General features: G+C 38.4%; 3 protein-coding genes across 3 annotated transcripts; all 3 read left to right on the top strand.

Annotated features, from left to right (window-relative positions):
- The first annotated feature begins 9,354 nt into the window (after positions 1–9,354).
- Positions 9,355–10,296, top strand: LOC131408100 (olfactory receptor 56A4-like). The gene has a single exon (XM_058544658.1). It carries the CDS (start codon positions 9,355–9,357, stop codon positions 10,294–10,296), a length of 942 nt encoding a protein of 313 aa, XP_058400641.1.
- Positions 10,297–21,542: 11,246 nt separating this feature from the next.
- On the top strand, positions 21,543–22,484 carry LOC131409124 (olfactory receptor 52E5-like). Its single transcript, XM_058546289.1, has one exon. The coding sequence runs from the start codon at positions 21,543–21,545 to the stop codon at positions 22,482–22,484; it is 942 nt and encodes a 313-aa protein (XP_058402272.1).
- Positions 22,485–46,629: 24,145 nt separating this feature from the next.
- LOC131409122 (olfactory receptor 56A3-like) lies at positions 46,630–47,637 on the top strand. Its single transcript, XM_058546288.1, has one exon. It carries the CDS (start codon positions 46,630–46,632, stop codon positions 47,635–47,637), a length of 1,008 nt encoding a protein of 335 aa, XP_058402271.1.
- The last annotated feature ends 24,316 nt before the right edge of the window (positions 47,638–71,953 follow it).

The raw sequence follows: 71,953 nt of genomic DNA, 5'->3' as shown, positions 1-71,953 counted from the left end.
TATAACAGCTGTGTTTAAAATGGTTAAAGAAACAAAAAATGGAGTTCAAAAACAAAAGAAAGGAACATTAACCTATCAGGAAACCAGGTATATTTGAAAAAAACAGCAACTATACGTTCTAGAAATTCTAAAAAGCGCAGTCACTGATATCAAGAAAAGAATAACAGATTACAAAAGATTGACGTAGCTGACAATTGGTAAGTGGAGATAAGTTAAAGAGTTTAACTTGAAGCAGTATAATTTGAAAGAAATGGAATGTGAAATAGAGGTGAAAAGATATAGAGAATTAAATAAGGAGGTCCAATATACACCAAACTGGATTTGTACTGTAGGGGGAAGAGGGAGTATCTCCCTCTGCCCTTTTCCTTAAGGTTCTTATGGCTGGTCAAATAATTAACAAGACAGGTTAGCAGGAGAAAATAATACCAAGTTTAATAGCATGTATACATGGGAGAAAGCAGGGACACTGCGTTTCTCAACACAATAGCAGAAATTCTCGTCTTAAATACCATGTTCAGCCAATGACAAAGGAGGATTTTGGGGGTGGGGGGAGTCAGTTACAGGAGATTACCACTAAAGCACAGTAAACAAGAGTAAGGTTATTATGCAGCTTTAAGGCCTCACCTTCCACATTGATATGTCTCTAGAAATGAGCTCATCCCCCTCTCTTCTCAAAACAGAGAGGGAGATACCTTTATAAATGGAGATTTCCCTTATAAATGTAAATGATTGTCTGGCAATTCCTCGCAGGGTCATCCAGAGAATGTGGCCAGAGAGACAGAACTTCTGATAAGAGGGGCTTGTTGGTGCCTTTTCTATTGTAACCTCTATCCTACATTATCTTTACAGCCATCATGATAGATCTGTTCCAGGAAGGCGTTACTATGTCAAATTCTTTAGGTAGTTAGTGGGGGAGGTCAAAGGTCCCTAGAGAAAGCAACCAAGGTAAAGAGATAGATTTCAGGGTGGCCAAATCTTGATCTCCCATAGTACAAAGGAATGTAGAAAATAGGGGGAAGGAGAAATATTCAAAAGGATAATGGCTGAATTATCTTCAGATTCAAGAAGCTTAATTAATCATAAACAGAATAATATTAAAAAAAATAATCTGGACTGGCCCAGTGGCTCAAGTGGTTAAGCGCACGCGCGTGCTCCGCTGCGACAGCCTGGGGTTTGCCGGTTCGGATCCCGGGCACGCACCAATGCAGTGCTTGGCAAACCATGCTGTGGCGGTGTCCCATGTAAAGTGGAGGAAGATGGGCACAGATGTTAGCCTAGGGCCAGTCTTCCTTGGCAAAAAAAGAGGAGGATTGGCAGATGTTAGCACAGGGCTGATCTCCTCACAATAAATAAATAAATAAATAAATAAATAAATAAATAAATAAAACAGCTAAAAAAAAATCTATACACATTTGCTAACATTCTAAAACCCCAAAGACAAAAAGTTCTGAACAGAGCCAAAGAGAAGATACATCACCCACAAAGAACAGCAATTCAACTGACTATACTTCTCAAGAGCAACCATAGATATCAGAAAGCTGTGGAAATATGTATATATACTATATATATATGAATTTAAATATGTATATGTATTTATATATTATATACAACATATACATATCATATATAACATATATAATATATATATTTCAATTAATACGTGTCTAAAATACTTTTCAGTATTCAAATTTTTACCCAGGTAAATTGTCACTAAAAAAAAGCAGTTTGAAATAATAAAATAGAAACATATTATTAAAAGCCCTGAAGAGCGAAGAAGAGAAGGTCAAAATCTAGGAGAAGGTAAAAACTGAGAGATAAACCTAGGCTTTGGAACTACTTCTGCTCTGAGGACTTGCCAATCTTGAAGAAATCAGTATGAAATCGTGCAAAACTTTGGAAATTTCTTGGCATGAGGAGACAAAAATCCAGCCCAGGACGCACTAAGAATAGAGTCTGATAATCATTCTCCCACAAACACTTTCTTTTTTTTTTTTTTTTTTTTTCGCTGAGGAAGATTCTCCCTGAGCTAACTTCTGTTGTCAATCTTCCTCTTTTTTTTTTTTTTGCTTGAGGAAGATTGGCCCTGAGCTAACATCTGTGCCAATCTTCCTCTACTTTATATGTGGGTCACCACCATAGCATGGCTGACGAGTGGTGTAGTTCTGTGCCCAAGATCTGAACCCGTGAACCCAGCCTGCCGAAGTGGAGTGCACCGAACTCAACCACTAGGTCATGGGGCTGGCTCCGACACACGCATTTTAAACTGGAACCTTGAGGTATATTCTCAGGGTGTGGTTGAACTGAAGTTCATCATTCTTTGTGTTAACTGGTAGCTCAACTTGATTACATTTACAAAGACCCTATTTCTAAATAAGGTCACATTCACAGGTACCTGGGGGTTAGGATTTCAAATATCTCTCTGGGGGACACATTTCAATTCATAACATGTATTTTTTTGATTCCTCATCATATGTTAACTACAGTTGTTGACTATAATAGTACGTATCTCATTAGGTTGTTATGAGGATTAAATGAAATTAAATGAAATATCGAGTAATAATTGGAATAATATGACATTAAAAAGTCATTGAAGACTTATTATTATTTACTAGTGTAATATTTGGTGTGACTTTTTGTTAAGTTTTGATGTCCATCTCTAAGATAGTAGAAACCATTCTTTCATGTACCTTATTTCTAATATGGAGCATAGTGCTTTGTATAAAGTAGGGTCAAAATGTTTGTTCAAAGGAAAAAATAAAAATAATTTTATCCTTGCAGCAACTCTGTGTTGGAAGGTTCATCATCCCCACATTTCAGATTAGGAAATTGTGGTCTGAGACCTTATGACGTTGTCCAAGGAGAAGCAACCAGGAAGTGGTAGAACGTGAATTCAAACTAACGCTCCAGTTGTCTCTTCCCAACATCTCATGATCTGAGAGTGGAGAGGGATTATTCATTTATAAGAATCTCTGAGGACCAGGATGTTTTGCCAAGAATAAACTACATGCTCTTAGCAAAATACTTTGATCAAATGATGATTCACTCATGAAATAGTTTTCTTCACTTAACATGTCTATCAGTGCTATTTGATGCTGCCAAGGCCCTTGTTTCTTCACCTAGAACTCCACATAGTGAGACAGAGGTAGGGACAGGAGAGGAGTTAGTGCAGGGAGGAATGAGACTACATTCCATCTCTTTTCTGCCCACATATCTCCTTCTCCAGCAATTGTGGGTAGGAATGTGTGAGACCTAGAATCAGCTTCCACTTGCTCTTCTCTCTCCAAGATTCCTGTGCCCAAAGCCCCAAAGATCCTACATTTACCCTATCATAAGAGCATCCCTATCATAAGAAGGATCTGGAGACCTTCAAGGGAGAGACTGTTTTCTAGGCCCTATTGTGCATCAGTTCAGAGTGGTGGCTATATTGGTGACAATCCCACTTGGTTCCCAAGGAAGCAATGCCAAGCATTGCTCTACGGAAGGTGAGTACTGTTAACAGTAGCATTTCCTGCAACTATACTCAGGAAATAGAGTTTAGACAAACAACAGCCGTGAAGGTAAAATCATGGACATGAGATCATGCATGTAAACAGGGCCCAAAGCAGGGATTTGCTTGGGTCCAGACCACTGATGCTCCCACTGCATGAGAAGGGCTCACAGAGAAAGTGCTCCCTGCCCCCCTCAGTTGCCCATGGTCCATGCTCCTGTGAGGTCCATCTCCTTTGATTGCTGGGAATGTTTCTCCATCACCTCCCTCCACAGAGTTAAAGTGCTGAAGATAGTTTATTCAGTTCTTCCCCACACGTGTGTCCATAGAAATTTTTCCTGAGAAGATTCTCATCACTCAGTTTCCTTACTCTTATTTTCCCAATATTTTTTTTTTTATTCAGACTCCCCAAGAACCTTTGACTCTCCTGCCCTCATTCTATCTGCAATGCTGAATTAAGCCTTTCATAATATACTCTCTTGAGAGATAGACCATAGGGCCTCTGGGCCCAGGTGCCCAACAAGGGTACAAATTCCTGTGAGCAATGGGGAGAGATGGGGCTTAGTGGAACCAGGGCCTATAAAATCAGTCACCAGAGCCCTTGGAGGGGCCAGTTTAGGTGCTTTTTTCAACAGCCAGCCACAACAGCAGTACAGTCTTCTAAAGTTGGTGAGTCTCAAGGTGAGGCCAGGAAAATTATGAGGAAGGAGATAATGAGGCGAGGAGGGGAGTCCAGGAGCCTGGTATGTACAGGAGATGAAACTCTTTCAATAGGGCCTGATGTAGATGCTGAAGCTGCCAGGATGCTTAGATGGCAGCTTAAGGGTGAGTAGCAGGGACCTACCTAATGCTATTACTTCATTCAGAGCTTAGGTGGAGTCATTTTGTGGCCATACAAGGTTTGTGAGCCCAAAACTTCTGTCAGCTCAAAGACATCGACCCATATCATAGCTAGGAGGCCAAGGCTCTGTGTATGGCTGTGCCAAAATCTTCCTTTCTGCACTAGTCTAAATTCATCTATAAGCCAAGGTGATCACTCTTTTTTCTAGGCAATCATAGCTGGGCTTGGATCTTCTGTTGTGACTTTGGTTGTTTAAGAGTTATCTGAACTTTCCAGACTGTCAACATCTCATGGTCAGAGACAATGTCTTATTATTAGCACTTAGAACAAGGAACCACTATGACCACCTCTTTGTGAATATCAGCCCCTGAGTACAAACTAATAGAATTAGAGTATTGACATCAAAGTGATGCCCCAGATGGCCAAGGATTCCTCATTTCTCAGATTAGGAGGCCTCAGTTTCACTGAGGAGACTACAGAGAGAGGGGAAAAATGGTTCCAGCTATTAAGGAATTTAAAAGAGACTACAAAACAGAATTGAAAGTATATTTCTATCATTGGTATAGGAGGTCTGAAAGGACATTTCTCCCTGTATCAGTTAAAAGATCCTTGGTGACATTCTTGACTCCAGTCTCTCTCTGTCTCTTCATCCTTTCTTACACTAAATCCTGTAGTCCTCCAGACCCCTCAGATATAACCTTCCTTTTCCTCTTGCGTAGCCTTTGTTAGATCTTAATCACTTTTCCTTTGGATTAATCACTTCTCTGTTTCTAATCTTCCGTGGTTCTCGACAGTGTACATGATAACACCTACTATCGGGTGGACTTCTCAAGGCTGCCACTGCATACCTTTAAACAGTGATCCTGACACTCCTACCACCTTCCCCCAAAGAACTTAGGGTCTATCAGCCCCTAACATCTCATTGAACATCCGCCTAAGCTGGCATTTCTTCTCTTACCATTGCATACAAGGACAATCTCCCTTCTACTCCAGGTGAATGTTACCTCTTTTTTGTATCCTTCTCTGATGCTCTCAGCTTGTCCTGTCTCTGGGCCTAACAGGATCTCAGGAAATGATAGCCCCTTTCCCTTTCCACAACAACACCTGGAGTTAAATATCCTTTGTCTGTTTCATAAATGAGAAAACTAGGTACCATAGAGTGTAAATAGCTGCCAGGGTCGTACAATGAAGGTGGAGCCAGACTTGGAATTCATTTCTGTCTGAGGCCAACTTTTCAACCATATCCCATTGCTACATTTGTCTGTACTTGTGCCTCTTTCCCACTGTTTGTAAGATCATCTTTATTTGAGCCACAACTATACTGCCTTATGAGTGCTTGTAAGTCAGTTTTGCTTTATTAACAGGTAAGTTCTGAGAAGATAATGGTTTTTGCTTAATTCATGCTACTCATTAGTATGCCTAACATTAAGACCAGGTACTGAGGAGGCACTGACTACTTTCTCACTTGTTCAAATAGATCAAGTCATTCTGAGGATCCAGAACTTCAGGTTATTGGAAAAGAGAAGCCTTTTCAGAAAAAGTGAGTATGTTTTCTATCCTTCTTATTTCTCTGATTCACACTAACGATCATTTTCCTAATTACATATAGAAATACAGGACAGAGCTGATACATAATTGTCCCTTCCTCAGTTTCAACCCTTGAATTCTTAGTTTTTATAAAGCCCAATAATGGGTAGAAAGTTCTGTGTGTGTATGTGTATGTATATGTGTGTGTGTGTTTACGTGTTTGTGTGTGTGTTATAATCTGTTTTTGAAAAGTCTGGGATATTCACAGTGAAGTTTCTTGGCTCAAATCAATACCTTCATTACCTTCCCTGGCAGCTAGAGCCTGATCCCTTCTCCTACATACTTCACACTCCATGGGAGACTTGACAGATGGGACAAGTGAGCAGCATCAGTAATCTCAACTCTACAAATTATATGCTTCCTGGGCTCCCTCTCTTAACCTGCCATGACTCTTGGCTCTTTCATGCTTCTTTGGCTGTAACAGTCATTACTGTCAACCTTCTTAGTACTTGGCCATTCTGCTCTTCATTTAGTAGTGAAGGAAAAAAGACAGTACTCAACAAGGGAAACAACTCCACTAGAATTCCTTCACTAAGTTGTGAAATTAATTTTAAAGAAAACAATTTCATTAGTTCAAGTAGATAATGAGCAAGTAAAAGGAGGGATTGGCTGAGACAAGAGGATGGCCTGGTGGTTATCCGACCTTCCAACAGAGTTTCTATTGAGGATCTAAGCTGGGAGCTCTGGGTATAGCAAACATCTCATTTTACAAATATGTTTTCTCACACTGAGCATGAAAAACCAAATCCTTGGGAGATTTCTAGGATAAAACATGTGTGGTAGATGGCATGAAGTAGAAAAACTATAATTTGGGGTCATTGTTAAGAAGGAACAGAAAGAACTCATTTCCAGGATGCTAACCAAGAACATTGGCTACCATATTTTTAATAGCAAAGTTGATTCCTGTTAAGAGGCAAAACAAAAGGAGAAATTGTTCAGCATTCTAAAGAGTAGGCTATCTGGAAAGTAACAATATTTTGTGCAAAACAGAACAAAATGAACTTTTCAACCACCAACGGTATCCATGAACTCAGATAATTTCCTCCTACTTCAGAGGAAAAGACATTTCTGTTCTGAGCAACTGGACACTTGCTCTCGTCCTACAGTCTGAAATCAATGAAGTAGCTGAGGGTGGCTGTTTTTTGTTTTTTTGTGTGGGAGATCCAACTTCATATTTTTCTTCTGCTTTGCTCATTACCAAAGTAACATAAGGCCTGGCCTACAGTTTTGCCATGTATATAGTACTTACCCTTTTTTTTTCTAATATAGAAGTTTTCTTTTGTGAATAGAGCAGTGGGAGAAGCTAGAAAAAAAGTCCTCACTTATGCTATTGAATTAATCCCTTCCTATTCTCTCTGGAACCTTTTTACATCAAATATTTCCTTTTTTCCTAAACCTTCACAACCAAAACCACTTGAAATTTCTCATCAGTGTAAGTTTTAGGTTTTAAATCATGTTTAGGTGTTCTCCAATTATTTTATATGCTAATACCTCTTTACCTTCTTTCTTTGAAAAGAAATAAAATATCTTCATTTGCAGACTTGAATTTTCTACTGAGTTCCAGGCATGTTATATTTTGAATGATTGTGAAAAAATCTACCTGGATATTTTGCAAATACTTACTGCATAACACTTCATGTAGAAATTCATCTTCTTAATCTCAAAATTCCCTCCTTTTTTCCCATTCCCCTTTCTCATTTCTCAGCAGAGATTTCATTCTTTTTGTCACCCAAGCTCAAAACAAAAAGTTTTCTAACGCTGTGATTTGAGAGTTAAGAACATGTTTTATTCATCTCTGTTCGGTTTGTTACATGTCACCTTGCCTAATAGTGAGTAGTAAGAACACGTTTGGACAATGATTGAATAATGAATCCTCAAATGTTTTTCTTTACTCATCCCCTACATGTAATTCTCACTGATTTTGATTTTGAAATGTCTGTCCAATCCATTTCTTCCTGTCTACCTTAACAAGGAATAGCTCTTGGTATAAATGAGGTGATCACTAGGAGATCATTGTCCAGAGCAGGTAGGTGCTTGGTGAATTTTCAGAGATACAGGACAATTCAGAGGACCCTATTAAGGACTCACACAGAGAATAGAGCAGGAAGTGGCCTCCAAAAAGTTCCAGGATGCTCTTGCCCCACTATCTTTGTCAGAGTAAACTGTCCAAGGCTGGGCTCCCTCAGAGCAGGAAAAGAAAGGATTAACAGCGCATCAGTCAAGGCCCCCATGATTAGAGGGGATCATCGTTGGATGGAATTCCTGTGACAGGTAAGTTTATAGCCTTATCACAGCAAGGGATCCCAAGGTCCTTCTAGAGCAGTACAAGTCAAGGAACCCACATGGGTGAGCTGAAGACAACAGCACACTACTCAATCCTCCAAGCATGGAATGGTAGATACTCTTAGGCCCAAACTCTTGATATTGCTGCAGCCTCCAGGCCTCTCTGAACTTCCTGCCCAGGATAACAGGACATTTCTCTTACCTTCTAAGTTTCAAAATGTATTCCTCTTTTGGGCTCCCCTCAAAGACGTTTTTTTTTTTTGAAAAACAGTCATGCACTTGGAATTTCTTCATCTCCTCCTGGTGTACCACCACCACCCCAAGTATTGACTGTCTCTGTCACCAGAATAGGAAATTCACAGTCTCTTCTAAAGGACACAAACCAAAGAAAACCCTCTTGAACCTTTCCAAAGAGAAATAACAGCAAATAATCCAGTAAGAGAATGATAAACACTATGTCTTTAAAGTGAAATCCTCCTTGGAGCAGAATAAATTATTGCCTTTGGGTGGGATCAAGGGCTACTCTACCTCTAATCCAACTATTTCCTGAAGACTGAAAATAGGGAATCCTGAAGTCAGACCCTGTCCAGTTATATGCAGTAGAGGGCTGGGCTTTTCTAGGACTTCCATGGAGACAGCTAAACAGAGCTCTCTAGAGCTATCTCTTCTACCCTCTGAGGGAAGGAAGGGCTTAGTTAAGTCACTGTGCCTGTTGAGGCTAAATTGTGTGTAGTGGATGAAAGCAGAGACTCTAGAGTCAGACTCTCTAGTTCTGAGTTGTGGTTTCACCACTTACTGGCTCTCTGATTTTGATCAAATTATCCTGCTCCCCTTTATCTTTATCCTTTTATTATTTGTGAAATTGGGATAATAATATTAATTATTTATAAGTTTTTTTAAAAGGATGAAATGAGATAATGGTTATAAAGCGTTCAGCTTAGTGCCACCACATGATAAGTGTTCAGTTAAATGTCAGAGATGATTGATGATTGTGATGCTGGCCATGATGGTGATTTAAAAACTTGATTGAGATAGGTTAAGAGCCCCAATGAAAATCCAAGTTCTACTACATCTAGGACACATATTTTCTCTGTTGTTATAGTCTGTCATACATTTTAAGGGACTCTGGATTTCCAGTTTGATCAGGATACATTACATGGCATCACCCAGCAACTGCTCCATTGCTCCAGTTGCCGAATTCCTCCTCATCTGCTTCCCTAACTACCAGACTTGGCAGCACTGGCTGTCCCTGCCCCTCAGTTTCCTCTTCCTCCTGGCCATGGGGGCCAACACCACCCTCTTGATCACCATCTGGCTGGAGGCATCTCTGCATGAGCCCATGTACTACCTGCTCAGCCTCCTTTCTCTGCTGGACATCGTGCTCTGCCTCACTGTCATCCCCAAGGTCCTGGCCATCTTCTTGTTTGACTTCAGATCCATCAGCTTCTCTACCTGCTTCCTCCAGATGTTCATCATGAACAGTTTCTTGACCATGGAGTCCTGCACATTCATGGTCATGGCCTATGACCGCTATGTGGCTATCTGCCAACCATTACAATATCCATCCATCATCTCTGACCAATTTGTGGCTAGGGCTGCCATATTTGTTGTGGCCCGGAATGCCCTCTTTTCTCTTCCTGTTCCAATACTTTCTGCCAGGCTCAGATACTGTGCAGAAAACATTATCAAGAACTGCATCTGCACTAACCTCTCTGTGTCCAAACTCTCCTGTGATGACATCACCTTGAATCGGTTCTACCAGTTTGTGGCAGGCTGGACCCTACTGGGCTCTGACCTCATCCTTATTGTTCTCTCCTACTCCTTTATCCTGAAAGCTGTGCTAAGGATCAAGGCTGAGGGTGCTGTGGCCAAGGCCCTGAGCACGTGTGGTTCCCACTTCATCCTCATCCTCTTCTTCAGCACAGTCCTGCTGGTTCTGGTCATCACTAACCTGGCCAGTAAGAGAATTCCCCGGGATGTTCCCATCCTGCTCAACATCCTGCACCACCTCATCCCCCCAGCTCTGAATCCCATTGTTTATGGCGTGAGAACCAAGGAGATCAAGCAGGGAATCCAGAAGCTACTGAGTAGGTTGTAAGAGGTAAAAAGGATCAGATCTACGTTTGAAATTTTTAATAAAAGTCTGGAATTATTTTTATGTTGGAAAGGAAATTTTACTTTTTAATCCTGGAACATATTCTGATTCTTCTTTTTCTTTATACTCAGCTAACAATGAAAACATTCTTCTCTGAATCCTCGTTTTCTGTTGCTTCAAAGGAAACCTCACTTTCCTAGATTCTATGGTCACTTGGGAATTTTCTTTGACCAAATCCTTAACCAAGGATCTTGCCAAGCCTTAGCCAAGTGGAGCTGGATTAGAGTGGGAGTGTTTGACCTCTACAGAAACAAACCTTATACTTAAAAAGATCTGCCTATCCCCTGGTTTGCAGAGGACATAGATGCCTCTCCTGTCTCCTGTTTCACTCATGGCTTTTGTGTTGTGAAGGGTCTATTGGGCCGAAGTATAGATGTTCTCTCAGAACTTTGGCTCTTGGGGTTGAATGCTTTACCCTGAACATCCCTGACGCTTTTCTTTGGCACCTGTAGCACATGTACCATCTTCTGGTTCCTCAGATCCTCCCAGATCCTGTTAAGATTTTTCTGTCTTTGCACCTCTCTGGGAGCAGCATTTCCTATTCTTTCTTTCTGCTAAGATTCTTTCTTCAGTTTTTTTTTTTTTTTCTTCTGTAAAGGAGAATGACAACTCTTTAGGGTTTTTTTTTTTTTTTTTTTGTGGGGGGTTGTATCGTTTGAAGTGTTATAATTTCTTTTCTTTATTATCTTCAACTTCATGACTTTATAATCTTCACTTTATCCCATATGACTACCTATAAGGAACTTAGAACTTTCAATCAAATTTCAGGCATCGTCCCTATTCCACTCTGACCTGCCCATCCTAGGCACAAATCAGCTGTCCTATTCATTCCCTCTATTGCCCTGTTTGCTCCAGCCTCCATCCTGAGCTGGGGCTGGTACAGCTGCGGACAGTTTTCCAGGCTTGGAAGCTCTAGGGTTTGATTTTCACAGATAAGTGTGCTCCACTGTTTTGCAATCCCCTTCTTAATGATGTCACAGATTAATCCGATATTTCTGAACAATATTGTACAGTAGCAACCTCTCTTTTGAGGATGAAAATTGAGTTTCATTGCCATCATTTTTCTAAGCATCATTAGAATAACTTTCCCAGTTGGACTATCATACTTTGTTTTGTATTGAAGTTTATGTTTGCTGAATGACTTGTATTGAAATTTAATATTTCTACAATATTTTTTCTTGTGTATCATTTAATTTTTTTATTTTTTCCACTTTTATTGAGATATAATTGACATATAACATTGTATTAGTTTAAGATGTACAACATAATGGTTTGATATATGTATATTGCAAAATGATTACCACAATGTGTTTAGTTAACATTCATCAACTCACATAGTTACAATTTTTTTTCTTGAGACAAGAATGTTTTTTTTTTTTGCAGGATGTCTTTCTTTGGCGCTAGACACCTGGTCCTTCTGTGCATTTGGGAGGTGTAAATGCCACTGCCTGCATGCACTTTTGAAATGCTGGGTTTTGAAAGAGCTTTTTTTAGGATCTATTATGTCACATTTCATAACATTGGTCTCATCAAGGTAACAAAGGACTTGAGCTGGCTGAATTCTCTGTCTTTTTCATTCATCCCCTCTAATTTCTCCTTTCCATAGAGTTACTATTAATTGAGTACCTACCATGTGCCAGACACATTATATACATCCTTATTTTACCCATGTATTTGCCCTGAGAGGGTTTTTTTTGTTGGTCCTTGATGAAGAAGCTGAAGCTCAGAGGAGTAAAAGGACTCTCAAGATCAGAGTAATTGAACCAGGATAAATCCATGTCACTCGACCGAGTGTCAACCCGAGTGTTCTTTCCACAACACTACTGGTCTCACCCTTGGCTGTGCAACAGCATAACCTGGTGAGTTACAAAAAACCCCTTGAGTTACATCTCAAGCTTCTCTTGTGCCCAGCCCAAGCTTGGTGTCTGGCACTTAGTAGGCACATTATAAATATTAATTTTTTGCCCAGAAGTTTATGGCAGGTAGGAAGCAATCTCCAGTGTTTGAGTCATAGAATGATCACCCATTTATAAGCAAGTCTTAACATGGTTGTTGAAAGGGTATATGTCCTTACTCCATGTAGTACCAAAACTTTTTTTTAAATCACTTTACTAATTTTATTAGGCATTTTATTTAATTTTTTTCCAGTTTCATTGATATATCATTGACATATAACATTGTATTAATTTAAAGTGTACAACATAATGATTTGACCTATGTATATTGTGAAATAATTGCCACAATAATTAGTTAACGTCCCTCACCTCATATAGTTACAATTTTTTTCTTGTGATGACAACTTTTAAGATCTGTTAGCAACCTTGAAATGTACAGTACAATATGGTTAACTATAATTACCATTCTGTATATTACATCCCCAGAACTTATTTATCTTGTAACTGGAAGTTTGTAATTTTTAACCAACTTCACCCATTTTTGCCATCCCCTACCCTCCTCCTCTGGCAAGAACCAATCTGTTTTCTGTTTCTATAAGTTCAGTTTTTTTAGATTATGTATATAAGTGAGATCATACAGTATTTGTCTTTCTCTCTCTGACTTATTTCACTTAACATAATGCCCTCAAGCTCCATGTATGTTGTCGTAAATGACAAGAAGTCCTTCTATCTCATGGCTGAAAAATATTCCATTGCATATGTATATAACGTCTTCTCTATCCATTCACTCATTGATGGACACTTAGCTTGGTTCCACGTCTTCACTATTGTGGATAATGCTTCAGTGAACATGAGAGTGGAAATATCTCACTGACATCCTGTTTTCATTTACTTTGCATATATACCCAGGAATGGAATTGCTGTATCATGTGATAGTTCTATATTTAAATTTCTGAAAGATCTCCATATTGTTTTCCATAGTGGCTGAACCAATTTACATTCCCATCAACAGTGCACAGGGATTCTCTTTTCTCCACATTTTTGCCAACACTTGTTATCTCTTGTCTTCTTGATGATAGTCATTCTAAAAGGTGTGAGGTAATAGCTTATTGTGGTTTTGATTTGCATTTCCTGATGATTAATGACGTTGAGCATCTTTTCATGTGCCTATTGGCCATTTGCATGTCTTCTTTGGAAAATGTGTATTCAATTCCTCTACCCATTTTGTAATTGGATTGTTTGTTTTTTTGCTGCTAAGTTGTATGAGTTCTTTAAATATTTTGGATATTAAATCATCAGATATATGACTTGCAAATATTTTCTCCAATTCTATAGCTTGCCTTTTCATTTTGTTAATGGTTATCTTTGCCATGCAGAAGCTTTATAGTTTACTGTATCCCACTTGTTTATTATTGCTTTTGTTGTCTTCACTTTTGGTGTAAAATCCAAAAAATCACTGCCAAAGCCAATACCAAGGAGCTTACGTCTCATGTTTTCTTCTAGGAGTTTTACAGTTTCAGGCCTTACATTCAAGTCGTTAATCTATTTTGAGTTGATTTTTGTTTATGCTGTAAGACAGGGGTCTATTTTCATTCTTTTGCATGTGGCTGTCCAGTTTTCACAACATCATTTATTGAAAAAGCTACTTCATATCTATATAATATATCTGAGGTAGGTAGATAGATAGACAGACAGACAAAGAGATAGATAGAGCCTCAAATGAGATTAGAGTCCTGGCCAACAACTTCATTGCAATCTGGGGAGACTCTGAAGCAGAAAACCAAACTAAGCCAGGCTTGGACTTGCAACCTACAGAGCTAAGCTTCTAATTCAAAAAACTAAAAAACAAAAACAAACAACAAATCAGAAAATTAAACCCAAAGAAAGTAGAAGACAAGAAATAGTACAAATACAAGTAGAGAACAATAGAACGAAAGAATATGTATAATAGAAAATAACAAGGCCAAAAGTAATGTTTTGAAAACTAATAATAAAAGGGATAAACTTTTAGTAAAAATGACAGAAAACACAAATTTAAATTATCTAGAATTTTAAAAACACTATTGAAATTAGAGATATTTTAAAAGATAATAAAACTATACAGTGCCAATTAATTTAACAAGGATGCAATATAAAAATTCCTTGACAAACACAACTGTCCAAAAATGGCAAAGGAAAAATTGTAAAAATCTGCCTTGTTCTATATCTGTTAAAGATGATGAAATCATAATTAAAAACTTTTCCACAGAGAAAACTCTGGGCCTACGTACCTTCATGGTGAAATCTTCTAAAGAGTTAAAGAAGAAATAACCTATGTTCTTTCAGAAAATAGAAAGAGAGGGAGCATTTTCCAATACATTTTTTGAGGTCATCATAAACCTGGCATCAAACATTGACAGGAATTTTACAAGAAAATAAAATTATAAGCTAACGTCTCTCATGATCATAGATATACAAATTCTAAACAAAATATTTGAAGTTGAGTATTAAAAAAACAAAAATTAATACATTTGAACAAGTGAAGTCTATTCTGGGAATGAAAAGTTACTTTAACATTTGAAACTTGATCTACATTTGATTCACCTCATTAACATTAACCTTAATAATGGAGGAAAATATACAAATTTCTCAATAGATACAGAAAAATCATGCAACAAAATTCACTATGTGTTATTAATAAAAATAATCTCAGAAATTTAGGGACAGAAAGGAATTGCTTTATCTATGAAAGTTTGTCTTCCCCAAAGCTACAGTCAATATTATACTCAGTGGTGAAATAGTAAATGCTGAGTAAAAAGGAAAAACTGTGTAAAGATTGGAAAGGAAGAAGTAAATATGTCATTATCTGCAAATAACTTCATTCTCTGGACAGAAAATCCAATAGCACCAATAAATAGAATATTTGAATTTATAAGTAAATTTAGTAAGTTGCTGCATAGAAAGTCAATACACAAAAATCAATTGTATTTCTACACCTTAGAAACAAAAAAATGGAAAATGAAATTTATAAGTTAACACCATTTACAATTACATCAAGAATATCAAATACCTAAGAATAAAGATGTCCAAATTGTATGCATTGAAACTAGAAAACATTGCTGAGAAAAATTAAAGACAACAAATAAATCAAGATATATATCATGTTTGTGGACTGGAAGATTCAGTAATGTGATGGTGTTAATTCTCCCCAAACTGATATATAGATTCAATGCAATTCCAATAAAAATTTCAACATTTTTGTGGAAATTGACAAGCTGATTTTCAAAAGCACATGATAATGCAAAGAACCTAACAAACAAACAAACAAACAAACAAAGACACTACTATACACTTTGATAATTTTTATAAGACTGCATACTTAAGATAGTGTGATATTGGCAAATAGACTAATTGGTCAGAATGGGCAGTACAAGAAAAGACACATAGTTATATTGTGATCTGATTTATGACGAATGTGATAGTGCGAGTGATTTCCTTTTTCATATATGGTGCTGGAGCCATTGGAAACATTTATGCTATAGATTTAAATTTTGAAGGCCCTTTCCCTAGTTTCTGCATTCCACCCAGTGTGATGGTTAATTTTATGTGTCAACTTGGTTGAGCCATGGGGTATTTGGTTCAACATTATTTCTGGATGTGTCTGTGAAGGTGTTTCTGAAAGAGGTTAGAATTTGGATTAGTAGACTGAGTAAAGCAGATTGTTCTCCCCAGTGTGAGTGGGCATCATCCAATCCATGGAGGACCTGGACAGAACAAAATGTGAAGGAAGGAAGACTTCTCTCTCTCGCAGTCTGTCTGCTTGTGCTGGACATCAGTCTTCTCCTATCCTCCGACTGGGACTTACACCATCAGACATCTTGGTTCTCAAGCCTTCAGACTTGGACCAGAACTGCACCGCTAGCTTTCCAAATACCATTGATATTAGCACTGGGCTAAGACTTATCAAAGATATTTAAGCCATGATTTTGTAGGAAACTGTCTCAAGAGCATCCCTGGCCTCATTCTTATTATCATAGTTTGTAGCATAAGGGTTGAGGTCAAATCTGTACAAATAACCTGTGAATAAAGGAGGATACTTGAAGCATTTGTTAGAAGGAACACTTGGGTTAGAAATTCAATGGACTTGAAGTTTCTTCTCTGGCATTGATTGGCTATGACCTCATCCTATCTCCTGAATTTTCTGAGTCTCATTTTCTATTTTTTTTTTAAATTTTATTTATTTATTTTTTCCCCCAAAGCCCCAGCAGATAGTTGTATGTCATAGTTGCACATCCTTCCAGCTGCTGTATGTGGGACGCCGCCTCAGCATGGCCGGAGAAGCGACGCGTCGGTGCGCGCCCAGGATCGAACCGGGCCGCCAGCAGCGGAGCGTGCGCACTTAACCGCTAAGACACGGGGCCGGCCCCTCATTTTCTATTAAATAAAATAGTAGGTAGCTTCTATTCTTGATATCTGAGAGTCCATTGCAGGGACTTGTAAAAATTAGGAAATGATTTATAAAAGTGAGAACTTCTCTCTTCTGGCCACTATTGTGTTTCTCCCATGAAGTGACCTCTTCCAGCGTCATCTTGGCAGTACAAAGCCCACATACAATGCAAAATCACAATTGGACTACTGACCTGACCTAACACTGGAGAAGGAATCACCTTTAGCTTGGCAACTCAGGAACTCCTTTCTTCCCATCCTCCAGGCACTTGGGAGCCCCAAGCGGCAAGTGCATCTGGGCAGTATAAAGTATCACTATAAATTCTTACTCACTATAAATTATCACTCTACAAAGCCCAGAGGTTGTAGCATTCAAATAGGTGACTCTTCTGAGATGGAAGAGCTGATAAAACAGTTGGTAAGTTGGTTCTTCACTGAATAATGGAGCTTTGGTAGACAGTAAGGCAGAGAAATCAGGGCAGAGGAAGAAATAATGGAAAGAGTAAGGTGACTCAGAGGCATTCATTATAAAGTTCTTGAAAGAAGGGGATGGGATAAAGAAAAAGACTCTTAATTGATGTTGAAAATAGAGGGAGAAAGAGTGGCATGGAGCATCCCTAATTTTTACGAAGACATAGAGTGTCTATCTGTGATTCTCTTATACCCTATACCCAATGATCAGCGATAGTATAATTCTTATTTTCTTCATTCTCTCTCACTCTCTCTCTCTCGGTCTCTCTCTCTCTTTCTCTCTCTTTCACACACACACATTCCAAATAGAGTTGAATTGCTGACTACATTTTTATATAGTTTTTTACTATCACATGGTGAACCATAATATATTGGAATACTACCTCTAGAAGAACAATAAATTAGAATATTTACTGCTACTTCTTGTTTTATAGTTTTTCCTCTTCATTCTTCCATCCATATATACAATGCAGATGACATGTATCAAACACATCGTACACAAATGACTCCCAAATTTCTATTATCCACCACGTCCTTTTCCTGATCTTCAGGCTTATATATCTGTCTATTTACATGTCCACTGGATATTAATTCCCTTTGGTAAATTTCTAGGATTGGAATTGTTGAATAATAGCAAAGACGTATTATTTACTTCTTACTTATTTACTTCATAAGAAATATGCCAAAGAGTTTTTCAAAATAGTTATACATTTCACATACCTACTGGCAATGCATGAGAGTTTCATTATTCCACATATTCTTCAATATATGATAATGTGAATCATTTTCCCTTTTATCGTTCAAGGAGTATAAAATGGAATCACTTTGGGATATTAATTTTCATTTCCCTGATGACTAATGGCGTTGAATACCTTTTCATTTGCTATTGAACATTTGTCTATCTTCTATTAGAAGTGTCTGTTCAGTCTTTTCCCCTTTTTAATTGGTTTTTTGCTATTCTTATTGTTGATTTTTAGTTCTATTTAATTTTATTTCCATCACACTTGCCATTATCTGGGGGTAATTTAATTATTTTTTGCATGCTTATTGTCCTTCTTGCTAATTTAGAATGTAAGCATTATGAAAAAAAACATTTCTTTTTATCATAGCCATATACATTAGCTATTCCCACGTCTAAAAACACCAGCTACAAAGCAAATTATAAACATTAAATAAATAAATACTTGAAACATCTATGTCTCAGAAAGACTTAGAGGACCCAAGACATCCAGTATTTCCCGTAGAAAAACGTGTTCTGCTAAGAACTAAATTTTACCTGTCTAATTAAATGGATATCTTGTTATCATACCTTAAGAATATGCTACAAACTCATTTCAATTATTTTAATATTTAATTATAATTTATTTAATCTCATTTAATATTTTAGTTATAACAATCTTATTTCTAAGTCTTAATATTTATATTTGTATATTTAAAGGCTATAATAGACCTACAGAAAAAAATACTTTCAATTTTGTTCACTCTACTCTTTCCAAATATGTTTAATCTCCAGAACATTCAATTTTGCTACCATCCATTAACAGTTTCTATTATTTGAGAACTTTCCTGCTGCACTATAGATTCTCATTTCTGAAACTTTGCTAAATGTCATTTAGCCCAGAAAGTGAGTAATCCAAATGGAAACGGGTGACAGAGTGATGTCAGTAAGACTGTAATTTCTAAGTAGCATAGAAGAAAATATGTAAGAAAACCCCCTTCCTCACCAAATGCGTGTTCCAGGGGCTATAACATGAAGGCCATGCTTGGAAACAGCAAAGTGTGCTGGCAGACTTCCCAAGAAGGTTAATTGCTTAGAGATTTCATCAATCTCTAGAGCTTTTAACAAAATAGTTTTGTACAAAGTTATCAACACTGCAAGGCTCAGGAGGGGTAGTTCTGCTGCTCTTTGCCAAATGCTGTGTTCCGATGTGTTTAAGTATTGGAAATTGGTCATCTTGACTGAAATTCACGTCTGTGAAGCATTAGCATGCTTGAAGCCAATCTAAAAGGACTCAACTTGGTTATCATTTCAAAATTCTGGGGTTACTAAAAGCTGGGTTTTTGCACATAGTCACTATTTTTACTAGCTGAATATTTGCATCAGGGGCAACTCTGATGCTCACTGTGTTTGTACGAGAATAAGATTCTTAACAATTTCGTCTCAGAACATAGCTAAGCAAGTAGAATCCACATCAGCATACCTGCATTAAATGAAATGCTTCTTAAGTACAAAGAAAGTGAATTCTCAGTACCCAGGTATGGGCTAATACGTCATCTGTTGCTCTCTGTCTTGTGTTTATGCGATTACCCAACCCCTCCCCAACTGTGTGACTTAGCCTTTATTTTTGTAGCCAGGTGCAATTAGGTAACACTCAAATATTGCTTCCCTGAGCGTTGTTAGACCCCATTTAGGTGTCTTTGGATATCCCTGTTCTAACCATGAAATTCATTGGATTCTTTAACTCTCAAATGGCAACATTATTTCCCCTTTACAAATGTTGTGTTTTGATGACAGTAGCACCTATCAAAGAGATTTCTTAATTTGGGGTTCATTTCATATTAAAAGTAAGAAAATAAAAGCAACTATCAGTGTTCATAGATAGCAAATAAACACTGAAAAAAGGAAGTGAAATGAACAAATTTGTCTTGGACAATCATTAATGATCATCTAAAAGTTTTAAATCTCAGTGTGATTAAATTTTACTTTAACATACACGACAAAGCATTTAAACCTGTAAGACTTATATCACCTTTGAAGTAAAATGATTTTAGAAGTACGCATGTCAATGAGAAGTAAACTCCTGCTTCTGATGTGGAAACCTTGGGAGAGATAAACTAATGAGAAGGAAATTCCCACCTATGGTAGCAGGAGAGCAAGAAGCGCTATAAGGAGTTTGACACTGTTGTCATCTTGTGTCCTGCTTATTTAGATAACACTTAGGGTCTGAGTTTGACTTCTCAGATTTTCCATTGATAACTGAACTGCTGGGGATGAGGGATAGCAGCCAAAGCACGATCTAAGAAGAAACACAACTGTAATTTCCATGTAATGATATCCATCCCAAAGACGAACACCCAGACATTGAGATCAAGGGAGGAATTTAGATGATGTGAGTGATATGGGTAGTTGGCATCACTACATTATTCTTTGTACTGTGTAGGCCCAATAAAATTAGACTCTTTTAAAAGCCCAATGTTGAGTGCTTGTTTAGATCTCAGCCTAGAATGGTAGCTTAGAAAGGAAAGGAATATAACAGGTGTGCTAGACATAATAATGCCCACCCTAAAATATGTCCATGCCCTAGTCCCATAGACAACATCCAACCCACTTAATTATTTTGTTTGAACTACACAATATTTTATAATAAATTTTAATACAATTGGATAAGCAAGAGTATAAATATGTAGAGAATATTCATGACTCCCTGTATAAGACATTTTTTTTTTCCCTGAAGACATTTGATTTGTTATCTCTGAGATAGGCTCCTTTTTCTACCTCTTGCTTCTTTATTAACCTGAGGAGCCTTTGAGAACACAGAAAGATTCATTCACTGTTGTGATATTCATCCCAATATAGACCTCCAGAGATTGTAAATATTTTGAACATGGAAAAGAACCACATAAGATATTGTCTTCATCACGATAGGGATCCTGTGGTTCCTAGAGTCTCGTGCATGGAATTTTTAGCGCTTTACAAACTCACTGATGTAAAAAATACTGGTCTTCACAACAATGGGAACTTCAATATTCTGCCTGCTGAGAATCTCTACTTGATTCAATATGAACTTTACATCTACATATTACAGAACTGATGCCAACACCTATACTTATCAACCAAAGTAAACAAATAAAACTTCCCTTATTATGTTCCATATTTCAATGAATAGCACCAATATTCACCCATTTGCCTAAGACAGAATCCTGGAAGTTAAACATGACTTATTACTCTATTTCATCCCCCAAATCACATTAAACAGTGTTTCCTGACACTTTATTTTATATTCCGTCACCTTGCCATCTCCATTACCATTTGTTTAAATCAGGCTAAGATCATCTATCACTCAGCTCATTTCAAACTCTAACCTGCCCCTTCAATTCATTCTTCAAGGTGACATTACAGAAGTTCCTCTAAAGTGTAAGCACATTTTACACCATTCCTAGGACTGTAGCAGAGCATCAAGTCTGGGATGTATCTTGGTCAGAAAAACAAGATATCGATAATCTGGTGTGTTCTGCATTTGGGAACTTTTTAAATCTTTTATCACTTCCCACCTGAGGGTCTTCTGCTGAATATTAAGGAAGAGAATTGATTCCATGTTTCTCCAGGACCTGAAAGAATGGCATGAATGATATTTTAGTCTTAATACAGTGTGGAAAAATTGGCCAGCAATCATGAAGATGGCCCATCACAACACCATTCAATTCCATCCTTCCTCCTTTGTCGTTTTGGGGATTCCAGGCCTGGAAAATTTTCAAGTCTGGATTGGTTTCCCATTTTGTGCTGTATATCTGATTGCCCTCCTGGGGAACATTATAATCCTCTTTATAATTCAGTCTGAGCCTAGTCTCCACCAGCCCATGTTTTACTTCCTGGCAATGTTGGCCTGCACTGACATAAGCCTGTCCACTGCCACTATCCCCAAGATGCTGGGCATCTTCTGGTTCAATTTCAAGGAAATACTTTTTGGTGCCTGCCTTGCACAGATGTTTATGATTCATCTGTGCACAGGCCTGGAGTCTGGGGTCCTGACAGTCATGGCCATCGACCACTATGTTGCCGTCTGCTATCCCCTGAGGTATACCACGATCCTCACCAACAAGGTGGTGGCCATTCTAGGTGTAGTCATGATAGTGAGGTCTTTAATCTTCGTTATCCCTTTTGTGTTTCTCATCTTGCTGTTGTCGTTCTGTGGTGCCCGTATCATTCCCCACACCTACTGTGAGCACATGGGCATTGCCCACCTTTCCTATGCCAGTATCAGTGCCAATAATTTGTTTGAAATGGCTGCCTTTTCTGTGGGATTCATTGACCTTATTGTAATTAGTCTCTCCTATGTGAAGGTACTCTACACAGTGTTCCATTTACCGTCACAGAATGCCCAATTCAAGGCTCTCAACACCTGTGGCTCCCATGTCTGTGTCACGTTTATCTTCTACATCCCAGCATTTTTCTCTTTTCTGACCCACCGCTTTGGTCATAGCATCCCTGGTTATATTCATATATTTCTGGCCAAACTCTATGTGGTTGTTCCGCCTGCACTCAACCCTATTATCTATGGGGTCAGGACAAAGCAGATCTGGGAGCAAGTCCTAAGAATTCTTAATCCTAAAGATGTTTGATACTCAGCTTCCCCAGTCATGATGATATTATGATACATATGTATAAATTATACATATGCATGGATATATGTATATACATATGTGTGTGTGTGCATTTGTGTTTGGATTCATCTAGAAGGAGAAATCAAGGCCCAATGCAGAGCTTGTACTCTAAACACTCTCAAGCACTACTGCATCACACCTGTGTTTTAGCCCTACCGACTTTCTGAACCAATTTGAAAAAAACAGTACCAGAGTCATCAATCGTTATCTTCCTGCTCTCAGCACATGTCCGTGGTCACTGCTCCACTATTATGATTGTGTTGCGTGTACGTGATTCAACCTTACTTTTCACAACTGACTAAACTTCCCAAAGGCAGCCATAGGTTAGCTTGATTTAATAAGATTTGTTGTGTTATTAAATTTTTATGAGACTGTTTTGAATCTGAAATCTAAAAGAATTAATTAGTTCACTAAGGAAGCTGAAAAGTTAAATAGAAACTTTAGTGCCAGAAGACTAATCATGTGTAATGTTATGGTATGTGTTATTTATATACATAAAATTTTCCTTTGAGGCGACTTAAGGGATTCTGTGCAACTTTCTGAAAGAAAATAACTAGAAAGATAACCTCATTTCCTCAGCAAGTAATCTGTCTAAAATTAATATTATTCTCTAAAGTCTGGCCTCCGGTGTTTCTGGAGTACTCCCTAGTGATCCACACATCTCAATAGCCATAGAGGTAAATTTTGACCAATGAGACCCCAATAATATTTCAGATATCTCTCCAGCATATATGCAGGATCTTATGTAACATAACCTGCTTCTAGCACCATTATTGAAGCAATGGCCACCAGAATGAATCAGGACAGAATGGTGGTAGAAGACAGATCCAAGTGATGATCAAAAGAACTGGAAAGATGTTGCTGTAACTTCTGTCCATCATTGTGTGAAAACTGCTTCTCTAGCCTTTAACGCCCTGACACTTCGGTCCTGCCCCAACCATGAGTCTAGCATGCTTCCACAGCCAGAGGGCCCTCCCTGGCAGAATTCTGGTGTTTGCAGTAGGAGTATGTTGGTGCATAATGAAAGAGCAGAAGGGACAAGGACAGGGCACTGACAGCATCTGCTACAGCCTACCCCTGAACTGATCAGATCTTCTCGTCCCCTGTGTTAGTGTTAGCTCTGTCCTATCACTAGTTCTTCAAGATCGTAGCCTGTCACAATTTCTAAGGAAGGATTTGAAATAGGAAGATACATTCCTGCCACTGCAATTGGTCCAGAGGCTGTAAGTAATGTTCTTCACCTCCTTCCTTTACCATCCGTACTAGATTTTGCTCACATGCCATCAGCGCTTTTAGAAGTCACTACTTCTAGCTGCCTGGTGGTTCATTGCCTCCTCTTTCCTGACACATGCTCTGAGGTGGGCAATATGTGAGCCATTAAGATCTGTATGCTTTGTGCCAAATCTCACAGGGGCATTCACACGTTTCTTTCCCAGACCTCTTTGCCTCTGATTTTCAAGGCTTGCTAATTTTCTCTTTCCACTAAGCTGATGGCCAGATGTACTGCTCAGAGTTCTGTCTCTGTCTTTGTGGTTCACCCATAATTAAGGCTGTATTGTGGAAACAGTGCATTTTTAACCTACACATAGTAAGCTGACTAATTCATTACTAGGATTGAGCTTTTTCCTCCCCCTTTTATCTGGTCACAGGGAGCCTCCTTGAGGCCATAGGTGTGAGGAGAGGGAAAGGCGTTCATGCAAATGAAGCAGGAAAAGTGAGTCTGGGACGACTGATTATGTGACTTGTGCCCTCTAGTTGCTCTAGGTAATTCCAAAAATACTATTCTCTTGTTAGGATGATGCTATGCCTGTACAACCTTATTATATCTTGCTTCAGACAACTGGAGCTGTGTCTTGAATGGTGACTTGTTCTCTGCTTCATTCTTTACTGCAGACTCCATGGGTTTATGCTGGGACTCATAATTTGCCAGAGAAAATTATCCAGTTTCTGTATCTACTACTAATACCAGGAGTACCATTGTATCTCCCAAATCCTATGGTCTGAGAAGTAGGGATGCTTGAACTTCAGCTTAAACTTGCTGCAGAGTTCTCTCTTGATCTTGGTCCCAAACAAAACTGTCAGCCTTCAATGTCACCTAGTGAATGGATCAAATTAGAATTCTCAAGGGTATTATATGCTGTCTCCAAAATCCAAAGAAGCCTCTTTCTTAGTGGTGGGAGGTGCAAGGACCAATAATTTGTCCTTTAACATGGCAGTGACGTCTGAGCATGTGCCAAACCATTGGAAATATAAAAATGTCCTTAATGTGGCAAGCTCCTGAATCTCTGTGCTATTTATCTTCCACCCTGTCATGTGCACGTGTCTTATCAGAGAATCCAGGGTACTTGACACTTTCTGTTTAACCACTCTGATTAATATAAGAAGTGTGAAAATGCTCTAGGTTCTTTCAGTCTATGTCGTAACAAAAAGCAAAAAAGTTAATGTAGCCTTAAGAAAGTCCTTGAATGTGCACTGCTGCCTACCTCAGTTGAATGAAAAAACAGCTTTTGGTCTATTTTCTTGGTAGAGATTAACTAAAAAGAACACAACAAAGAACAATATCCACAGAGTAAATGCTAGAGACTTTGTTTTAGTAAAGATGCCACATCTATCACAGCAGTTGTTATTGGGGCTACGACTTGGTAAAATTTACTTTTGTCCATCTTATCTGCCATTAGCCATGGCTCATGCAGGAACTATACGAGTGAATTTAAATAGGCATGTGTTTGCGGACCACTGTCCTACATCCTTGAAGTTTTTGTGCCATTCCACCAAGAATATAGTGATGGTTATGGTTAATTATATTGACCGTCATGAGGGGAGTTATACTTTCAGGAGCAATACAGAATGCATTAAGGAGTAATTTATTGCTGTGAACAACTGGGGGTCAGTCTGGGGAATCTTGAGAGACTGGTTAGAAACGCTTTCAGGTTATTCAGTTGAGAGCAAGGAAGCTGGGGCATCCAACTCCCATCAATCATAGCTTGAGAACTGTTCTTGGGGGGATTGACTCCTCCACACTTCCTGTCCGCACTGGGCTCAGGCCAAGAATGCTTTGGAGGCCAGAAAATGTACTCCAGCAAAGATTCATAGGTAATTTTGAGGGAAAGTTCTTGGTCTATAACAGAAGGGTGAATACCTACACGTAATACACCAACAGTGTCTTCCACCCAAGTCAAATAGACCGAAGTTTGCATCCCTGACATGCTTCTTAAAAGATGCACATCCTTATTCAAGTTACTTAACCAAACGTTTTATACATGCCTGACAGTGAATTGCTGGCTTTCTATCACAAAGTTTTCACAAGTCTGGATGACAAAAGAATATTAAGAATGGCAGAAATATTCTGAAAATACTAGTACATGGAATACAAAGAATATTTTTAATTCTGAGGCTTCTGATCTTCCCCATTTTTGGTGTTAAAATGTCCGTTTTTAAAAATAATGGTAATAGTGTGTGATAATATTTTAATATTTTAACTTGATTAAATATAAATTGGCATCCCTATTTCCTCATTTTTTATTTTTATTCTTTCTATCAATTTATTAAGGTATAGTTTATATACAATAAAATGCATCTGGTACAATGAGTTTTTACAAAATGTGCACTCTGTTTGACAACCACCAAAATCAGGACAAAGAATATTTCCATCACTGAAAATGTACCCTCTTGCTCATTTGCAGTTGGTCTCTTCCTCCACCCTGGCCATAGGCAAGAATTGGTCACTTTTTGCAACTATACGTTACCTTTCCCTATTCTAGAATTTCATAGGCATGGAATCATGCAGAACGTACTTTGTGTTTGTCTTCTTTTGTTAATATAGTGTTTTAAGTTTCATCTACGTGGCTGTGTGTTCCAGTAATTCACTCATTTTATTCAAAAATAGTACTTCATTTAATGGATAGCCACGATTTGTTCATCTATTTACCTCTTAATGGACATTTGAGTTGCCTCCAGTTTTTATCTATTTTGAATGAAGGTGTTAAGAAGCTTCACGTTATGCATGTACAACACTTTGTGCGGATAGATGTTTTCATCTCTCTTGGGTAAACATTAGAAGCGGGATTGCTGGACTGTATAGTAAGTGTGTGCTTAACTTTCTAAGTGACTGTTGAACTGTTTTAAAAAGTCATTGCTCCATTTTACATTCCCACCAGCAGTGAGAGTTCCAGTCTCTAGTTCCTCCACACTCATGCCAACACTTGGTGCTGTCAGTCTTTTATAATTTCAGCCGTTCTTGTGGCTGTGCAGTGGCAGCTCATCATAATTTTAATTGACACTTTTCTGACTGGTCATTTAATATCTTCTTTGGAAAAAAGTCTATTCTACTTAAGTCCTTTGTTTATTTTTTTAACTTGGTTATTTACCTTATGCTTGAGTTGTAAAGAGTTATATATTCTAGAAAACCGTATTTTGCAGATTTATACATCGTAAATATTTTCTCACAACCTATGACTTGCCTAATCATTTTCCTGTTTGTTTTTTGGAGAGCAGATATTTTAAATACTGATGAAATTGATCACTTTTCTTATAATTATATGACAATTTATCATTAAAAAAAAATTTTTTGATACATGCTTTTTGTCCTATTTAAGAAATATTTGCCTATCTTAAGTTCATGTTTTCTCCTAAACTTCTAAGAATTTTTTGGTTTTAGCTTTTAGATATAAGTCTATAGCTTAATGTTTGTATGTGGTATGAGATAATGTCTGAGGTTCATTTTTTTTTCCCAAATGGAAACACAGTTGTTCCAGCAGCATTTATTGAAAACTGTCATTTTCTCCATTGAATTACTTTGGGCCCTTTGTCAAAAATCAATTTTCTGTAAATGTATGGACCTATTTCTGGACTCTCCATTCTCTTCCATTACACAAATCTACCTATCCTTACACCAATAATACACTGTCCTGATTACTCTAAATTATATTATGTAATGAAATCAGGTAATGTAAGTCTTCCAAGGTTGTTCCTTTATAAAATTGTCTTTACTCTTCTAAGTCCTTCGCATTTCCATATAAATTTTAGAATCGACCTGTCAATTTCTACAAAAAGCTGCTGGGATTTCAATTAAGATTACATTGAATCTACCAATCAATTTGAGGAGAATTAATATCCTGTAAATACTGAGTCTTCAAACCCATGCACATAACATATATTTATATTTATTTAGATCTTCTTTAATTAATCTCAGCAATATTTTTAGTTCTCTTTTGCAGATCTTTCACATATTTCAAAATGTATCCCTAAAGATTGTATTTTGATACTATTTTAAATGTTTTAAAAGTTTATTTCCCAATTTTTTGGTTTCTAGTATATAGAAATAAAATTGACTTTTATATGTTGATCTTGTATTCTGAGATTTGCTATATTTACTTTTTGGTTTGTGTAGTTTTAAAAATTGATTTTGTAGAGTTTTTCACATACATGATTGTGTTTTCTTTAAATAAAGACAATTTTGCTTCATTCATTCTAAACTATATGCTTTTTTCTCTTGATTTATTATACCGACCAGGGAATCCAATACAGTGTTGATTAGAAATGGTAAGAGTGGACATCCTTACCTTTTTCCCAATCTTAGAGAAAACATCATTAAATATGATGTTAGCTATCCACCAATTTGAAGAAGTTTCCTTCCATTCCTTGTTTGTTGAATATTATTATTATAAATTGGTATTGAATTTTGTTAAATGTTTTTCTAATATTATTGAGGTTATCATATGTTTTTCTCTCTATTTTGTTGATATAATTAACTATATCAATTTATTTTTTTAGTATTAAACCAACCTGCAGCACTAAAATTGAGCATGATTTATTATTTTTCTTTTATATTTCAGGAGTCAATTTTCTAGTAGTTTATTAGAGATTTTTTTTGTGTGTCTATGTTTATAAAGGACATTGATCAGTGGTTTTCTTTTTTCTAGTGTTGTCATCTGGTTTTAGTATCGGGAAAATGCTGTCTTCATAAAATGAACTGGAATTTGTTCCCAACACTTCTATTTGCTGATTTGCTAAAAGAGTTTGTGAAGGATTAGAATTATTTCTCCCTTAATTGTAGTCTTAGAATTCCACAAGTGAAGTCATTTGGGCCTGGAGTTTTTTTTAATATACTATATTTAGTTATAAGTTCACATTCTTTAACTAATATATGGCTATTGAGAATTTCTATGTCTTTTTGAGTCAAGTTCAGTAATTCGTGTCTTTCGAGGAATTTGCCCATTTGATCTGTTTTCAGATTTATTGACATAAAGTTGTTCATAATATTCCTATATCCTTTTATTGAATAGAATCTAATGACATCCCCTTTTATTATTGGCGTTGATATTGTATTTCTTTTATTTTTTTTGACTGATTAGTGTGTAGAGATATGTATCAATATGACGATTTTTTTCAAGGGAGCACCTTTTGGTTTAATTTTTCTTTTTTCTGTTCACTTTCTGTTTCATCAAGTTCTGCTCTTATTTTTATTTCCTTCTTTCTACTTTCTTTGAACGTGTTTGCTCATCTTTTCCTAGTTTTGTAAGGTAGAAACTTAGATAACTGATTTAAGACTTTTTTTGGTTCTAATACAAGTAATCAATGCTGTAATTTTTCCTCTAACCCTTGATGAACCGATATTAGTATAAGGCTAACTACTCTAGACAAAAAGTCTTCCTAGTGCTATATTATAGTGAGCAGCTCACAAAATATACCCTGTATTTGAAGCAAAACCACAGAATAAATAGAGATACTTCACTTCCATAAGGCCCTTATTGAACTCCCAGGTTGCACAAAGTGCCACTCTCTTGTGCTTCCATCACACCATGAGCACATCTCATCATGGTGACCCATATTACATTGACATTATCTATTTTAAGTTTTTGTGTCCTACTTTATTCAGTGAGTTCCCCAAAGGCAGAGATGAATTGTATTTGATCTTTTCTCCCAAGGTCGCACAGGATTGACATATAATCTGACTGAACAGGTTATGTTATCTCACACGTTTTTAAATTAGTTTGATGAACTAATACTTACCACAAAGCTTCTTACATAATTCTCCACATATTTAAATGATTTACTAATGCAAAGCTTCTTCTTTTTTCAGTTACTTGATAACATCTTCTGAGATAGGATCAATGTCATGTTATTCTTTACCAATATCTGCTGTATTGAAATCTCTAAGTTTCTCCAGAACTGTTTTTGCCAGGTTCCCTAGCTAGCAGCACTGGATACCTTCAATGTCTTATTCCTTCTGGGTAGAGGGCCTTTGTCACCCTCCTGATCACTATCTTGATTCGAAATAAGCAACCAAATCCTTAGTAGTTCACCTCCTAGTAGTTCATTGATCAGAGACAGAAGGTCAATGTCCCTTCCTGTCTTTTGGGAAAACCTATGCCCTTTGAAGAGTTGATGCTAAGTGGAGAATAGAGGTTACAAAAGATAGTGCCTTTGAATTTGGAGAAGGAGAGATTGTGCATCCTCTTGATAAATAAAAATGACAGAACAGAGAGTGAGGTCAACATCATGGTTGGGTGAGTTGTTCCCTTTGTCTCTCCCCTATAAGTTACAACCAGTTGGACATCCACTGATCAACAGAAGATTCCCTACACAGCACAACAGGATGAATAAGAGATCCAGGCAACTATGCAGCTGAAGGTGGGTGGACTGGACCCCTGGGTGGTAGTGGAACTAGGGCAGCAGCCCTCACCTACTCCCCTGGCAGCATAATCCAGGGCATGGATCCCCACAGTAGCCTGCACACTTACGCGAAAACAGACACAGTTTGCTTGAGAAGTCCATCAGGGATGGAGAATGGGGATGGGTTTGCTCCCTGTCTGTCTACTTTTAGCAGGTCCCGTGTACATGCCCCTTCCTCCTCCAATGGCAGTGGCCAGGTCTTTCCAACAGTGGGAATAGTACGCAAAACTTGGATTTTCCCCGCTGGAGTGGGGCACTCTGATCTGAGTTTTAAAAAACACACCAGCTAGCACTAGAGGCCAGAGGCTGCGCAGTAAGCAACAACAAATCCTCGACCTACTTAGCCCCTGCTCCCCACTAGCAGTGACAGGTGGAACCTGTGAGCAGAGGCTTCAGGAACTGTAGCAGAACTGGTGACCCAGCCCCCAGTGGCAGCATCCCCAACACAAGCTCCACCAGAAGTGGGGGATGCACACAATTCCCCAGATCCCTGGACCCCAGATCCCTGGACCCCAGCAGCGACAGTGACACCTGTGAACCCAGCTCCCCTGGATACAGTGCAACCAGCATCGGCAGAAAATATGCGAACAAAAGCACAGGTGGTGCATGATGCAGCAGCATCTGAGCCCATGGAAAGGCTGTGTGAGGCAGTGGAGGAACACAAGACCCAGGCAACCCCAGAAGCAGTACAAGTGCTCACAGCCTGGTGACACCAGCAGCGACATTTGAAATTAAAGTGAAGGCATCGGCAACCCTGAAGACACAAACAGTACAAGGCGGACACTGACAACACCCCTGGCAGAGGCAGTGGAAAGAGGAAAGTGTAGGCTCTCAAACAGAACCAGAAGTTACACAGAAACGAAGTAACCAAAGTTGTACCTAAATAAGAAAGATGGTTACTACCAAAAATGCACTGGCATAGAACCAACTCATCAAACTCCAGTAACATGGCAGAAGAGAAGGAGAAGGACAGTTCTCCAGCTGTCATAAAGAAGCTCAATGAGTTACAAGAAAACTCAGAAAGACAGTTCAAAGAGCTCAGGAATAAAACTAATGAACAGAAGAAGTACTTCACCAAGAAGATTGAAACTCTAAAAAAAAAAAAAACCAAGACAGAAATTATGGATATGAAGAATGCAATAAGTGAGATGAAAAATAATGTAGAAAGCATTAAAAATAGAGCAGACCATATGGAGGAGAGAATTAGTGAGCTCAAGGATAGAAACTTAGAAATGAGTCATGTGGAGGAGGAGAGAGAACTAAGATTTTTAAAAAATGAAGAAATTCTTTGAGTAATAGCCAACTCAATCAGGAAAAGTAACATAACGATCATAGGCATCTCAAAAGAAGAAGTGAGGGAGAAAGGAGCAGAGAGCTTATTCAAAGAAATAATAGCTGAGAACTTCCCAAACATGGGGAAGGAACTGGGCATGCAAGTACATGAAGCTAATAGAACTCCTAATTACCTTAAAGCAAAAGACCTTCTCCAAGGCATATAATATTAAAACTGTCAAAAGCCAACTATGAAAAGATATTAAGGGCAGAAAGAGAGAAGAAAATTACTTACAAAGAAACCTGCTTCAGGTTTTCAGTGGATTTCTCGGCAGAAACCCTGCAGGCTAGGAGAGAATGGAATGATACATTCAAAATACTGAAAAATAAAAACTAGCAGCCAAGAATACTCTATCCAGTGAAGTTATCCTTCAGATATGATGGAGAAGCAAAGCTTTGCTAGACAAACAAAAGCTAAGATAGTTCATTGCTGCTAGACACTGCCTTACAAGAAACGTTGAAAGGAGCCCTCCTATATGAAACTAAAAAGCAAAGGTTCACAAAACCTTTAGCAAGGAGATAAACAGACAGACTGAATCAGAGAATTGCAACTTTATTTCAGGATAGGTTAGTAAACACTTAATTACAACATAAAAGATAAAGGGAACAAAAGCATCAAAAATAACTATAACTACAACAATTAGCTTACAAACTCACAACACAAAAAAGAAGAATCTGTGACAACAAAATCATAGAAAGGGAAGAGGAAAGGGACAGAATTTGTATAGGCTAATGGAGATAAGAGGCTCTCAGAAAATGGACTGTCTCATCTATGGGATCTTTTATACAAACCTCATAGCAACCAAATGATAAAAATTTAGAGCAGAGTCATAAAGCATAAATGGAGAGAAAGTCATCAGAGAAAACCACCAAACTGAAATGGCAGAGAGAAATACAATGAAAAGAAACAATGGAAATACAGAACAATCAGAAAACAAAAGATAAAATTGCAGTCCTAAGCCCTCATAAATCAATAATCACTCTAAATGTAAATGGCTTGAAGTCACCAATCCAAAGACACAGAGTGGCTGGATGGATTAAAAAACAAGACAGAACAATATGCTGTCCTCAGGAAACATGTTGTCCAAATACAAACATAGGCTCAGAGTGAAGGGATGGAAGGTGACACTGCAAGTAAATGGCAAACAAAAGAAAGCAGGTATAGCTGTACTTGTGTCAGATAAAACAGACTTTGAGATAAAAAATACAACAAGAGACAAAGATGGGTATCATATAACGATAAAAGGGACATTCCAACAAGAAGACATAACACTTATTAATATATATGCACCTAACACAGGAACACCAAGGTATATAAAGCAACTGTTAATAGACCTAAAGGGAGAAATCAACAGTAATACAAGAATAGTAGTAGCTCTTAACACCCCACTTACATCAATGGATAGATCATCCAGACAGAAAGTCAACAAACAGTGATCTTAAATGAAACAGTAGACCAGATGGACTTAATAGATATACATATAGAGAGAGAACATTATATCCAAAAACAGCTGAATATACATTCTTCTCAAGTGTACATGGAACATTCTCAAAGATAGATCATATGTTGGGAAACAATACACACCTCAAAAAATTTAATGAGATTGAAATCATCTCAAACATCTTTTCTGACAACAATGCTATGAAACTAGAAATCAACTAAAAGAAAAAAGTGGGGAAACTCAAAAATATGTAGAGACCAAACAACATGCTACTGAACAACTATGAGAACAATGAAGAAATCAAAGGAGAAATAAAAAAATACCTGGAAACAAATGAAAATGAAGACACAATATACTAACTCTTTTGGGTTGCAGCAAAAGTGGTACTAAGAGGGAAATTTACAGCAATACAGGCATACCTCAACAAGCAAGAAACATCTCAAATAAGTAAACTTAAACTATACCTAAAAGAACTAGAAAAATAAGAACAACAACGCTCAAAGTCAGTAGAAGGATGGAAATAATAAAAATCAGAGCAGAAATAAATTAAAAAAAATAGAAAGGATCAATGAAACTAAGAGCTGGTTCTTTGAGAAAATAAACAAAATTGACAACCCTTAGCCACACTCACTAAGAAAAAAGGGAGAAGGCTCAAATAAATAAAATCAGAAATGAAACAGGATACATTACAATGAATACCATAGAAATACAAGGAATTATAAGAGAATACTATCAAAAGCTATGTGCCAACAAACTAGATAACCTAGAAGAAATGGATAAATTCTTAGAATCATGCAATATCCCAAAACTGAATCAAGAATAAATAGAGAATCTGAATAGACTAATTGCAAGTAAAGAAATTGAAAAAGTAATCAAAAGCCACCCAAAAAACAAAAGTCCAGGACCAGATGGCTTGTTTAGTGAATTCTAACAAACATTTAAAGAAGATTTAATACCTATCTTTCTTTTTTTTTTGTTTTCAGAAAAGAAATACTTTATTTTTTTAATCTTTTATAACTTTTATTTTTATTTAATTAATTAATTAATTAATTATTTTAATTTTTTGTTTATTGTAGTAACATTTGTTTATAACATTGTAAAAATTTCAGGTGTACATCATTATACTTCTATTTCTGCATAGATTACATAACGTTCACCACCAAAATACTAATTACAACCCATCACCACACACATGTACCGAATTATCCCTTTCACCCTCCTCCCTCCCCACTTCCCCTCTGGTAACCACCAGACCAATCACTGTCCCTATGTGTTTGTTTATTGTTGTTATTATCTACTAGTTAATGAAGGAAATCATACGGTATTTGACCTTCTCCCTCTGACTTATTTCACTTTGCATTATACCCTCAATGTCCATCCATGTTGTCACAAATGGCTGGATTTCATCATTTCTTATGGCTGAGTAGTATTCCATTGTGTATATATACCACATCTTCTTCATCCATTCGTCCCTTGATGGGCACTTAGGTTGCTTCCAAGTCTTGGCTATTGTGAATAACGCTGCAATGAACACAGGGGTGCATGTACCTTTACAAATTGGTGTTTTCAAGTTCTTTGGATAAATACCCAACAGTGGAATAGGTGGATCATATGGTAGTTCTATCCTTGATTTTTTGAGGAATCTCCATACTGTTTTCCATAGTGGCTGCACCAGTTTGCACTCCCACCAGCAGTAATACCTATCTTTCTTAAACTATACTGAAATATTGAAGAGGATGGGATGTTTCCTAACTCAATCTATGAGGTCAAAATTACCCGGATACCAAAACAAGACAAGGACAATACAAAGGAGGAAAATAACAGGCCAATATCACTGATGAACATAGATGCAAAAATTCTCAAGAAAACATTAGCAAATAAAATACAACAATACATTAAAAGGATCATACACCACAATCAAGTAGGATTTATTCCAGAGATGCCGGGATGGTTCCACATCCACCAATCAATCAATGTGATGCACCACATTAACAAATTGAGGATTAAAATCACATGATCAATAGATGCAGAGAAAGCATTTGACAAGATCCAACACCGATTTATAATAAAAACCATTAATAAGATGGGTATAAAAGGAAAGTACCCTAACATAATAAAGGCCATATATGACAAACTCACAGCCAACATCATACTCAATGGCAAAAAACTGAAAGCTATTCCTCTGAGAGCAGGAACAAGACAAGTATGCCCACTTTCACCACTCTTATTCAATGTAGTACTGGAAGTTTTAGCCAGATTAATCAGGCAAGAAAAAGAAATAAAAGGGATCCAAATAGGAAAGGAAGAAATAAAACTGTCACTATTTGCAGATGATGTCTCTATATATAGAAAACCCTAAAGAATCCGACAAACTGTTAGAAATAATCAATGAATACAGTAAAGTTGCAGGATACAAAATCAACATAAAAAATCAATTACATTTCTATGTGCTAACAAATAACTGGCAGAAAGAGAAATCAAAAATACAATCCCATTTACAATTGTGACAAAAAGAATAAAATACCTAGGAACAATTTTAGCCAAAGAGGTGAAAGATTTATACACTGAAAACTATAAGATGCTACTAAAAGAAAATGAAGAAGACATAAAGAAATGGAAAGGTATTCCGTGCTCATGGATTGGAATAATAAACATAGTTAAAATGTCCATATTACCTAAAGCAATCTATAGATTCTATGCAATCCCAATTACATCAGAATCCCAATAACATTCTTCATGGAATTAGAAGAAAAAATCCTAAAATTTATATGGAACAACAAAAGACCCCGAATAACCAAGTCAATCCTGAGAAAAAAGAATAAAGCTGGAGGTATCACATTCCCTGACTTCAAAATATACTACAAAGCTATAGTAACCAAAACAGCATGGTATGAGCAGAAAAATAGACACACAAATCAATGGAGCAGAATTGAAAAACCAGAAATAAAACCACACATCTATGGACAACTAATCTTCGACAAAGGAGCCAACAACATACCATTAAGAAAGGAAAGTCTCTTCAATAAATGGTGTTTGGAAAACTGGACAGCCACGTGCAAAAGAATGAAAGTAGACTGTTATCTCACACCATACACAATAATTAACATAAAATGGATTAAAGACTTGAATGTAAGTCCTGAAACCATAAAACTTTTGGCATAAAATATAGGCAGTACACTCTTTGACATCAGTCTTAGCAATATCTTTTCTAAAACCATGCCTTCTCAGGCAAGGGAAGCAAAAGAAAAAATAGAGAAACGGGACTACATCAGACTAAAAAGCTTCTACAAGGCTAAAGAAACCATCAATAAAATGAAAAGACAACTCACCAACTGGGAGAAAATATGTGCAAATCATATATCTGACAAGGGATTAATTTCCAAAATATATAAAGAACTCATACAACTCAAGAACAAAAAAATAAACAACCTGATCAAAAAATGGGAAGAGAATATGAACAGACATTTTTCCAAAGAAGATATACAGATGGACAACAGGCACAAGAAAAGATGTTCAACGTCACTAATTATTAGGGAAATGCAAATCAAAACTATAATGAGATATCACCTCACACCCGTCAGAATGGCTATAATTAACCAGACAAGAAATAACAAGTGTTGGAGAGGATGTGGAGAAAAGGGAACCCTCATACACTGCTGGTGGGAATGCAAACTTGTGCAGCCACTATGGAAAACAGTATGGACATTTCTCAAAAAATTAAAAATAAAGATACTGTATGATTGGGGGGCTGGCCCGGTGGCGGAGCGGTTAAGTTCGCGCATTCCAGTTCGGCGGCCTGGAGTTCGCCAGTTTAGATCCTGGGTGCAGAACTACTCACAGCTCTTCAAGCCATGCTGAGGAGGCATCCAACATAGAAGAACTAGAAGGACTTACAACTAGGATATACAACTAAATACTGGGGCTTTGGGGAGAAAAAAGAAAAACAGGAAGATTGGCAACAGTCGTTAGCTCAGGGCCAATCTTCCTCAAAAGAAAAAAAAAAGAGATATCGTATGATCCAATTATCCCACTACTGGGTATTTATCCGAAGAACATGAAATTAACAATTCAGAAAGATATATGCACTCCTATGTTCTTTGCAGCATTATTCACAATAGCCAAGATGTGGCAGCAACCCAAGCACCCATCAATGGATGATAGATAAAGAATATATATACACACACACACACACACATACACACACACACACACACACAATGGAATACAACTCAGCCATAAAAAAGACAAAATTGTGCCATTGGTGACAACATGGATGGGCCTGGCGGGTGTTATGCTGAGCAAAATGACTCAGACAGAGAAAGACAAATAGCAAATAATTTCCCTTTATATGGAAGATAAACAAGCAAACACACAGATAAGGAGAATATATTAGTGGTTACCAGAGGAGAGGTTGTGGGGGGAGGGTGAAATAGGTAAAGGGGCACATATGTATGGTGATGGATAAAACCTGGACTGTTGGTGAACACGATGCAGTCTATACAGAAATTGAAATATAGTGATGTATACCTGAAATGTACACAATGTTGAAAGCCAATATGACCCCAATAAAATAAATAAATAAATAAAAATGACTGAACAAAGAGGAGAAGAAATAGATTTGCTCAAGTTATAATACTGTAAGGGAAAAAATACTGCTTAGTAACTGAAGGGACATCTTTGATTGCTGGAACCTCCCAGCTGCCTGCTATTTCACAAAACTGAGATATTTGAACAAATCTGGAATTCAAGGAGGCATAGTTGGGTCAAAGAAGCAGCAATAACCCACATTTAATATACCTTTATTCTGCTGGATGAGGGTTCAAACTGAGATTTAAGTTGATTTCAATAATTGTATGTGCCTCTGTTTTTACTCAAAGTTATATCGTCCTCTGTGCTTCTAAAACACAACACGCGTTCTCCCTTAGCACAGGGCCTCTGTATGTTCAGCCGTCACTTTCTGAGCTACTCTTTCCACTCTTTTTGGCTTAGGTGATTCCTACTTTCCTTTCTTGTTCAGTCTGTAGGTTTACTTAGGATGCCTTTACCTGACCTTCAAAACTATGTTAGGCTCCAACACTACAGGCTTCTATAGCACCCTGAAAGTCCCTTTCTTTGAAACTGACCACACCTGTGTTCAGTGGTTCAACGCCTACCTTTTCCTCTACACAACTATACATCCTACCAGTAGTGGCATATAATACCTACAAAGAACCACAGATCAGGCACCATGGTTAGTACTGTGTTTGTTACTTAAAACACACAATAAACATGAAATAGATGCTGGGATTATAACTGTTTTCCAGAGGAGGGAACAGATGCACAAAGATACAAAATAACTTGATAAATGCCTCATATATGGCAAATAATGAAGCTAAAATTCTAACCCAGGAAGTTTAACTCCAGCATCAGTCGGTTAACTACTGCTTTATACTCATTATTGAAAGCACAAGACCGTGTCTTCCATCTTTGTCAAATACATTCACCACATAGGAGACACTCAACAAATATTTATTACATGAAGAATCCATCACACCTCTTTAACTACTATTTCAATCAGGATTCTTAGTTTCAAGTAACAAAATATAATTCTAGATGTTTTAAGCAGAAAAACAATTATTATAAAGATGATGTATAGCTCACAGAATCACTGGGAAGACTAAAACAAATTAAAATATAAACACAGCAGCTGCCAAGACCTTTGCAAAATTAGACCAGAGAACTGGTTCTATGCTGCACTTTTACTGCATCCGCTGCTAAACTTTGGATGACATGGTTTGCATAAAGCCCTCTTTCATGTTTATTTTAGATGATTTTTGAAACATTGATCAAATAATTATATGTAATGAAATAGTGATCATTGTGAAAAATAATCATGATGTAACATTGTAGCAGTTAAAAAAAAGTAGAATGGTGGTTTCCAGGGGCTGGTGGGAGGAGGTCATGGAGAGTTATTGTTTAGTGGGTACAGAGTTTTAGTTTTGCAAGATGAAAAGTATTCTAGACATGGCTGGTGGTAATGTTTACACAACAATATGAACATCCTCATAACGCTCAACTGTACACTTAAAAATGATTATGATAATAAATTTTATGTTATATGTATTTTATGGCAATAAAAAACTGGAATAAAAGAATAAAAATGTAGCCCTTAATATAAATGATTCTGTAGTAATTTTAGTCATTTTTGAGGATTTATCATCTTCAGAAACCTATATAAAGTTCAACTTTTGAATATTATGAAAGCCATCTTCACTAGTCTCTTCACTGTATGTTTTAATCAAGTATATATTGTAGTATGTTTTAATAAAATAATTGCTGAAAAAAATGTTTCTCTAAAACCCAATATACTCAAAGCTTTTTGTTTGTTTATTTAGTAACTCTTTTTTCACACTGGAATGTACTGGGAAGCCTTAGCAGGCAGTAAACACAAACAAGAAAATAATTTTTCTACTAATGTGTGCACAGTGATATCAAGTGGGCAGAAGTCTTGCCGTTTATTTTTATACTCATAATATTGTCTTTCATAACTTTTTGCACATTGCTCCACAAATGTTGATTGATTTATATTAATAATAGTAAAATGTTTGACTATATAGGTCTTGATCCTACTATTTAGCAGTTTTTGAGGATCTGATATGTGCAAATCTGTGATGGAAGCTATACCTACATCGTCACGTTGACTCTCCCAAGATGCTGGAAGTATAACATTATCACCGCCATTTTGTAGCTGAGGAAATTGACACTTAGGAAGGATTGGTATCTTGCTCAATATTATGCAAGGAAATGAGTGACAGAGGCAGGCTTTAAGCTCAGCCAGTTTAGTCCTAAAGACTATATTTTCCAATACATTTTTCCTTTACAACTGGCAAATCACAAATTTTCCATTTTCTCTCTTGTATATTCTTCTGTGATATGGGCTGCCTCCTCAATCTGTCTCACTGTTGCTGTGGGCACGTCATCATTTCCCCTCTTAGAATGTGTAAACCTCCTAATCCAGCCTCTCTCTTACATTGTATCTTCACACTTTTCTGCTGCAGCAGTAGGCTACTTGCAGATCCCAATATAACTAATGTTCTTCCTTGGCCCCGGCCTTTGCTCTTACTGCCCAATAGACCTGAAATTTTCTTTTTAGCCTCCGGTTTCTTTAGCTCCTACTCATTTTTTAATACTCTTCTGAAGTCAGCAACCTCCAGAAAGCTGTCTCTGGTGCATCACACCCAACACTCCCAGTCTGAGCTAAAAGTACCACGTCTGTGTTTCTGTTGTTTCTATGTGTAACTTATTGTTGAAATCACCGCATCAATTTGGAGTTCTATCTTTGCTTCTTTGACCCAACACCAATCCTCATTCATTTCTGTATCACCAGCACCCAGCACTGTGCCTGATACATATTACATACTCAAATATTTTTGATTAAATGAGTGAATGTACAAGCAAAAGTAAGAAAAAATAGCTTAGTGTATTGATTGAAAATTGGGACAGATATTAAAACTATTAGGACCGTCCTGTATAATTTATGTATCTAAAGACAATGGAGAGCTACCATCTCTTGGATTTATTTTCCCAATGACTCCTTGTTCCATAGGCACTATTTGAGACTAATGGTATAGTGTTACTAGAAAAAGTTCTGCACTAAAATCACATCTATCTGCTTTCTAACCTTATCTTTTCCATTAGCTTTTTGATGTTGGACAGTTTGCTTAACCCCTTTGAACATTAGTATTCTCCTCTGTAAAATGGGTCTGGTAATATAACCTGTCTCATTGTATTTTTGTGGAGATTAAAGGGATAAAAAAGCACGCAAGTCATATAAAAAGTATTCCATAAATGTTGGTAGAAGGAGCCATTCTTTATGGTATCTCACCTTTATCCCTCCTTAGTGAATAATAAAACTCACTGTTAGTGTTTTTCTGATGTTATGTAGCAACTGAGAATCTCCAGTGGGAAAAGTCTTAAAGGAACGGTTTGTAAGTTATAGGAGGTATTGCTATAGGGAGAAATCCTGTGTTACCTTTTCACTCACTGGTCTCGTGGCAAGATTGGTTTGGCATATTGCAGTTTGCAGATGTCAGGTAATGCTTCTCTCCATCCATAGATTGGCGATCCACCTGTGGCTACCACCTGTCCCCAAGCCCTATTTCCCAAGATATTCAGGAGGACATCTGGCAGCTACTTTGTTTAGCCTTATCAATAGCTTATGCCGTAGACTTGCCCCTCCAATAGCTGTTTCCCAGCCCGCAACTCTTCATTATTCGATAAACTCCTTAATTTATTTGCTCAACTCTTTAGTGGAGATGAGGCTAGCTAGAAGTATGAGTAAGGGTGGTGAAAACTGCTACCTCTAATTACAGTTCTTGAAGTCTGGGAAAATAAAGGTACAACAGTGCAGGATGCAGACATACATGTTTAGGGTAGTGCTTAGCAAGGCTTGAAAGGGAACTCAAGAATTTGCAAATCAGAATTCTAGAGTAATTTGTTAGTCATGTGAGGGCCAGTCACTCTCTACTATTGAAGAGAAGTCACCAGGTCGTCATCAGAGTTTTAGCCAATGCTATCCAACCCATGACAAGTTCTGTCCTAGAAAAGTTGTTGACCTTGTGCAGAAGACAGAACTCTGGTACTGAAATGAATTTTGTGGAAAGTAATGTGTCGAAGGAATCACTTAGCACCCTCTTGAGCCTCCCATTCCAACATTAAAGTTTTCTGCGTGATGTGGCAAAGTCAATAAAGCAGTTTTTATGCTGAGAGTAAACTCTCAGAAGACACTCAGCTGAGCTTGTTCTTATAAGTATGTACCAATGATAAATACTATTTAAATCACGGAAAATTTGTGACTGAATTTGCATTAGAAAGAGTAAGAAATAAAGGAAATGAGGATTACAAAGAGGTTCTAGGGAGTCAAGTATTCATTTGTTGTCCTGAGACTGACTTTGATAGAGGGTAATCGGCTTGAAAAGCACTCCATCTCCCAACCATCCAACGTGAATCAATCCAACAAATAAAAAGGAGGCTTACGGAGCTTAAATATCATTATCTTGGTTACCAATCAAAAGAAAAGAGCTGGACAGATTTTGGGATATCTGACTTAAAAAGCTAGGTTTATGGGATTTATGAAATTGACTTTGGGGGGGGTCGAGAGGAGAGTGAGAGGGTAATCTCCAAGACACAGGCAGTAATCCACAAGAGATGAATCAATCAGAAGCATGTGTGACTGCCAGTGTGTGAGATAACCGTGTTTATTAAGACACTATGAGCAAAGCAAAATACAAAAAAGAAAATGAGCACAAAACCAACAACTGTAAGTGCCGGTGCTCCAAATGGAAGGCACTAATTTGAGACTAAACTGCTTCTGATGTGGGCATTTCTATGTAAAAGCCCCCAAGGTGAGTAGCAGGAGTATTTAATGGTTTTTTGTTGACCAACGGTTTTCCCCTCAAAATGCCTGGAAGCCAGATTTTATAGTAATAGTACTAATGACAACAACGTAATAACCACCAAGTGCTTTCCTAACATGATCACATTTATTCCTCACAACAAATATGCAAATTAGGAACATGAGACAGATAATTTAGGCAACTTGTCAAGTGGTAGAGCTAGGAGTTGAATACTACTCCGTCTAATCTCCAGCCTTTGGCCACAGGGTTGGGGAATAGTTAGAAAAATTTATTACCACAAGGTATCTTTGACCTGCCAGGAACTAATGGAGTATAATATGAAGTAAGCTGTTTATCTTAGATTTTTATATTAAAAGTGTCAGAAGAATAGAGCTTCTTGAAAACATTTCACTCATGTAGAACTATTGGGCATAAACATAAAAAAATTAGGGAGCTCATCTGAGTGTTTTATAGTTACTACAAATTCTCAGTGTAGAAGCGCACATGCTCGGTTTTATGTACATTATGCACACTTTTTATCAATACATTTCCGGAAAATCAGAACCTGGTACCCACTGACATTTTGCCTTGAACCCTCTTGCCCTAGGATTTTTCTTTTATATAATTAATCATTTTTGTATTTCCTAAGTATCTCATTCTACCTATTCAAATTGTGTGGGGTGATTAACTCTGAGACTCTCCCTATGCCTTCAGGGGCAATATTGACTGCTTAGGGATCCCAGAACATGAAGAGCTGAGAGGAAAACTTTCTCTTTGAGGAATAAGAAAATGCTGGGCTCTTGATTCTCTGGCCCCTTCAGGACCAGCAAGGCAGTCTTTCCCTGGGGAAGCAGAGGATGCTGAAGCTCAAATATTAACTCTCCTTTCTGAAAGCCAGAATATGTAAGATTCAGAGATACAGAGCCAGAACTATCCCTCCTTGGAAGAGATCATTGTCTCCATCCAGTAAGTTTGGCTCCACCAGAAAATGAAGGCACCAAGCCACCACTGTGATATTGGACATCTGGCTAGAGCAGGGATTGTGGTGGGATTAAAGCTGGGCTTGCAGCTGGAAAACCTGTAGGGTTCAAGCTAGAGGATAGGAGCTTGAAGGGAAGTGAGGGAGAGAAATGGCATAGGGCTGGATGGAGAGGACTACGCCAAAGTTGAGCCCAGACTTCTGTGCTCCCTGCAGGGAGGTTTGGTCTAGATGGGGGTTCAAGAATCTGAAGCAGAGTATCATATAGGAGATATCTTGAACAGCCTTCATTGAACTCTTGTGGGAACATGAGGGAGAATGCAGATTTGGAAGGGAAAAAGGATTCTCAGTAATACTCCCTTGAGTATCATTACTTAGAAATCTTCACTAGTCCGCCTTTTACTGCCTTTCTCATTTCCTGAAAGTATCTATTCCTCTTTTTGCTCTTTCCTTTACTTCTCCTTCCTTCCTTTGCCCTCCCTATTCTCAGTCCAATCACTTCTGTTTTATTTTCAGTTTTTTCCTTTTCCATCTTCTCTGCAACATCTATTTTCTGGACATGTATACTTATCCCCCCTCTTCCCACTCTTTCTCAGTCAATATTCCATCTATTTGGCCTAGATTCACTCTACTGTGCACAGGTTCCTCCATACGAACAGGGATCCCCAGAGGGTGCAAGCTTACAGCACCATTTTCTACTCAATGACTTTCTTGCTCTTCTCATCATTATTTATCACTACTTTCCCCTCTCTTTTGCTTCCAGGCCCTATTGACAGGTTGGACATCAGCTCCAATAATTTTTCAAGATTAACACAAATTCTTATCCATTTCTATATATTTAATTTAGTACCCAAAAGGATTATTGACAAAAGTCTTTGCACAGAAGTGGCTTTTCTAGACACCAAGAACAACAATCTTACAGGTTGGATCACTGAGAAGGGTCCCTTTTGCAATGGCCCCTTAGAGGTCACAATTGTTGCTCCAAGAACATTGCAGGCTACTTGGAACAATGCAATGGGCAGTGAGATCTTATTAACCTGAGCAAAGAAACCTAACAATTGGAGAAAAGAGGGTAGAATGATATAAATACAGGGTTAGGAGGAGGAACATGAGGGTACTGTGAGAGTAAGGAGAGTCCTCAAAATAGAGGCCAAGAACCCTGTGGCTAATATGCAACTTTTAACCTAGAATTCTAGTAAAAAGGGGCCTAGAACACACTGATTCTTCTGATTGTAATAGTCATATTGATCTTTAAGATTTTCTCTTTGTCTTTTGTATCTGAAGTTAGATCATGATATCTAGGTGTAAACATTTAGATATACCTAGATATATCTAGCTGTACATTTATTTTTATTTATCCCACTCGAGATTTATTGGAATTCATGAGTCTGGTTATTGATGTATTTCACCTCTTCTGAAAAGTATGAAAGCGTCTCCCCTATTTGCCTTCCTCTCCAATCTGGGGCTCTGATTACTTGTGTGTTAGACATTCTCACTGTATCCTCTATTTCTCTTACACTTTCTTCAGTATTTTCCATCTGTTTTTATTTTCTCTCCATCCTAATTCTAAGTAAATTCTTCTGACCTCCCTTCTGACAGTTTACTGACTCTCTCTTTAGCTGTCTCAAACCTACTGTTAAATTCATTGATTGAGTTCTTATTTTTGATATTGTATTTCTCAAATATATCTGGTTCCTTTTCAAATATGCTTTCTTACTTTTTATAGCTACCAATGCCCTGAGAAAAATATTAGTTCTGGACTTCATCTTCTTAATCCTAGGAAGACAAAAAAGATAGAATGACTATGTCTAATCAGAATCCCATGTCTTTGCCCCTAACTACACTTTTGCATTTTCTATGTATCCATTGGAGCTTCATTCTAAAATATTTCTCTAGTTCTATCTTCTAGTTCACTAATTATGTTCTCAATTGTGCTAATACTCTCTTAAACCTATCTCTTAAAATTTTAATTTTAAATTTTTATTTCTAGGAGATATGACTGATTCTTCTTTTAAGTATAGTCATCTTTTGTTTCTATTTTCAAGCTTATCTTTCATTTTTGAAAACCCAATAAGTAAATTTGTTTAATATTCATATCAAATAACTCTAATCTGTCATTTTTGTAGGTTAGAGTCTTCTACTTATTTTTTTGTGGGATTTTACTCATGATTTTTTTTCTTTTTAAATTAATTATTATTATTTTTCTTTACTGCAAGCAACTCAATTTCTTTGGAAGTTTCTGTGTTGAAATTCTTTGAGGCCTGAGATAAAAAGTTGGTGCCTCAGGAAAGGATTTGGGTTTGTTTCTATTATTTTCTGGGGCTAGCAATCCGGGATAACTTTAAATTCCTTTTGAGCCAAACAGTTGGTGTAAACTCAAGACCTAAAGTTACATGAAGACTAGTCCATAGTTCAAGGAAGACTTCTCTCATATAACATGCTTTGAGGTAGTCAGTTTTCTTTCAAGTTCCAGCTGGGGGTGAGGAATGCAGATGAAGGTGTGGGTTTATTTCGAGTGCACATCTTCATTCAGAATGTAACACTGTAAATTCTTACCTATGTAGGAGATCACCTAATAGATTCCCCATCTGCCTAAGCCAGGATCTTATCTTCTGTTCCTGAGCTCCACTAGGTAATGAAAACTGGTGCTTAAGTTCGTGTAATGCTGCAAATGTCTTCAGCTTAAAAGCCAACATCATTTTTTTTCTAATGTCTGGATTTCATTCAATTCCTAGTCTGATAATTCTTTATTTTTTGCCTGTTCATGGATGAATTCAAGACATTCAAATACACATATAGGCATAGGTATAGGTAAGTATATGGGTATATGGGTATAGACATAGACATAACCATATTTATGATTTTTACTCATTTTCATCAGGAGATTTACTCTATGTACTCAGTTCATCATACCTCTGGATACTCTCATCTTTTACTCACTTAAAAACTTGATCATGGATGCCACCTAGCCTTTAGAATGCATTTCTATACATTTTAAAATTTTTATCAGACTTTACTTTTATATGTTTCACTTAAATAACATTTGATGCTTAAATAATATCTGACTCATTGAATATTAACCAAGCAAACAAACTGAAAAGATACATTCACCCAAGAGAAAATGTAAGATGAAATACAAATGAAAGACCAATGAGGAAATTTTTTATACATTCAACAAATATTTATTAGCCACCTCTTACGTGTCAAAAAATGAGCTAGACAAAGGGATGCGGGGTGAATGAGGTGGGCTGTGATCTTATCCTTATGGACCTTTTAAGCTAAGTACATAGTCATTAGGATCTATGGTAGAATTAATTCCTTCCCTTTTCTTCAGATACCCAAAGACATCCACCTCACTGCCAATGCTGCCTTATAACAATGGTTCCCTCCCTATTGAAGTCTTTGAGTTCCTCCTGAACTGTTTTGTCAGGTCGCCCACCTGGCAGCTCTGGCTGTCCCTGCCCCTCAGCCTTCTTTTCTTCCTGGCCATGGGGGCCAATGCCACCCTCCTTATCACCATCTGGCTGGAGGCCTCTCTGCATGAGCCCATGTACTACCTGCTCAGCCTCCTCTCCCTGCTGGACATGGTGCTCTGCCTCACCGTCATCCCCAAGGTCCTGGCCATCTTCTGGTTTGACCTCAGACCCATCGGTTTCTCCGCCTGCTTCCTCCAGATGCTCATTATGAATAGCTTCCTGTGCATGGAATCATGCACCTTCCTAGCTATGGCCTATGACCGCTGTGTAGCCATCTGTAAGCCTCTGCACTATCCATCCATAATCACTGACCAATTTGTGGCAAAGGCTGTTGTCTTCATCTTGGCCCGGAATACATTTCTCACTGCACCTATCCCCATCATCTCCGCTCGGCTCCATTACTGTGGAAAAAATATCATTAGGAACTGTATCTGTGCCCACCTCTCTGTGTCCAAGCTCTCCTGTGATAACGTTGCCCTTAACAGAATCTACCAGTTAATTATAGCCTGGACTCTTCTGGGCTCTGACCTCATCCTCATCTTCTTCTCCTACACTTGCATCCTCCGAGCTGTTCTTAGACTCAAGGCAAAAGGGGCAGCTGCCAAAGCTCTTAGCACATGTGGCTCTCATTTCATTCTCATCCTCTTCTTCAACACTATCCTGTTGGTTTTTGTTTTCACCCATATGGCCAAGAAAAAGGTTTCCCCTGATATCCCCGTCTTACTTAATGTCTTGCACCATGTAATTCCTGCAGCCTTCAACCCCATTGTCTATGGAGTACGAACCCAGGAGATTAAGCAGGGAATTTGGAAATTACTAAAGAGGGGTGGGTGACAGCAGAAAGCAGTTGTGTTCTTGCTTTGCTTATCTCGAGCAAGAATATTCAAAATCACAATTGGAAAGCAGGGACTGAGAGACAGAAATACAGTCCTAATCTTCTCTCTGGATATGCCTGATGATATGAACTATATGGTTTCCCTCTCACCCAGAGTCGTATTCTGCCTCTTACCATTCCATGGTACCCGGGCAGAGACTAAGGACATTAATCTCACACTGTACTACCTAGACCAGAGGCTAAGAATTTTGATGAGTCAAGCATCAAACCTAATTATCTGCTCCTGATTAAATACCAAGTAGAGCCAGTGGAGATGGAAAGTCAATACTCAGTTAAAGATATGTGGCCACTTGAAAATACCAGTACTGAAAAACAGAGCATTGACTTTGGAAAAGTAAATATAAGATTAAAAATATTTAAAATAACTGTTATGCTTTAACATTTTTATTCAAGTATTTAAAATACCTGAAGAAAAGTTATTGAAAGTTATTCCATATCCAGCATAGTACTAGAAAATGGGAATCTAATATAAATAAATCCTGGTACCATGACTCAAAAAACACGTGGCCTGGTGGAAAAGGCAAAAATATGTAAAGTCAATTATATCACAATATAATGAGTAAGAGTGAAACACATAAATAAGACACTTTGGGAGCCCAAAAGAGAAGAATTTACTTCTTTAAGTGGGACTCATTTACCTTTCTGACCTCCTCCTTCAGTCGACTCAATCTAAACTGCCTTCCCAGCAGTTTCTCAGAAACATGAACCACATTTCTGCCTCTGAGACTTTTTATTTGTTGTTTCTCTGTCCACATAGCTCTCTCCCTTGGGTCCATTGAGTCTCCCTGACCACAGTATTTAAAATAATATCCAACAACACAACACTCCCCCCAAAACACAAATGATTTCCTAATGCCTTCTTTGTTTCACTGTTCTGTGTAGCATTTTTCACTATCTAATGATCATCAATTTTACTCATTTATTTGTTTAGTCAGTCTGCATTCACCAAAATTTAAGCAGCATAAAGGCAGGAATTTTTGTCTGTTATGTTCCCTACTGTATCTCCACCACCCAAACAGTGCTTAACATATGGTAGAGACTATAAATGTTTGCTAAATAAATAAATGATTGAATATATGCCAGTTACTAGAAATATAATTGAGACATCATTCCTGTTCTCTGCGTTTTTACATTAGATATGAAGAGTGTGGGAGAGAGTGTATTTCATGCATGATTCTATGATCTGAGCAACTGCATGGAACATCAGCACAGGGGCAGGTAGGGGCTCAGAGGTAAAATCAGAAGTACATTTTTAGAGACTTTGAGTTTGAATATCCTTGAGACATATGAGTGGAAGTGTATAGTGAGCACTTGGACTTACAAGATTTGGTACTCGAATAAAATACAAACTTGGGAATTAAAGCAATGGGAGTAGATAGGATGGCCCACAAAATGAATATAGACTAAGAAGAGAAGAAATCCCACAAAAAGCCTGGAAGAGCCACTATATCTTCTTTGCCTTCTAGTGTGAGGGGATTAACATGGGGAGAACACAAAGTAGTGGTCAGCGAAGTAGAAACAAAAATAAGAGAGTCACAGAAGAAAGGACCTCAAAATGGACTGTGGTCAATTAAGAGTGTATGGTCAACTTCATTCAAGGCCACCTGTAGAGTGTGCAGGGCCCCTGCCTATTTAAACAATTTAATGGTTAAAATGTATTACAAAATGTATGGGTCCATGTGGGCCCATTGTAAAATATATGGGGTCATGAATGAAAATTTAGAATAATGAATAGAGAAGAAATTCTTACACATGTATTTATTGTCCAATTAGTGCACATAAAGATTCTTTGTAGTGTCAAGTCACCATCTCTTGACAGAAGAGGGGACATAAAATATATTTGAAAAAATAATGGCTGAAATTTTTGAAGTCTAATAAAAATTATAAACCCACAGTTCCAAGAAACTCAATGAAGCCCAAGAATAAGAAACATGAAGAAAACTACACCAAGGCACATCACAATCAAATTTCCGAGAAGTAATGACAAAGAAAAAAATTTTAAAAACCAGAAAAAAAAGACACATTACATACAAAGAAACTAAATTAAGGATGACAGAGATTTCTCATCAGGAATAATGCAAGCAAGAAGACAGTAGAGTAATATCTTTAAAAGACTGAAAGCAAAAATGAAAACATTGTTAAGCTACAATTCTATACCCTGCAAAAATATCCTTCAGAAAGAGATCAAATGCTTTTTTCAAATATACAAAAACTGAAGTCATTCATCACCAGCAGGCTTACACTACAAACAATGTTTAAAAAATTTCTTTAGACAGAAGAAAAGTGATATCAAATGTACATATGGATCTACACAATGGAATGAAGAGCATCAGAATTTGTTACTACATGGGTAAATATGTAAGATTTTCTTATTATATAAGTGTATTTAAAAATAATTGTCTTGGGCCGGTCCCGTGGCTTAGCGGTTGAGTGGGCACGCTCCGCTGCTGGCAGCCGGGGTTCGATCCCGGGCGCACACAGACACACTGCTTCCCAGGCCATGCTGAGGCCACGTCCCACATAGAGCAACTAGAAGGATGTGCAGCTATGACATACAACTATCTACTGGGGCTTTGGTGGAAAAAAAATAAATAAAAAATTAAAAAAAATAAAAAAATAAAAATAATTGTCTGTTTAAACAAAAATAATAACAATACAGTATATGGTTTATAACATATGACAAAGCAAAACGTGTGACAATAATAGCACAAATCAAGAAGGGAAAAATGGAACTATATTATTGTAAGGTTCTTACATTATATGCAAAATGATGCATTATAACTTGAAGCTAGATTGCTAGTTAGAGATGTGTACTATAACCTCTTAAGCAACCCTCCAAAAATAAAAGTCATAACTCATAAGAAAACAAATAAGATAGAGTGAAATTTTTTAAAAATACTCAATCCAAAAGAAAGAAAAAGAGGGAAAAGGGAACAGAGAACAACGGAAAAAATGATAGATTTGGGCCCGGCCCTGTGGCTTAGTGGTTAAATGTGTGCACTCCGCTACTGGCGGCCCGGGTTCGGATCTCGGGGGCGCACTGATGCACCACTTCTCCGGCCATGCTGAGGCGGCATCCCACATACAGCAACTAGAAGAATGTGCAACTATGACATACAACTATCTACTGGGGCTTTGGGGAAAAAAAAGGAGGAGGATTGGCAATAGATGTTAGCTCAGGGCTGATCTTCCTCACACACACAAAAAAACGATAGATTTAAACCCAATTATATCCATAATCTCATTAAGTATAAAAGGTCTAAATGCCCAATTAAAAGGCAGAGCTTGTCAAATTGGATAAAAAAAGAAAGACCCAATTACGTGCTGCCTACACAAAATGCACCTCAAATATAAACACAAATAGGTTAAAAGTAAAGGGATTGAAAAACATACCATATCAACATTAATCAAAATAAAAATAGAATAGCTACATTAATATTAGAAAAAATCAGTTTCAAAGCCAAGAACAACAGAATACAAATTCTTTCAAGTGCACACTTAACATGTATCAAAATATACCATATTCTGGCCCATAAAATGAATCCTGATACATTTAAAAGGATTCAGGCTGCGTAAAGTATATTCTCTGACCACAACAAAATTAACTTATATATCAATAATGAAGTGATCTCTGGAAAAAGTCCCAGACATTTGAAAACTAAACAAGACACATCTACCAATCCATAAGACAAAGAAGAAATCAAACTGTAGGGGGCGGCCCGGTGGCTTAGTGGTTAAGTGTGCACAGTCCGCTACTGGCGGCCCTGGTTCGGATCCCGGGCGCGCACCAACGCACTGCTTCTCTGGCCATGCTGAGGCCGTGTCCCACATACAGCAACTAGAAGGATGTACAACTATGACATACAACTATCTACTGGGGCTTTGGGGGGAAAAAAAAAGGAGGAGGATTGGCAATAAATGTTAGCTCAGAGTCGGTCTTCCTCAGCAAAAAGAGGAGGATTAGCATGGATGTTAGCTCAGGGCTGATCTCCCTCACAAAAAAAAAAAAAAAAAAAAAAAAGAAAGAAATCAAACTGTAAAGTGGAAATATTTTGAACTGAAAAAAAATTAAGATACTGCATATCAAAATATCTGAAATGGTGCTGAAGCAACACTTAGAAGGAAATACATAGTGTTAAATGCCTATATTAGAAATATAAGGTCTCAAATCAATGACCCAGCTCTGTTATGTAAAAAACTGGGAAAAGAAGAATAAATTAAACCCAAAATGAGCAGAAGAAAACAATAAACATCAGAACAGAAATCAATGAAATAAGAAAAAAATACAATAGAGAAAATCAGTAAAGCCAAAATATTTTACTTTGAGAAAAGTAATAAAATTTATAAGACTCTAAGACTCTAGCCAGACAGATTAGGGGAAGAGAGAGAGAAAGAAAGAGAGAGAAAAAATGAGAGAGAGAGAGAGAGAAAGGGAAAGAAGACACAAATTATCAATATCAGGAGTGAGATAGGTGACATCACTAGAGAGTTTATTGATATTAAAAAGATAGTAATGGAATATTATGAACAAGTTTATGCCAGTAAATTTTTTATCTTAGATGAAATAAACACATTTCTTGAAACAGCAAAACCACCAAAGCTCACTTGAGAAGAAAGAGATCGCCTGAATAAAACTATATCTATTAAAGAATTCAATTTGTAGTTTAAAACCTTTGCACAAGGAACACTCTAAGTTTAGACGACTTCACTGGTAAACTCTGTTAACAATTTGAGGAAGAAATAATATCAATTCTACACAGATGTTTCTGGAAAAGTGAAGGGGAGGAAACTTCCCAACTCATACTATGAGTCACCTTTACCCTTATACCAAAACTAGACAAATACATTATATAAAAAGATGATGGTGGGGCTGGCCCAGTGGCATAGCGGTTAAGTTTGGCATGCTCCGCTTCAGTGGCCTGGGTTTGCAGGTTCAGATACCAGGCATGGACATACACCCCTCATCAAGCCATGCTGTGGTGGCGTCCCACATATAAAATAGAGGAAGATTGGCATAGATGTTAGCTCAGGGCCAATCTTCCTCACCAGGAAAAAAAAATGATAAATAGATATCTGTCAAAGAAATAGATCCAAAAAATTAAACAAAATTTTAGCAAATTAAATTGAACAATACACTAAAAGCTTAGTATGTCAAACTGGATAAGATACAGTTTGGTTTATCCCAGGAATAAGGTTGGTTTAACATTCGAATAACAATCAGTATAATTCACTATATTAACAAGCAAACAAAAGCCCATGTCATCACCTTAATATACACAGTAAAAGCATCTGACAAAATGCAGCCTGCCCCTTACCCCAAACCCTGAGTGTGCTAACACTGTCTGAGAAGTTTTTGGATCTCAGACTATAACACAAAACCTATATGAACCTTTGGAAGTTGGAGTTGGTATGGTCCCTATCACCTAGCACAGGAGAGGATCAGCATTATAGGAAACTAGATGAAGGGGATAGACTTTATGTGAGCCTTTATTTTTCCCATGCTTTCCCTTGAGAATACTGGTATCATCCCTGAAGATATTGAGTTGGAATAAAGCTGCAGCGCCTTTGTCACTGCTGCATTATTTGTAAGCACTGAGCAAGCCCTCTATAGTCCCAACTGGGGTCTATGTAATGTGATTTAACCGCAGTTCCCAGAAAAGAGCAGTGCTGAGGCAGAGATAATGGGAAGAACACCTGAGGGGCTGGTTTGCTTAGGTTGTAGAAAACAAGATATGTTAAAGCCCAGACAGCAATGAAGCTTTTCCTCTGAGGTGTAACAATCACAAAACTTACCTGGAGGATTCTCAGCCTAAAACTTGCTCTTCATCCCCTGGGTGTAGTTTACTATCCAAGGTACTTATTGTCCTAAGGAAATATGTGTGCAGGATAAAAAAATAAGAAAACAATAAGCACTATGAAATAAAGACAATGAACTAAACAAACCATATCACAAGAATCAGAATTAATGGGCTAGATAGAATAACAGATAAATTAACAATGTTTAGCACGTAAGTACAAAATAAGTATTTGTTAGATAAATAAAAGCATTAATGCCCTCAGGGACTTAATGGAACATCTTGGAAATATGAAATTGGAACATTCAGTTATAATAAAGAACTAATTGTTTTAAAAAATAAAATATTTGCTATAAGGCATCCAGTGGGTGAGTTGAATAGCTGAACAGATGCAACTGAATATTAATGAGCTGGATCAGACCAAGGAAATTTCCTAGTCACGTTAGATAATGGTCAGAAGATATGGAAAGAAAGAAGAGGAAATGGTTAAGAGACAGTGTATAAAGATGTTAAAATGTAAATTTGGTCTAATAAGAGTCATATAAGGAAATAAATAAATGGAAGGGAAACATACTTGAAAAAATAGAAATGAAGAACTGCTCATAAATTTTAACAAGGTAAGATTGCAGACTGAAAGGTGTTACAGACAGACAAATTAGATGTTAAAAATTAAAAACACCTAGATATACTCGTGATATCAGAAGAAAAGAGTCAATTCTAATCGCTGCATGGAGATCCCCTACTGTCTTAGGTGAATTCTTAAACAGACTCTGGGATTCTGATATTTGCCAGTGGTATTTTGGGGAGTTGAAGTTGAAACTAAAAGGATGGAAATATAAGCAAAAGTAAATCAGAGTAGCAAATTATCATTATGTATGGAGGTTTTAAAGATGGCCATGAATTCTTTTATACTTCTCCCATAAAGATGTCAAGTCCAGTGGCTGGCACGGTGGTATAGTGGTTAAGTTCATGCACTCCACTTCAGCGGCCTGGGGTTCATAGGTTCAAATCCTGGGCACGGACCAACCTACCACTCATCAAGCCATGCTGCAATGGTGTCCCACATACAAAACAATAGAGGGTGAAGGGCACAGAGGTTAGCCCTCTTTTTGCTGAAGAAGATTGGCAACAGATATTAGCTTAGTGTCAAGCTTCCTCACCAAAAAAAAAAAAAAAAAGTCAAGTCCCGTTTCCTTCATCATGAATCCAGGGTTTTTTTTTTTTTTTTTTTGACTCACTAGTAACCAAAAGAATGTGGCAGAAGTGACGCTGATTATCAAATATGTGTAGAAAATAAAAACCTACAAAAAAACTAAAATGTTTGGATAGAATTCAAATGAGAACTCCCCTTACCATATAACAGTTTATATTACAAAGCAATAGTCATAAAAATATTGTGGTATTCCTTTAATAAAGTCAGATACACCAATGATGGAACAGAAACAGAGCAATGCATGTATGAGACTTGGTACATAATAAAGCTGACATCTCAAATCAGTGGATAAAGGATCAATTCTTTATCTCTATATGGATAAAAATAAAGTTAGCTATATATTTAACACTACAAACAGAAGTGGCATTCAAAAATACTAAGTAACTGGTACAATACTTCCACCAACAAAACAGGAGGTATTCAGGCCATGCACTGGAGCTGGGCACTGGTGGGCCCTGCTCTGCCGACATTAGCCCATTACCTGATGGATCATGGCAAGGTCTAGGAGATACCATGAGAGTGGCTAGGGTAGTGTTGAGGGTGCCTGGGAGTTTAAAGTAGAGGATGTTTATAAAAACTGCATGATGCTATTTTGTATTTTCACAGCTGGTGTACTATAGCAGTGTGTAATAACTTAATATCACTACTTATCCTTGACAATATGGATGTAAATATACCACAAATAGATATAAATATATCAGTATGAAACATATGATATTGTTTGTAAAAAATTAAAACAAATAAACAAAATACCTGTGTGATCTCATGGAATGTTCCCTAAATAAAATTCCCAGAGAAAATCTATTGACAAAAAAATAGAGAGTTTGACTTGATCAAATTGAAATATTTCCATTGAATAATGGACAGCATACACTAAAATTGACAGATATATGACAGATTAGAGGAGATATTAGCAATATCTAGCCACGAGGGGCTATATTATTTAAAGTATGCAAGGAAGTTTTGTAAATATGCAAGAAAAACAGAAATTAATAGAAAAAGAAGGCAAAGGATGTAAATATATAATTCACAGCATGACAACCATGAATGTCTAAACAGTATATGAAGAACACTCAGTTATCAGAAGAGAGTCAAATGAAAATAATGAGATACTATTTTACATCCATCGAGTTTTCAAAAAAAAAATAGCATAAAATGGTATAAAGAATACGAAAAGTAAAGAAACTTAAGGAATTTCTAATGGGGTTTTGTAAATATTTTAGAGAGAAATTTGATAATTCCTGGTGAAATTAAATATGTTTATATGACATAACTGAAAAAATCCATTCCTGCACATATACCTTTTTTAGACCCATAAGGAGAGGTGTACAAGCATATCGACAGTAGCAATATCATTTTTTTATTATTATTTTTTGTGAGGAAGATTAGCCCTGAGCTAATATCCAATGTCAACCCTCCTCTTTTTGCTGAGGAACATTGGCCCTAGGCTAACATCTGTGATCATCTTCCTCTACTTTATATGTGAGAGGCCTCCCATAGCATGGCTTGATAAGTGGTGCATCGGTCCGCGCCCAGGATCCAAACCAGCGAACCCCAGGCTGCCAAAGAAGCAGAGCGTGTGAACTTAACAGCTACGCCACGGGGCCAGCCCTGACAGTAACATTATTTTTGCTAACAATTAATTATAGGTCATGTGGGTGTTAGCTACTCACATAAAATTGGATAATGCGTATAGCAGAATTGAACAGCAGTCAAAAATAATGAAGTCAACTTACACATAGCAGCATGTATAGATTTTAAGGCTTAGTGTTAATTGAAAATAAAGAATAATATCAGATTTATAATCCAATGACATTTATATAAATTCAATATCCAAACCGTTTTCCAATACACAAATATATAGTTAAATAAACATACTGGAGATTAATTAGAAAGACATATTTTAAGTATACTCGAGTTTTCACTTTCTGAAGGGAAGAAAAATAGGAGCAATGTTGAGATATGCAGAGGAAACTGAAATGAAAATAAAGCAAAAGATGGGCCTTAGAGAAGCTGATGATGCTTGTTCCCATAACTTGAGGAGTGTGAGTAATTCACATGAGGTTCAAAATGAAAATAAAAAATAAGGGAACAAGTGATGTTTCCTAATATCCAGTTGTATATAAATCCCATGTAAAAATTTTTCGCTACAGCAAAAATTACTACAGGAGTTTTCTCTCTGAAAAATACATTGCATATTTTAAGTAATATTTTATTCAATTTTCTCTTGCATTTTTATCATTATAATGTCATGATAAAAGTCATGATAAGTTAACGTCGATCCATTCAATGGCATGGTTTTGGCTGTACCTATCTACAAAGTATGGGCAGGAAGCCCAGGAGAACTTCTGAGTGAGCTTATTGGATCAATGGAAGGTGCCGAGGGTGCATGTACAAATGAGTATGAACATGTATCGATGTATGTCAGGCCCCTATACCCAGAGACTGACTACAGAACACACAATCAATGTAGGACTAGATAACCAGAGGTCCCTTGTTTTAGCGAGAAGGAAAATCATTTTCTTCTCCCAGCTGCCTGCGTGTCTGTCCCAGGATGGCCTTTTGGGCCCAAGGGAGTAGGTATGGAGAAGTTGCCAGAGGGCAGAGTCTCTTAGGTTCTAGAGCTATAGCTACCTCAGATAGTTTGGGAACTAACCAGAGCTCCAACATCAGTGGAGCTAGACCCCATGCTTCACATGCTACATGAGTTTGGGTAGAGGGTGCCTGAAATGCAGCTATATCAAGATCAGCTTTTCTCTTCAATCCAGATCTGTGTGCCTTTCCATTCCTGAGTTGGTACCGCTGAAGTGGTCTGAAAACAAGGTAGTAGAGACTGCATCCTGTCTCAGGTGAGGAAACACATGTGAGACCCTGTGCTCTTAGAGCTGTTTCTCTCTTTTGCCCTCCTCTTTCCTTCTCTGACCTTTTCCTTGGAGCTGCTAGAGATGCAGGGAAGCTGGAGTTTGTCCATAGAAGATTAATGGATGGTGAAGTAGGGGAGAGCTGGAAAGTGGAGCTGAGTTAAGAAAATTTGGTGTTTTCAATTATGGATGGGTAAATTTAGAGACTTTATGACAAAGAATCTGCACACAAATGCTAGAATCATGGGGTACAAATTAAATTTAGTCTATATAACTTCAGAAGTTGAGGACAAAGACCACAGTTAGAAGTCAGTGGGTCAGCAAGTAGTTCAGCAGATTTCAGCTAAATCTAAAGAATTTCTAAAAGCTACTGCTGCCCGAAACAGAAAATTATGCCCAGAAGATCAATGAGGTATCTGTCACTGGATGTACTCAATAATGTCTAAAACTACACTTGGGAGAGATGTCTTACAGCTCTGTCTGAGTTTTATGGAGTAAGATGATGCCTAACACCCTTCCACTTCTTAAAACAGGGCTTCCAGAGTGCTGTGCTGTGGGCCTATCGTGTAGCCTGGGAAAACGGTTGGGCTGCAGGGCCTTTGTCTTAGTCATTGACCTTCAACTTTATGCCTTCCTCATTCTGTCCCTGTCTGGAACCAGTAAACATTAGCTCTAGGTCCTCAGCCCTAGTGCTGCCATTTGCAAGCTCTGATTGCAAACAGACTAAAAGATGAGAGGAGAAGAAGGACAAATGTGTTCTAGATGCTTTACTTCTAGGGCTGAATAGGTAGTTCAATGCTTGTTGAACGAATTATGGATTGAAGAGCATGTAGGAACACTCCAGAGAAAAGAGGAGAAAGGAAGAGTCAGCGAGTCAGGAAAAGAGATAAAATAATACTTTTATGTTGTCCTCAGAAATTTCATCCTCATCCTAGAAATGATTATACCAAAGCCCTTCAGGAGACAAAAAACAGGCTTCTTCCTCTAGACTTCCCCATGGATACTCATGTCTGAATTGGCAGTTCTTCCATTTGGCTGTATCCTCCAAAGTTCATTTCAAGATTTTCCCTGCTTCCATGCAGAAAACTCTTAATTCTCTCCAGGAGTACTTTGAAATCCCTGGAGAAGAAAGGTTTCTTGGAGGTGGTAAGATTGGGGCTATGACATGTAGGGGTTAAATGAAAAAATTTTGTAGAGAATAGGATGAGAGGATGTGATGAGCAAAGATCAATGACAAAACCTAAAAGATGAAAGTAGTGTTTAGAGGGGATATTTGGAATTTGGCAGCCTGAGGTTGAACGTGCTGTAAATGGAAGCAAAATTAATAGGGGTTGGGTCATTGCGTCAAGTTCTGGGCTTAGGAGGTGCTATTAGTTTATGCCTCAAACTTACAAGTGCATGTATTCAAAGAGAAAGAGAGAGGGAAAGGCAGAGTTAAATGAACATAGTCCCCGGGATATGGAGAAGGCACTTTGGTCACCACCTCAGGACTAGAAGTTATTTTCTTATGGGCTATTATCTTAAAGACATACTTCACTTCCAGTATTCTTACTCTCTGTGGGCCACTACACCAAGGCAAAGCACTGAACTACTAGACAAGAGAAACTGAGTTGGGAGTGGAAGTTATGGAGTTGTTATGAAATAGAAAAATAAATCAAAGAGTACGGTTATAGAAATTATTTAAGAATATTTAGTGAACCTTAGGGGTTGCCACTTAGAGGGAAAACTCAGGTAAACAACAATAAGAGACACAATACAAAAGCAGACGAAGAAAAGAATTGGACCCTATGAGCAGTGGGATGCAGGAGGCAGAGCTGTAAATGGAAGGAAAAGGGAGATTCCAGACCACTGGAAAATTGTCTTTAGGATTGTGGGTGCATGGAGGGTGTGGATGGAACAGAAAAACCTAAAAACATATAAAACAAAATGCCAAATATGATATGTATTTCTACATCACTGTGGTGACACAGGACACTGCTGTATTCATATACAGTCATGTGTCACATAACGATGGGGATATGTTCTGAGAAATGTGTCATTGGGCAACTTTGTCATTGTGCAAATATCGTAGAATGTACTTACACAAACCAAGATGGTATAGTCTACTACACACCTAGACTATATGGTACTCATCTTACGGGACCACCATTGTACATGCAGTCCATTGTTGACTGAAACGTCGTTATGTGGCACATGACTACATTCACTGGCTTTGGACCTGATTTTTATTTCTTCCACATTGGAACTGTCGGGGGAGAGGGAGAATCTCCCCCTGCCCTTTCCCTTAAGGTTCTTCTGGCTGGCCAAATAATCAACAAGACAGGTTAGCAGGAGAAAATAATACCAAGTTTAATAACATGTATACATGGGAGAAAGCAGGGACACTGCGTTTCTCAACACAATGGCAGAAATTCTCGTCTTAAATATCATTTTCAGCCAATGACAAAGGAGAATTTTGGCCGTGGGGGGAGTCAGTTACAGGAGATTACCACTAAAGCATAGTAAACAAGAGTAAGGTTTATTATGTAGCTCAAGGCCTCACCTTCCACATTGATAAGTCACTAGAAATGAGCTCATCCCCCTCTCTTCTCCAAACAGAGAGGGAGATACCTTTACAAATGGAGATTTCCCTTATAAATGTAAATGATTGTCTGGCAACTCTTCGCAGAGTCATCCAGAGAATGTGGCCAGAGTGACAGAACTTCTGATAGGAGGGGCTTGTTGGTGCCTTTCCTATTGTAACATTTATCCTACATTATCTTTACAGCCATCATGATAGATCTATTCCAGGAAGGAGCTACCATGTCAAATTCTTTAGGCAGTTAGTGGGGGAGGTCAAATGTCCTCAGAGAAAACAACCAAGGTAAAGAGATAGATTTCAGGGTGGCCAAATCTTGATCTCTCACAGAACCCTACCAGTTAGTGTACAAAGGACACATACTACCACAGAATCTCAATTTGCCCATCTGAAGAGATAAATTGTTAAAATAGTTAACTTAACCTATCTACTTCAGAGTATTATGTGTCACAAATGAAATAATGTGTTTAACATTTAAAAATTGCCAAAGTCACCACTAATGTATTCTATTATTAGCAAGAGAAAAAATATTGGAAGATCACCTAAATTTCTTCTACATATCAGGTGGGAAGGCCATGCCTGGCAGACACTAGCTGGACGGAACCCATGCCTGTGGAAAGAGAGTATCCAGAGGAATGAAGAGGGCAGCCTTGGGAGGGAATGCCTCTCCTCTCTCCTCTGAGAGCAAGCCCCAGTTACTAACAGGGTCTCTCTGAGAAGGAAAATTTGAGAGGAGCCAGCTGAGCAGGACTGCTACTGCATTTGGGGAATAGAAAATCATAACTGAAAACAAAAGTACTATTTGAATCACTACCAAAAAAAAAGTATGTTTCTAATGGTATGAAAATATTGTTCAGTTCTGAGTTCACAGTTTTATCAAAACTTCCTTCTTCTTGCCACTCTGTCCCCTCTCCAAAACTATTTCTCCTCCATTAGATTCCATTTTCAAAACTATTAATTGTATCATGGGTGAAGTTTGTTTTCTTTTATAGGTTTGATGGAGCAAGTACATTATCATAGAATTATTAGGCCCAGAGGAATCCTAGAAATTATTCAAACCCAACCCACTGATTGCAGGATTAGAATTAACATAATACAATATGAGTAGTTAAGACTTTGAGGTATCAGTCTTCTTGTTTATAATGTGATGATAAAACGTTTTTCATAGGATGTTGTATGATTAAATGGGATAAAACCTTAGAATGTTTGAGCGAAGATCCCAGCAAGTGGTAAGAGTTTGTGGGAGATCAAGATTTGGCCACCCTGAAATCTATCTCTTTACTTTGGTTGTTTTCTCTAGGGACATTTGACCTCCCCCACTAACTGCCTAAAGAATTTGACATGGTGGCTCCTTTCTGGAACAGATCTATCATGATGGCTGTAAAGATAACGTAGGGTAAATGTTACAATAGGAAAGGCACCAACAAGCCCCTCTTATCAGAAGTTCTGTCTCTCTGGCCACATTCTCTGGATGACCTTGCGAGGAGTTGCCAGACAATCATTTACATTTATAAGGGAAATCTCCATTTGTAAAGGTATCTCCCTCTCTGTTTGGAGAAGAGAGGGGGATGAGCTCATTTCTAGTGACTTATCAATGTGGAAGGTGAGACCTTGAGCTACATAATAAACCTTACTCTTGTTTACTGTGCTTCAGTGGTAATCTCCTGTAACTGACTCCCCCCACCCCCAAAATCCTCCTTTGTCATTGGCTGAAAATGATATTTAAGACGAGAATTTCTGCCATTGTGTTGAGAAACGCAGTGTCCCTGCTTTCTCCCATGTATACATGTTATTAAACTTGGTATTATTTTCTCCTGCTAACCTGTCTTGTTGATTATTTGGCCAGCCAGAAGAACCTTAAGGAAAAGGGCAGAGGGAGATTCTCCCTCTTCCCCTGACAAGTTCCAAAACTAATATGTAATTTTACATTATATTAATGATCCTAACGAGTAATAAACACGGCAGTTTTTAAACTCTTGATGAAAAAGAATTTCTAAACCCACCAAATAACACTTTAACAGAGACCTCTGTCTCTGCAGACAGTATTAGGTACAATGGACTGCACGATTTGAAGTGAAACCGGCAAACAGCCATTGATGATTAGACAGCTAGTAACTATGGGGAACTGGAATTTGCGAACTCAAAATATGTGTCTGCCTGAATGACATTTTGACCCCCACCCCCGTTAACTGACCAAAGGAATTTGGGATGGGAGGCCTGCCCCCAGAAAATGCCATTACTATAGATATCTCCGGGTAGGGTACCTGGGTGGGTCTGCTAAGCCCATTCTTAGGTCTAGTTACCCTTATGAGAGACATTTACATTTGTAAAGAAAATCTCCATTTGTAAAGGTATCTTCTTCCCTGCACCAGGAAGAAGCAGGGATGGCCTTACCTAGAAACTTATCAGAATGGAAGGGAGGACTTCAATCTGCATGATAAACTTCCTCATTGTGAACTGTGCTGTTTGGGCAATATGCTATCTGACTCGCACTAGGTTCCTATAGATGACATCTCTCTGGAGCCTGGGTTACCATGGTAATAGGTGTTTGAGCTATTTTTTTCAGGAACTGAACCCCTTGTCCACTTCAGGCCAGATTGAGACCACCAACCCATCAACTGGGCCCTTTCGACGGCAAGAGGTTGGAACTCCAGCCTCAGGGCATGCTAATGCTGCCACTCTGTGAAGACATGTCCTAGGAAGAAATATGAAGCCTGACTACTCTTGCGCAGATCATCAATTATCTCATCTCTCCTCACCTCCAATCATTTCAGACCACCTTGCCACCTTCCTCATAAATACCCGAGTCCCTATTTTTGAGGAGAGGGATTTGAGACTTGTTCTCCCGTTTTCCTCACTGGGCTGCCTTATGATTAAATCCTCCCTCTCTGCGATCTCATCGTCTCGGTGATTGGTTTTCTGGGCAGCGGGCAAAAACGGACCTGGTGTGGTAACAGAAGGACTCCAGAAAGACCGGACATATATACTTTTGCCAAGCTATAGCCTTCTTTGCACTCTCACAGTTCAGAGGGGGGAGTTTAGAATCCCTTATCTTTAATGTAAATGAGGGTACTACATCACTTTATTTATGATTCTTTTTCTCCAGCCTATTCCCTTTGTCAGAGTTAGCCAGGCCTCCTCTACACTCTCTTAATAGTTTGTGCAAGACCCTGTGACTGCTTATATCATTTGTTATTATTATCCATTGTCTCCAGGATGGTTTTAGTTTTACCTTCTTGAGAGTAAGGACAGCTCTTTATTCAATTTTGTGATTGTTGGGGGAAGAGGGAGAATCCACCTCTGCCCTTTCCCTTAAGGTGCTTCTGGCTGGCCAAATAATCAACAAGACAGGTTAGCAAGAGAAAATAATGCCAAGTTTAGTAACATGTATGCATGGGAGAGACTCAGAAATGAGCAGCTCATCCCTCTGTCTAAGCTGCTTGCTTAAGTATTGTAGCTAAAGGCGAGGAAGGTCTTGGGGGTGGGTAGTGGTCTGGGATTTCAGAGGGGAAGAAGACAATTCACATGGAGCTAGAAATGCAAATACTAGTCTAACAATTCTTTTCAGGGCCATCTATAGAGAACTTTTGTGGCTCTATTTTACATTATCATTACAGTCATCATGATAATAACTCCTTCCTAAAACAGACCTTTTATTTTAAATTCTTTAGGCAGTTTGAGAGGAGAAACTCAATTATTCTTCCTGAGTTTTCTGAGTCTTTATTGTCTTCAGCTCCAAATAATCCGCATACCAGAGTGGTGCTTCCTCGGGTAACTTGTCCTGAGCACCATCAGTTACCTCCTCTGAAACTTTCCTAGAAGTTTCACATATTAAAAGCTGAGCTGGTGACTGTGGAGAGAGAAATTGGGTTAGTATTTGAGTGATAAGAAGTCTGCAAAGAGAGAAAAGAACGTAGATTAGAATGAGGATGAACAAGCAGAAAAGAACAAATCGGAGCACATTTCCCCACACTCTGTTAAACCAGTCCCCCAATCCTGGAAATAAGTCAATCCAATAAAATGTGTGAGCTTCATTTATCTGATGGAAAATGTCAATCTTCTCCTTTAATAGATGTAAGTTAGATACTACTTGCCCTGTTTGGTTCACATAAAAGCAACATTTTTCGCCAATGATTGCACATGCTCCTCCTTGCTGGGTAGTGAGTACATCCAGAGCATGTCGATTTTGGAGCACCACAGATGCTAGGCTGTTAATCTCTGACTGGAGTATGTTCAAGCCTTGCATGGTGGTGTTGAACTCTTGCTCCATTACCATAAAGAGATTTAAAATTGCCTTTTCCAACTCTCTTGAGAGAGAGCTGGGGAATAGGACTCTCAAGGCTGAAAAGAATTTGGAGTTGTGATACACAAGTGGATTTTCCATGATTTCTCGACTGGCACGTTTATGTGGCACAATCTTATGAACAAACGAACCCAAGTTTGTAATTTGGTTGGTGTTTAAGGTGGAGTGTTTGGTGACAGAAGGAGCCAGGTATCCAAATCCATATCATCCTGACCAATTAGCTGGGAATCCTTTATATACTTTGTTGCCACATAAAATGAAAAGACCAGTGTAGTTTAAAGGCAAGGTTAGAATTGAGTCTGTAGTTCCCAGGATCTGGACTATTTCATGATCTGTTCCACTTGCACTGTTACTACCTAAACATCTCCATTTCCCATGAGCTCCTGTCAGTCTGTGAGAACAGAACAGATTGCAGAATAGCTGGTGCAGGAGGCCTGCAGTCTGATTTTGGCAGCTATAAAGGCCGGTCTTGTCACCTGACCAGGTGAGTCCAGATTTTTGATCCACCCATATGATGCCCATATCTGGGCATCATAACCATGTGGTTATGGCACCACATGCATTGGGCAGCTTAACCATGTGGACAGCTGTGATACCCCAAGTTGTACACGGGTGGCTCATAAGCCATCCAGAGCACTTGGTGATTTGGCAAATGTTTGTGCCAGAGGGAGTAGTGATAGAGTCACTTACAATTCCCTTGAGAGTTCTGAAGATGCCACCTGCGGAATCAAACCACAGAGTTTGACTGCAGTAGTGTCTCGATATGTCACCCAGGAAAGGTCCAGTGCCATGTTTACTTTCAATGCAGAGGGAAAAACTTTCAGCTATTGCCTGTACTTGGACAAGGGACAGTCCTTGAGCTTCTAAGGAGTCTTTCTGGGGCCCAAGTGACTCACCAGGAGAAGAGGCAGAGTGAAGTTTCCCTTGTTGCAGATACCATACTCTGTTATTCATCCGTTTTCCGTACTTAGTCCACCAGGTGTTCACATCAGCAGGAACAAAGACTAGTTCAGGTTCTTTTGCGCTATCTAGCTGTTGACATAACCAACAGTCAGATTGATTAGTTATTGATTAGTTAGCATGGCTAGGGCTTGGCACACTGGCATAAGGGGGTGTTTGGTCTGTGCCCGACTTGTTGAAAAGTAGAGGGTTAGTAAAAGCAAGACACAGATCGGAAAAGAGCCCATAGTGAAGACTTAGAGAGGGGAAGAGGGACAGATAGAGACCAGCACTCTTCAGTCAGCTTTTTTTTTTTTTTGTGAGGAAGATCAGCCCTGAGCTAACATCCGTGCTAATCCTCCTCTTTTTGCTGAGGAAGACTGGCTCTGAGCTAACATCTATTGCCAATCCTCCTCCTTTTTCTCCCCAAAGCCCCAGTAGATGATTGTATGTTATAGTTGCACATCCTTCTAGTTGCCGTATGTGGGACGCAGCCTCAGCATGGCCGGACAAGCGGTGTGTCAGGGCGTGCCTGGGATCCGAATGCCGGGACGCCAGTAGTGGAGCGCGTGCACTTAACCGCTAAGCCACGGGCCGGCCCTCCAGTCAGCTTTCTAATAAATGATTAAAAAAATATATATATATATCCACTAACAGTTTGTGTGTGCGTGTGAGTGTGTATATGTGTATAGTGAGTTTTAAAGTAAGGGGGAGAAAATGGGTCAAAGCAGGTTTTCTTGATCCGTGACCTTGGGAAAAGCTGTCTACTTCATGATGTCGGCTGCTTCTGGGGCCTGGGTTTTGGCCCTTGAAATCCTTAGTTTAAGGTCACCTGTGGGGATTATCTCCCAGTTGTCTTGAGAGCAATGTTCTGAGTCTATTTTGGTGTGGCTTGCATGGATCCAGGAAGATTTTTCCTTTATTTTGATGGCAGTGCAGGTCATCAGTAAGACTTCATAAGGTCCTTCCCAGCGAGGTGACATTGGTGTTTTCTTCTAAAGACCTTGATGTACACCGGGTCTCCTGGTCGAAAGGGATGGCAAGGCTTGTCAGAAGGTGGGGGCCACGCCTCTTTTACCTGTTGATGATATGCTTCAAGTATACTAGTTAATTTTTGTATATAACTAGTCATAGCATCAAATTGTTCACTTAAGTTCCCATAATATTCACTTAATCCAGGAATTGACGGTTTAGAGACGCCAGTAGGCATCGGACGTCCAAAAACTATTTCAAAAGGAGTCAATCCATGCCTTCTATTTGGAGTATTTCGAATCTTCATAAGGGCCAAGGGCAGAGCTTCTGGCCATTTAAGTCCAGTTTCTTGACAGACTTTTCCTAGAGTTCTTTTCATATCCAGATTTTTACGTTCCACTTGCCCTGATGACTGAGGGTGATATGGGGTATGAAATTTTAATGAGTATCCCAGAGTTTTTGCAAGCAAGTGGTTTATCTCTGCTGTAAAATGAGTTCTTTGGTCTGATTCAATCTATAAAGGAATGCCAAAGTGAGGAATAACTTCAGTTATTAATTTCTTTACCACTGTTGTGGCATCTGCATGCCTGGTCGCATAGCATTCAGTCCATCCACTAAACATGCAGACAATAACCAAACAGTGAGAGTAACCTAAAGCTGAGGGCAAGTCTATAAAATCCATTTGGAGTGCCACAAAGGGCAGCGTGGGCGTGGGAGGACTTCCTGGGGCACACCGACTTCTCCCAGAAACTTGGTAAGATTTGCAAGTTGTGCACTGGGAGGTAATTTGGTCAGAAATTTTATGGATGCCAGGGCAAAACCAATTGTCTTTTAGTTCCTTAGCTATCCCCCATTTGCACATATGTCCCATTTGGTGGGAGATAAGTGCAAGCCAAAAAGTCAAAAGAAAGGGAGCTACTGGAAGTCCATTTGGCCCAATGTATAATCCATCTGATAATTGTTTGGCACCCTTTTGTATCCAATTGTCTTTTTCAGATTGTGGGGCATTTGCCTGATAGTTAATAACATCAGTCAGGGATAAAGGCAGGTTTAAAAATTGGGTGGAAAACGGATAAGGGGGTCCATAGTGAGCTGCATGTTTAGCAGCTCTGTCAGCCCTGTCATTCCCTAAAGATATGACATCAGTCTCCTTAGTATGGGCTGAACAGTGAACAAAGGCAATTTAAGAAGGAAGGTGAATAGCTTGTAATAAGGCTGCAATTAAGTGTCCATTAGCAATAGGAGTTCCTGCAGAAGTTAAGAATCCACGGGATTTCCAAATTGTGCCAACAGCGTGGCAGACTCCAAAAGTATATTTGGAGTCTGTGTAAATAGTGGCAGTTTTTCCTTTTGCTAATGTGTAGGCCCTAGTAAGAGCTATGAGTTCAGCAGCTTGGGCTGATTTTATGGTGGGCAAAGAATAAGCTTCAAGAGTTTCATGTGGGGAAACTATGGCATAACCAGTTATTATGCTTCCCCGGGAATTTCGTTTACAGGAGCTGTCACAAAACAGAAGTAAGTCTGGATTGTCTAAAGGGATGTCTGAGAGATCCTCTCGTGGCTTCTGAGACCATTTCTACAGTTGCATGGCAATCATGTGGAATGGAGTGGGGCTCTCCATCATCAGGAAGGGGCAGGAAAGTAGCTGGATTTAAAGTGTTGCAACGATGTAAGATCATGGAAGGGTTAGTTAAAAGAGCCTGCTCATAGGTGGTCTGTCGCCATGTAGACAGGTGTTGTGTCCTATGAATTTGCAAAATAGCTGACACAGAATGTGGAACATAGAGGTGAATGGGAGACCCTAATGTAAGAGTACTAGCTTTATCAATCAGGGTGGCAGCTGCAGCCACCGCACGTAAGCATGGGGGCATACCTGATGCCACAGGATCTAGTTGGCATGAGAAATATGCTATAGGATGTATTTGAGAGGCAAAAGATTGCCCTAGAATGCCTGCAGCAATTCTATTATTTTCATGACAGTATAGATGAAAAGGCTTGTCAAAATTAGGTAAGCCAAGAGCCAGAGGTGTGGACAAAGCTATTTTTAAGGCCTCAAAGGAGTTTAATGCCTCTGAGGGCCAGGAAATAGGCTCTGGGTTGATATCTGGGAGAAGAGAATACAGAGGTTTAGCAAGGGCTGCAAAATTAGGAATCCATTGGCGTCAATAACCAGCAGCTCCTAGAAATTTGTGTAGCTGTTTCTTTGTTTTGGGGAGAGTGATGGATAAAATTGACTCAAAGCGTTTGGGGGTTAGTTTTTGAATGCCTTGAGATATCTCATGCCCTAAGTAGGTAACAGTCATTTGCACCCACTGAAGTTTAGATCTGGAGGCTTTATGGCCTCGTTCAGCAGGGGCTTTCAGAAGAATGAGAGAATCTGTAGGAGACCCTGCTTAGTTGGATTACAGAGTAAAAGGTCATCAACATATTGAACAAGAGTGGAGCCTTGAGTAAAGACTACAGAATCCAAGTCAGTTTTAAGGACCTGGGGAAATATTGAGGGGGACTCACAATATCCCTGAGGTATTAGAGTCCATGTTAATTGTCTTCCTTTAAATGTAAATGCGAAAAGAAATTGTGAATCAGGGTGCAATGGGATTGAAAAGAAAGTTGAGCAGAGGTCAACTGCTGTAAACCAGACTGCATCAGCAGGTATTCAGGTCAGGATGACAGCTGGATTAGGGACCACAGGAGGCCGAGAAATTACAAAAGAGTTTATGGCTCTGAGGTCTTATACAAATCTGTAGATTTGTTTCCTGTCTGAGTCAAATTTGTCTTCCTTTTTTACTGGCCAGATTGGAGCGTTACGGGGCGAAGAAGTAAAAACTATTACACCCTGTTGCAAAAGGGAGTCTATTACGGGTTCAATTCCTCGCTCGGCATCTCTGGAGAGCGGGTATTGGGCTACTGATGGAAATTCTTTATTTTTTTTTCAAGTAACGTGCATTAAGCAACAATCTTATCTCATTTGCATGTATAGCCCAGAGACGAATTGGGACCTCCTTTAAAGACTCATCCTCCTCAGAAGGATTTAAATCAGGATGAGTTTCCATCATGGAAAGTAGGAGACTTGGGGCTTGGTCAGAAGGCAAGGAGATAAAAACACCTTTTTTCATTACAATTTATAGTGGCATTGAATTTACATAACAAATCTCTGCCAAAGAGGTTTGCTGGTGAACAGTAAGAGACTGAAAAAGCATGATGAGCGTTAAGGAGGCCTAAAGATATTGGAGTGGGCTTAGATAACGGCAGTGAAATAGGCTGTCCAGAGACTCCAACAGCTTGAATAGAATCAGAGGTAACAGGTAGAGATATATCCTTCAAACGGATAGTAGAGAATGTCACACCAGTGTCAATTAGGAAATCAAGTTCCCGATCCTCTATTTTAAGTTTAATTGTAGGCTCGGGGGTGCAACTGAGGATCAGCTGACTCCATCATTTGAGGGAGAAATGCCCCTCAGGTGGAGAAAAATGTGCCTTTTGGGGGTGCTGGGTTCCAGCGGGAACATTTTTTAAACTTTCCCTTCTCTTAAGAGCAGGACACGCCCTTTTCCAATGCCCTGGTGTCTTGCAATACCTACAGTTGTCCGAAGGCAACTAGGGAGACCTCTGAGTGGGCTTTAGTTTACTTTCAGGGTTGAATTTTTGCTTTCCAAAAGATTCAATTTGCAAAGCAAGAAGAGGTGTCTTTAATTCTCTTTTCCTTTTGCATTCCTGCTGACAACTTTCAAAGAATTGTGTAGCAGCCTCCATTATTACACTTAATGGTTGCCCTGCCCAACCAACCACACTGTTTTGAATTTGTTTCTTTATATCAGGAAGAAAATTTCCAACTAAAGCAGAAATTAGGAGATTCCTATGCTCTGGGGCCTCCGGATTCAATGCAGTGTGTCTTTGGAAAGTCTGAGTAAACTGTTCAACAAAAGCTTTAGGATGTTCCCCCTGGTTCTGAGTGCATAATTCAATTTTTGACCAATTAACTTTAGGAGGAAACGCCTCTAGAATTGCTCCTATTAAACCTTGAATATCAGCCTCTAGCTGTGCCACTTCCTGGTCATCTGCAGGAGGGCCTGGGAGAGGGTCTGGCCATCTATTTCCTCTATGAGGGGAGTTTTCTCCAGGGGGTCATCTGGCCTGTCTGATAACTACAGTGTAGTCATGGGCTGGAAGAATGCCCCTTAGCAGCCAGTCAAGGTCTCGGTGGGTGGGGCTATGAATAGCCACTAATCTTTCTAATTCCTCTCTAAATCTAGTAGGGTCTTCTGACAATGGAGGCAGGAAAGTTTTATAATTTAATAGATCAGCTGCTGTCCAGGGGGCATAAATTCTCTGCAGCCGAGGTCCAGGATACATCCGCAATGGACACTGCATAGGAATGTCTGAAGCTGACAGAGCCTGATTACAGAGCCCTGGAAAGTAGGAGGAGTTGTAAGACACAGCAAAATGAACCTTCCTGCCCTTCCTGGGTGTTTCTACTAATTTTACTTCTTGGTTTTCAGCATTTACACAATTAACCTGTATGTCCCTCGCTTGGAGGTCAGGCCTAAGCGCCACCTGTAAGTCTTCAACAGTGAGAGAAGTTAAAACAGGCAGCAGAATATACTTTGGAGAAGTTGAAGTTCTGGGACCTAAAGGAACTGGCTGAGGAGGTGGCTGAGGAGCTAAGTCTTGAGGCGGAGGGTTTGGACCAGGGGCCCAGAGATCCAAAAGATCTTCTGGGGAGTCAGGGACAGGAAGTTGGGGATATAAGGGAGTATAGGAGGGAGGAGAAAGGGAATTTTCAGTAAATTTGCTTTTCAATCTTTGTTCTAACTCTGACTTTTGTTCTTTCATTTTATTAAGAGATTCCCAAGGCTAGCCGTTATATTTTTCTGGGTTTTCTTTTCAATTTTATCTTCCCATAAATACCAATAAGGCAGCTGCTTGGGATGAGAGCTCTCTAAAATATTTTTCAAATATAGAAGTTTTTCCAATTCAAAGGATCCATCGTCTGGCCATTGATGAGTAGGATCTTCATTTGTATATTTATTCCAGTAGTGACTCAATCCAATAAGCCTTTTTAAGGAAAGACCAGGAGGTAACTTTCCACGCTTAGAATAAATCTTTACCATGGATGCAAGAGGCATCCCTGGTGAGGGTGCAGATGATGTAGCCCCCATAATCCACAGAATTCACTCCCAAAGATATTCAGAGAAAGTAAAGACCTTTGTTGCACAGGCGGTAAGGAGGGTGTAGTGATAATGGTGTCTCCGGTCTCCCACAATAGTGTGGGATGCCTCCAGTAACAGACCTGCTAATCTGTGACACCGGGCAGGCGCTACTGGAATGGGATTTTTCCAGCACTAACAAGCAACGAAGGTTAAGACGACAAAAGCCCTTATAGACTGGGCCTTTTATGACAAACTCCCCTGAGAGCTTGACACAGCCAGACAAAGAGACAGTTCGGAACCCCAGTCTACTCAACTGGCCACCAAGGGGCACCCTGGTAAATGTACCTTCCGTATGGTGGAGACCAAGGAGAATATTCTCACTGGTCACAAAGCCAAGTTCTCAGGACACAGAACAAGACAGAAGGAAAAACCTCATCTGGTTTT

This window comes from Diceros bicornis, chromosome 7 (genome assembly GCF_020826845.1).
Source record: "Diceros bicornis minor isolate mBicDic1 chromosome 7, mDicBic1.mat.cur, whole genome shotgun sequence".
NCBI classification, from domain to species: Eukaryota; Metazoa; Chordata; class Mammalia; order Perissodactyla; family Rhinocerotidae; genus Diceros; species Diceros bicornis.
The sequence above is the reverse complement of the archived record's forward strand: the minus strand, read 5'-3'. Positions and strand labels throughout refer to the sequence as shown.

Bases quoted from the DNA above. Each gene is read 5' to 3' on its own strand.
- LOC131408100 (XM_058544658.1), top strand. From the start codon at position 9,355: ATGGCATCACCCAGCAACTGCTCCATTGCTCCAGTTGCCGAATTCCTC.
- LOC131409124 (XM_058546289.1), top strand. From the start codon at position 21,543: ATGGCCCATCACAACACCATTCAATTCCATCCTTCCTCCTTTGTCGTT.
- LOC131409122 (XM_058546288.1), top strand. From the start codon at position 46,630: ATGGTAGAATTAATTCCTTCCCTTTTCTTCAGATACCCAAAGACATCC.